Source organism: Lolium perenne, chromosome 2, assembly GCF_019359855.2.
Source record: "Lolium perenne isolate Kyuss_39 chromosome 2, Kyuss_2.0, whole genome shotgun sequence".
Lineage (NCBI taxonomy): Eukaryota > Viridiplantae > Streptophyta > Magnoliopsida > Poales > Poaceae > Lolium > Lolium perenne.
In genome coordinates, this window is record NC_067245.2 from 5653108 (window position 1) to 5715722 (window position 62615).

The window sequence follows — 62615 nt, forward strand, 5'->3', positions numbered from 1 at the left end:
AGTTGGCACCAGTTTGTAATATTTATCTACTCTGAAAATTTTGATTTCAAACTTTGGGCTGGCGGGAAGACTAGTGGGCTGCACAGCGAGGGAAAGAGGTGGGCCGGCCCAGCTAGCGTGCCACGCACGCAGCGGGCCGCCTGACGGTGGCCCCCGCTTGTCAGCGGGCGCCCACAGGCGAACCGGTACGCAGTGAGGTGAGCCGTTAGATTAGAGGGAGGATCGATGGTCCAGAGTTCATCCTCGTCGGGGACGAGCTCCGACGAGCTCTAACCCTAGCCGGCGGTAGAGGGGTCGCGGCGAGGGGCTTACCGGCGTCCGGCGGGGTCGGCGAGGCGGGCAATCGACGTTGTCGATGACGACGAGTCGAATGAGGGTCGTTGCAGCTCCGGGAGTGCTCGGGATCGTCGGCGGCGTCGAGCTACTGCGGCGGCGGGCTCCGGCCAAATTCCGGCGAGGTGGTGTGTAATCGGAGAGGGGAAGAGGTCGAGGAGGTTCAGGAGGGAGAGGAGAACTTGTTGGTGTGCAGAAATCGTCCAGGGAGCGTCGGCTTTTATAGGGGCGAGGCAAGGCCGAGGCGGAGCGGGCAGGTCATCGATGACGACAGCGATACAGTGGGTTCTGGTCACTGGCGATGATGCAGTGGAGTTGGCGACGTCGAGGCGGTCACGACGAGCGTTAGCGCGCTGAAAACGGAGCACTGAGCATGCTGGCGACGTCATGTACTGGCAGCGGTACTGGCGGACGGTCGTCGTCCACGGTGACGGCGACAGGGCGTGCGAGGTCAGGGGAGCGTGTCCACTGGGTTCCTGACGTCGAGGTGAGCGGGCAGGTGCAAGGAGAGGTCAAGGCGAGCGCTGAGTCGACGGGGCACGGCGACATCCTGTCGCGCTCTGGGGCGTCACCATGCGCGTCCTGGCGCGCGTGGGCGTCTCTGGGCGTGTCTGGGCGCGCAGGTCCTGGGCAGTGATGACCCCGTTTCAGTCAAGGGCGTGCACGGTCGTGATCAGCAGGGTCAGGTCATGCTCAGAGACATGATGGAGTGGCTTGGATGGGAGAGGAGAGGAGGTGAGCATGGTGTGGTCATGGTGGCCGGCATGGTCTTGACATTGACCATGGAGGGCCAAGGCAAGGGTTGCAGTGGCCTGTACTGGTGCCCAGGGGTGTGGTGAGTCTCCAGGGCAGCAGGGATGGTCAGGGTTGGACCTGGTCCAAACCAATTTTCAGTATGGGCACAGATTTGGTTATGACCTGCAAGGTGTTTGATGTAATGCCCGCAAGAGAATAAATTTCAAATTTTGAGAATATTTTTGGTGGAGTGTAATCATATATTAAATGGAGTATATTGGTGGTGATGGTGATCAAAATGGAATTGGAATGCAAAAACCCAATTTGCATATGATCTTGTATTTGTTAAAAAGTCTCCACTTTGCTTGCTTGTCATTTGAAATAGAGACATAATTTGGGGTGATGGTTTTGGGCAAATTTGTTCACCATGTTGTTGTCTTAGATGAGGTGCAAAGAGTGGGCAAATTGTAGAAGTGAAAACTCACAAACCAGGGGCTCAAAGTGAGCATCAGACTAAAATTCTCCCATATGACCATAATCACATGTGAGCTCATATTTGATTCAAATTTGATTTGAATGGAGTTTGATTGTTTCCAAAGTTGTTAATATGTGTTTAGTATCCATTTACAACCAATGGTGCAAACCAAAATGGTTTAGATTGAAGATTTGTAAAAATGGATAAATGTGTATGTGAGTGAAAATGGGATTTTCTCCTTATTTGTTTTCTCTCTTTTTGATTTGATTTTTCTTGACTCCAAAGTGATTCTTACTAGTTTAGGAACATTTCCCAACCATTGAAACCATTCCAAAAGGTCTAGCTCAAAGATTTGCAAAATTGGCCATAACACCTAAGAGGTGACATGTCAAATTTTCTTATTCTTGCAATTTGCTCCCCTTGCTTTACTTGGGCAAGGTTGAGGTTCAATTTAGTGTTAGATTAGGTTTAGATATGGTTTCACACCATTTGATCAAGGTAGAAGTGCATAGGACAAGATTTGGGTATTATGGCTATGTGTCACATATGCCTCTATGCATATGTTGCATTTGACTTTTAATTTGATTGTTCTTGGCCCATCTGATGTTGTTGAGTGTTGAAATGGTATATAGGAGTGATCCAACGGAGTGATCCAACCATTCACATCAAGTCCTAGGGTCAAGATTCTCAAATTCACAAATTTGCATTTTACTCTCATATGCCTCTATGGCATTTTTAGTTTCTTTTTATTTTCTTTTGTTTCAACTTGAATTGGGTTTGAGAAGTACTAGATAAGGTTTGTGAAGGTTTTCCAATCCACTAAATAAAGTGGAAAGGTCTAGGGTAAAGTTTTATAAAAATAGCCATAGGCACATATGCCTTTTTCTTATTTAAATTCTTTTATTTTATTTTAACTTGGAAATGGTAAAAAGGGGTGTGAGGTTTTGGGTTTAAGATTATTTCAAATACTAACTAAACAAGCAATCATGGCAATAGCACAAGAATTAAGCAAGATCACTATGTATCAAACTTAATTTAATAAAAGTTTTTGTTGGTTCCAAAATTTGGAACTAGGGAAAATCATTTTGTTTGTTTTGAAATTTTTGGGATGTTACAGAGCCACAGGGGGCCCACACATGGGGCTGGCGTGGCCAGGCTAGGGCCCACGCCACCCTGTTGTGTGGCGGCTCCGTACCCCCTCCGACTCCGCCTTTTCGCCTATATAAAGGTCCCTGACCTAAATCTTCGATACAGAAAAGCCACGGTACGAGAAACCTTCCAGAGCCGCCGCCATCGCGAAGCCAAGATCTGGGGGACAAAAGTCTCTGTTCCGGCACGCTGCCGGGACAGGGAAGTGCCCCGGAAGGCTTCTCCATCGACATCACCGCCATCTTCATCAACGCTGCTGTCTCCCATGAGGAGGGAGTAGTTCTCCATCGAGGCTAAGGGCTGTACCGGTAGCTATGTGGTTAATCTCTCTCCTATGTACTTCAATACAATGATCTCATGAGCTGCCTTACATGATTGAGATTCATATGAGCTTTGTATCACTATTAGTCTATGTGCTACTCTTGTGATGTTATTAAAGTAGTCTATTCCTCCTTCATGGTGTAATGGTGACAGTGTGTGCATCGTGTAGTTCTTGGCGTAGGTTATGATCATAATCTCTTGTAGGTTATGGAGTTAATTATTACTATGATAGTATTGATGTGATCTATTCCCCCTTCATAGTGTAAAGGTGACAGTGTGTATGCTATGTTAGTACTCGGTTTAAATTGCAAAGATCTATTATGCTCTAAAGGTTACTTAAATATGAATGCCGAATGTTGTGGGGCTTGTTAACTCCGGCATTGAGGTGCTCTTGTAGCCCTACACAACGAATGGTGTTCATTATCAAACAAGAGTATATATAGCACAAAGGAAGAGAACTTATTTATTATGTGATCAATGTTGAGAGTGTCCACTAGTGAAAGTATGATCCCTAGGCCTTGTTTCCAAGCACTGAAACTCCGTTTATTTACTGTTCTGTTGCATGTTTACTCGCTGCCATATTTTATTCAGACTGCTATTACCACTCATATACATCCATATTGCTTGTATTTCACTATCTCTTCGCCGAACTAGTGCACCTATACATCTGACAAGTGTATTAGGTGTGTTGGGGACACAAGAGACTTCTTGTATAGTGATTGCAGGGTTGCTTGAGAGGGATATCTTTGACCTCTTCCTCCCTGAGTTCGATAAACCTTGGGTGATCCACTTAAGGGAAACTTGCTGCTGTTCTACAAACCTATGCTCTTGGAGGCCCAACACTGTCTACAAGAATAGAAGCACCCGTAGACATCAAGCACTTTTCTGGCGCCGTTGTCGGGGAGGAAAGGTAAAAGGCACTCATACTCCGGTCCCAGGTAACTAAGTTATTTTATGTTGCCGTTGTAAGTGCTCGAAGCTATTTCCTTTAGATCCTGCAATTGCATCTTTTTGTTTCTTGTTAAACACTAGTAAGGCATAATGGAAAACATCTGTGAGCTTTTTAAACTATTTCCTGAGTCAAGACATGAATGATTTAATGCGAAAATTAAAAAACCTATGAAACCTTATTTGCATGCTAGTAGCAATGATATTAGTATGAACGCTTTGAACACCATTGTTGCTAATGATATAGAAAATTCTAAGCTTGGGGAGGTCGGTTTTGATGAAAATGATCTCTTTAGCCCTCCGGGTATTGAGGAGAAAGTTTATGTTGATTATGATATGCCTCCCATATATGATGATTATAATGATAATGGTCTTTTGGTGCCGCCTACTATGGAGAGTAAATTTTATTATGATTATACTATGCCTCCTACACTTGATGAGAATAATAATGATAGCTACTTTGTTGAATTTGCTCCCACTACAAGTAATAAAATTGATTATGCTTATGTGGAGAGTAATAATTTTATGCATATAGCTCATGATAAGAATGTTTCATGTGATAGTTATATTGTTGAATTTGTTCATGATGCTACTGAAAGTTATTATGAGAGAGAAAAATATGGTTGTAGAAATTTCCATGTTACTAAAACACCTCTCTATATGCTGAAATTTTTGAAGTTACACTGGTTTTATCTTCCTATGCTTGTTACTTTGCTCTTCATGAACTTGTTTATTTACAAGATTCCTATGCATAGGAAGCATGTTAGACTTAAATGTGTTTTGAATTTGCTTGTTGATGCTCTCTTTTGCTTCAACTCTTATTTCTTGCGCGAGCATCATTAAAATTGCTGAGCCCATCTTAATGGCTATAAAGAAAGCACTTCTTGGGAGATAACCCATGTGTTTTATTTTACTACAGTACTTTTGTTTTATATTTGAGTCTTGGAAGTTGTTACTACTGTAGCAACCTCTCCTTATCTTATTTTATTGCATTGTTGTGCCAAGTAAAGTCTTTGATAGCAAGGTTCATACTAGATTTAGATTACTGCGCAGAAACAGATTTCTGTCTGTCACGAATTTGGGCAGGGTTCTCTGTAGGTAACTCAGAAAAATCTGCCAATTTACGTGCGTGATCCTCAGATATGCACGCAACTTTCATTCAATTTGAGCATTTTCATCTGAGCAAGTCCAGTGCCTCTAAAAAATTCGTCTTTACGGACTGTTCTATTTTGACAGATTCTGCCTTTTTTATTTCGCATTGCCTCTTTTGCTGTGTTGGATGGATTTCTTTGTTCCATTAACTTCCAGTAGCTTTGGAAAATGTCCAGAAGTGTTAAGAATGATTGTGTTACCTCTGAACATGTGAATATTTGATTATGCACTAACCCTCTAATGAGCTTGTTTTAAGTTTGGTGTGGAGGAAGTTTTCAAGGGTCAAGAGAGGAGGATGATATACTATGATCAAGAAGAGTGAAAAGTCTAAGCTTGGGGATGCACCCGTGGTTCATCCCTGCATATTTTTCAAGAAGACTCAAGCATCTAAGCTTGGGGATGCCCAAGGCATCCCCTTCTTCATCAACAATTTATCAGGTTTCTTCTCTTGAAACTATATTTTTATTCGGTCACATCTTATGTACTTTACTTGGAGCGTCTGTTTGTTTTTGTTTTGTTTGAATAAATTCATGCTTGTGTGGGAGAGAGACACGATTCGCTGTTGCGTATGAACACATGTGTTCTTAGCTTTACTCTTAATGTTCATGGCGAAGGTTGAAACTGCTTCGTTCATTGTTATATGGTTGGAAACAGAAAATGATGCATGTGGTAATTGGTATAATGTCTTGAATAATTTGATACTTGGCAATTGTTGTGCTCATATAGATCATGTTTAAGATCTTGCATCATGTACTTTGTACCCATTAATTAAGAACTACATAGAGCTTGTTAAAATTTGGTTTGCATGATTGGTCTCTAGAGTCTAGATATTTTCTGGTTAGGGTGTTTGAACAACAAGGAAGACGATGTAAAGTCTTATAATGCTTACAATATGTTCATATGTGAGTCTTGCTGCACCATTTTATACTTGAGTTTGCTTCAAACAACCTTGCTAGCCTAGCCTTGTATTGAGAGAAATTCTTCTCGTGCATCCAAATCCTTGAGCCAAAACACTATGCCATTTGTGTCCACCATATCTACCTACTATGTGGTATTTCCTGCCATTCCAAGCAAATACTTCATGTGCTACCTTTAAACAATTCAAAAGCTATTATCTCTTATTTGTGTCAATGTTTCATAGCTCATGAGGAAGTATGTGGTGTTTTATCTTTCGATCTTGTCATTTACTTTTGACAGACTTTCACAATGGACTAGTGGCTTCATCCGCTTATCCAATAATTTTGCAAAAAGAGCTGGCAATGGGGTTCCCAGCCCCAATTAATTAACTTGCATTAATAATTCTCTTCACATGTTTTGCTCTGATCTATCAGTAAGCAACTTAATTTTGCAAATAGACACTCCTTCATGGTATGTGATTGTTGGAAGGCACCCGAGGATTCGGTTAGCCATGGCTTGTGTAAGCAAAAGGTTGGGAGGAGTGTCATCTAAAAAATAAAAAAATATAAACTAAACTAAAGTACATGTGTAAACAAAAGAGAAGAGGGATGATCTACCTTGCTGGTAGAGATAACGTCCTTCATGGGAGCCGCTCTTGAAAGTCTGGTTGATAAGGTAGTTAGAGTACCCATTACCATTCGTTGACAACAACAAACACCTCTCAAAACTTTACTTTTATACTCTCTATATGATTTCAAAACTTGAAAAGCTCTAGCACATGATTTAATCCCTGCTTCCCTCTACGAAGGGCCATTCTTTTACTTTATTGTTGAGTCAGTTTACCTATTCCTTCTATCTTAGAAGCAAACACTTGTGTCAACTGTGCATTGATTTTTACATGTTTACCTATTGCACTTGTTATATTGCTTTATGTTGACAATTATCCATGAGATATACATGTTGAAGTTGAAAGCAACCGCTGAAACTTAATCATCCTTTGTGTTGCTTCAATACCTTCTACTTTGAATCTATTGCTTTATGAGTTAACTCTTATGCAAGACTTATTGATGCTTGTCTTGAAAGTACTATTCATGAAAAGTCTTTGCTATATGATTCAGTTGTTTAGTCATTATCTTTACTATCACTTCATTCACTTCATATGCTTTACAATAGTATTGATCAAGATTATGTTGGTAGCATGTCACTTAAGAAATTATCATTGTTATCGTTTACCTACTCGAGGGCGAGTAGGAACTAAGCTTGGGGATGCTTGATACGTCTCAAACGTATCTATAATTTCTTATGTTCCATGCTAGTTTTATGACAATACCTATGATACGCGTACAACACGCGTCCGTTGGGAACCCCAAGAGGAAGGTGTGATGCGTACAGCGGCAAGTTTTCCCTCAGTATGAAACCAAGGTTTATCGAACCAGTAGGAGCCAAGAAGCACGTTGAAGGTTGATGGCGGCGGGATGTAGTGCGGCGCAACACCAGAGATTCCGGCGCCAACGTGGAACCTGCACAACACAACCAAAGTACTTTGCCCCAACGAAACAGTGAGGTTGTCAATCTCACCGGCTTGCTGTAACAAAGGATTAGATGTATAGTGTGGATGATGATTGTTTGCAGAAAACAGTAGAACAGTATTGCAGTAGATTGTATTTCAGTATATAGAATTGGACCGGGGTCCACAGTTCACTAGAGGTGTCTCTCCCATAAGATAAACAGCATGTTGGGTGAACAAATTACAGTTGGGCAATTGACAAATAAAGAGGGCATGACCATGCACATACATATTATGATGAGTATTGTGAGATTTAATTGGGCATTACGACAAAGTACATAGACCGCTATCCAGCATGCATCTAAGCCTAAAAAGTCCACCTTCAGGTTATCATCCGAACCCCCTCCAGTATTAAGTTGCTAACAACAGACAATTGCATTAAGTATTGCGCGTAATGTAATCAGTGACTATATCCTTGAACATAGCACCAATGTTTTATCCCTAGTGGCAACAGCACATCCATAATCTTAGAGATTTCTGTCACTTCCCCAGATTCACGGAGACATGAACCCACTATCGAGCATAAATACTCCCTCTTGGAGTTACTAGCATCAACTTGGCCAGAGCATCTACTAATAACGGAGAGCATGCAAGATCATAAACAACACATAGACATAACTTTGATAATCAACATAACAAGTATTCTCTATTCATCGGATCCCAACAAACGCAACATATAGAATTACAGATAGATGATCTTGATCATGTTAGGCAGCTCACAAGACCCGACAATGAAGCACAATGGGGAGAAGACAACCATCTAGCTACTGCTATGGACCCATAGTCCAGGGGTAGACTACTCACACATCACTCCGAAGGCGACCATGGCGGCGTAGATTCCTCCGGGAGATGAATCCCCTCTCCGGCAGGGTGCCGGAGGCGATCTACTGAATCCCCCGAGATGGGATTGGCGGCGGCGGCGTCTCAGTAAGGTTTTCCGTATCGTGGCTCTCGGTACTAGGGGTTTCGCGACGGAGGCTTTAAGTAGGCGGAAGGGCAGGTCAGGAGGGGGCACGAGGGCCCCACACCACAGGTCGGCGCGGCCAAGGCCTGGGCCGCGCCGCCCTAGGGTTTGGGCGCCTCGTGGCCCCACTTCGTCTCCTCTTCGGTCTTCTGGAAGCTTCGTGGCAAAATAGGACCCTGGGCGTTGATTTCGTCCAATTCCGAGAATATTTCGTTACTAGGATTTCTGAAACCAAAAACATGACAAAGAATCGGCACTTCGGCATCTTGTTAATAGGTTAGTTCCAGAAAATGCACGAATATGACATAAAGTGTGCATAAAACATGTAGATAACATCAATAATGTGGCATGGAACATAAGAAATTATCGATACGTTGGAGACGTATCAGCATCCCCAAGCTTAGTTCTGCTCGTCCCGAGCAGGTAAAAGATAACAAAGATAATTTCTGGAGTGACATGCCATCATAACCTTGATCATACTATTTGTAAAGCATATGTAGTGAATGCAGCGATCAAAACAATGTATATGACATGAGTAAACAAGTGAATCATATAGCAAAGACTTTTCATGAATAGCACTTCAAGACAAGCATCAATAAGTCTTGCATAAGAGTTAACTCATAAAGCAATAATTCAAAGTAAAGGCATTGAAGCAACATAAAGGAAGATTAAGTTTCAGCGGTTGCTTTCAACTTGTAACATGTATATCTCATGGATATTGTCAACATAGAGTAATATAATAAGTGCAATACGCAAGTATGTAGGAATCAATGCACAGTTCACACAAGTGTTTGCTTCTTGAGGTAGAGAGAAATAGGTGAACTGACTCAACATAAAAGTAAAAGAATGGTCCTCCATAGAGGAAAAGCATCGATTGCTATATTTGTGCTAGAGCTTTGATTTTGAAAACATGAAGCAATTTTGTCAACGGTAGTAATAAAGCATATGTATCATGTAAATTATATCTTACAAGTTGCAAGCCTCATGCATAGTATACTAATAGTGCCCGCACCTTGTCCTAATTAGCTTGGACTACCGGATCATCACAATGCACATGTTTTAACCAAGTGTCACAAAGGGGTACCTCTATGCCGCCTGTACAAAGGTCTAAGGAGAAAGCTCGCATTGGATTTCTCGCTATTGATTATTCTCAACTTAGACATCCATACCGGGACAACATAGACAACAGATAATGGACTCCTCTTTTATGCATAAGCATGTAACAACAATTAATAATTTTCTCATATGAGATTGAGGATTTTGTCCAAAACTGAAACTTCCACCATGGATCATGGCTTTAGTTAGCGGCCCAATGTTCTTCTCTAACAATATGCATGCTTAACCATAAGGTGGTAGATCGCTCTTGCTTCAGACAAGACGAACATGCATAGTTGATGGCGTCCCCAGAAACATGGTTATCGTACAACAAGCAACTTAATAAGAGATAAAGTGCATAAGTACATATTCAATACCACAATAGTTTTTAAGCTATTTGTCCCATGAGCTATATATTGTAAGGTGAATGATGGAATTTTAAAGGTAGCACTCAAGCAATTTACTTTGGAATGGCGGAGAAATACCATGTAGTAGGTAGGTATGGTGGACACAAATGGCATAGTGGTTGGCTCAAGTATTTTGGATGCATGAGAAGTATTCCCTCTCGATACAAGGTTTAGGCTAGGAAGGTTATTTGAAACAAACACAAGGATGAACCGGTGCAGCAAAACTCACATAAAAGACACATTGTAAACATTATAAGACTCTACACCGTCTTCCTTGTTGTTCAAAACTCAATACTAGAAATTATCTAGACCTTAGAGAGACCAAATATGCAAACCAAATTTTAGCATGCTCTATGTATTTCTTCATTAATGGGTGCAAAGCATATGATGCAAGAGCTTAAACATGAGCACAACAATTGCCAAGTATCACATTACCCAAGACATTATAGGAATTACTACATGTATCATTTTCCAATTCCAACCATATAACAATTTAACGAAGAAGAAACTTCGCCATGAATACTATGAGTAGAAGCTAAGGACATACTTGTCCATATGCTACAGCGGAGCGTGTCTCTCTCCCATAAAGTGAATGCTAGGATCCATTTTATTCAAACAAAAACAAAAAACAAAAACGAACCGACGCTCCAAGCAAAGCACATAAGATGTGACGGAATAAAAATATAGTTTCAGGGGAGGAACCTGATAATGTTGTCGATGAAGAAGGGGATGCCTTGGGCATCCCCAAGCTTAGACGCTTGAGTCTTCTTAGAATATGCAGGGGTGAACCACCGGGGCATCCCCAAGCTTAGAGCTTTCACTCTTCTTGATCATGTTGCATCATACTCCTCTCTTGATCCTTGAAAACTTCCTCCACACCAAACTCGAAACAACTCATTAGAGGGTTAGTGCACAATAAAAATTAACATGTTCAGAGGTGACATAATCATTCTTAACACTTCTGGACATTGCATAAAGCTACTGGACATTAATGGATCAAAGTAATTCATCCAACATAGCAAAAGAGGCAACGCGAAATAAAAGGCAGAATCTGTCAAAACAGAACAGTTCGTATTGACGAATTTTAAAATGGCACCAGACTTGCTCAAATGAAAATGCCCAAATTTAATGAAAGTTGCGTACATATCTGAGGATCACGCACGTAAATTAGCATATTTTTCTGAGCTACCTACAGAGAGGCAGGTCGGAATTCGTGACAACAAAGAAGTCTGAAACTGCGCAGTAATCCAAATCTAGTATGAACTTTTCTATCAAAGACTTTACTTGGCACAACAAAACACAAAACTAAGATAAGGAGAGGTTGCTACAGTAGTAAACAACTTCCAAGACACAAAATAAAAACAAAGTACTGTAGGTAAAAACCATGGGTTGTCTCCCATAAGCGCTTTTCTTTAACGCCTTTCAGCTAGGCGCAGAAAGTGTGTATCAAGTATTATCGGAGGGTGGTGCATCATCCTTACCTTGGGCTTTACCCTTACCTTTCTTGTTGTTTTTCTTTCCCTTTGATTTAGGAAATGTATGGTTCCCCTCCGGTATAGAGGTGAAATCCAGGATGCCTTCTCCCACATCTATGACTGCTCCCAATAGTTTTAGCAGGGATCTTCCGAGTGTGATTTTTCCTGTCCCTACACATTCAATAACAAGATAATCAATGGATATTGTTCTTCCAAGAATGGTTGTATGCAGACCTGCGGCTATTCCCTTAGGAATTATAACAGAGTTATCAATGAGAGTTATTTCTTCTCCTCCTTCATCAACTCCCCAAAGTTTCAAAGATTTATAAATGCTCTCAGGTATAAGGCAAAATTCAGACATAATATCACAGGTGGCACGAAGAGTTTGATCACCGATAACAATTTTAACAGTAGGATCCCATAATGAAGGTTTAGAGTTCGCTAAAACTTGTTCAAGACGATTACGAACATGGTGATAGTTGTCATTCAAGCGAGATGTACTTATCTCAAGATTGTTTAATCTATTATAAATGCTAGTAAGGGCTGAATCAAATTTATTAGCTGAATCATGTGATGCAACCAACTTCTTTATGGCATTAAAAGCTTGATCCCCATTGCAATGGAGGAAATCTCCTCCCACTAAAGTGTCCAAAGCATATCTATAGCGAATCATAAGACCAAAATAAAAATTACTAAGGAGCAAACTTAGAGTCATTTGAGGTTCAGTTTTACGATAAGAAGTAAAAATTCTAGACCAAGCATCCTTAAAACTCTCCTCATCCCCTTGTTTAAAAGTGAAGACCAATTCTTTAGACGATGAAGTAACAGGTTCAGAGCTAGACATGGTAACAAAAGTAACTAATTTTTTTTGTATTTTTAATATAGAGTGCAAGACAGTAAATAAAGCAAACTAGATAAAGTAAATGCAAGTAACTAATTTTTTTGTGTTTTTGATATAGCAAACAAGATAGCAAAATAAAGTAAAACTAGCAACTAATTTTTTTTGTATTTTGATTTAGTGCAGCAAACAAAGTAGTAAATAAAATAAAGCAAGACAAAAACAAAGTAAAGAGATTGGGAAGTGGAGACTCCCCTTGCAGCGTGTCTTGATCTCCCCGGCAATGGCGCCAGAAATTTACTGCTGGCGTGGAGTTGACGTGGGAGATAGAAATCTTTGTGGTGTAACTTTTCTTCAGGTCCCCGGCAACGGCGCCAGAAAAAGTGCTTGATACGCGTACAACACGCGTCCGTTGGGAACCCCAAGAGGAAGGTGTGATGCGTACAGTGGCAAGTTTTCCCTCAGTATGAAACCAAGGTTTATCGAACCAGTAGGAGCCAAGAAGCACGTTGAAGGTTGATGGCGGCGGGATGTAGTGCGGCGCAACACCAGAGATTCCGGCGCCAACGTGGAACCTGCACAACACAACCAAAGTACTTTGCCCCAACGAAACAGTGAGGTTGTCAATCTCACCGGCTTGCTGTAACAAAGGATTAGATGTATAGTGTGGATGATGATTGTTTGCAGAAAACAGTAGAACAGTATTGCAGTAGATTGTATTTCAGTATAGAGAATTGGACCGGGGTCCACAGTTCACTAGAGGTGTCTCTCCCATAAGATAAACAGCATGTTGGGTGAACAAATTACAATTGGGCAATTGACAAATAAAGAGGGCATGACCATGCACATACATATTATGATGAGTATTGTGTGATTTAATTGGGCATTACGACAAAGTACATAGACCGCTATCCAGCATGCATCTATGCCTAAAAAGTCCACCTTCAGGTTATCATCCGAACCCCCTCCAGTATTAAGTTGCTAACAACAGACAATTGCATTAAGTATTGCGCGTAATGTAATCAGTGACTATATCCTTGAACATAGCACCAATGTTTTATCCCTAGTGGCAACAGCACATCCATAATCTTAGAGATTTCTGTCACTTCCCCAGATTCACGGAGACATGAACCCACTATCGAGCATAAATACTCCCTCTTGGAGTTACTAGCATCAACTTGGCCAGAGCATCTACTAATAACGGAGAGCATGCAAGATCATAAACAACACATAGACATAACTTTGATAATCAACATAACAACTATTCTCTATTCATCGGATCCCAACAAACGCAACATATAGAATTACAGATAGATGATCTTGATCATGTTAGGCAGCTCACAAGACCCGACAATGAAGCACAATGGGGAGAAGACAACCATCTAGCTACTGCTATGGACCCATAGTCCAGGGGTAGACTACTCACACATCACTCGGAGGCGACCATGGCGGCGTAGAGTCCTCCGGGAGATGAATCCCCTCTCCGGCAGGGTGCCGGAGGCGATCTCCTGAATCCCCCGAGATGGGATTGGCGGCGGCGGCGTCTCAGTAAGGTTTTCCGTATCGTGGCTCTCGGTACTGGGGGTTTCGCGACGGAGGCTTTAAGTAGGCGGAAGGGCAGGTCAGGAGGGGGCACGAGGGCCCCACACCATAGGTCGGCGCGGCCAAGGCCTGGGCCGCGCCGCCCTAGGGTTTGGGCGCCTCGTGGCCCCACTTCGTCTCCTCTTCGGTCTTCTGGAAGCTTCGTGGCAAAATAGGACCCTGGGCGTTGATTTCGTCCAATTCCGAGAATATTTCGTTACTAGGATTTACGAAACCAAAAACAGCAGAAAACAAGAATCGGCACTTCGGCATCTTGTTAATAGGTTAGTTCCAGAAAATGCACGAATATGACATAAAGTGTGCATAAAACATGTAGATAACATCAATAATGTGGCATGGAACATAAGAAATTATCGATACGTTGGAGACGTATCAACCTACATGTTTTGTTCATACTTTATATCGTTTTTATGCATTTTCCGGAACTAACCTATTAACGAGATGCCGAAGTGTCAGTTCCTGTTTTCTGCTGTTTTTGGTTTCAGAAATCCTAGTAAGGAAATATTCTCGGAATTGGACGAAATCAACGCCCAGCATCTTAGAATTCCACGAAGCTTCCAGAACACCCGAGAGCCACCAGAGGAGAGCCACAGGGGGCCCACACATGGGGCTGGCGTGGCCAGGCTAGGGCCCGCGCCACCCTGTTGTGTGGCGGCTCCGTACCCCCTCCGACTCCGCCTTTTCGCCTATATAAAGGTCCCTGACCTAAATCTTCGATACGGAAAAGCCACGGTACGAGAAACCTTTCAGAGCCGCCGCCATCGCGAAGCCAAGATCTGGGGGACAGAAGTCTCTGTTCCGGCACGCTGCCGGGACGGGGAAGTGCCCCCGGAAGGCTTCTCCATCGACATCACCGCCATCTTCATCAACGCTGATGTCTCCCATGAGGAGGGAGTAGTTCTCCATCGAGGCTAAGGGCTGTACCGGTAGCTATGTGGTTAATCTCTCTCCTATGTACTTCAATACAATGATCTCATGAGCTGCCTTACATGATTGAGATTCATATGAGCTTTGTATCACTATTAGTCTATGTGCTACTCTTGTGATGTTATTAAAGTAGTCTATTCCTCCTTCACGGTGTAATGGTGACAGTGTGTGCATCGTGTAGTTCTTGGCATAGGTTATGATCATAATCTCTTGTAGGTTATGGAGTTAATTATTACTATGATAGTATTGATGTGATCTATTCTCGCTTCATAGTGTAAAGGTGACAGTGTGTATGCTATGTTAGTACTCGGTTTAAATTGCAAAGATCTATTATGCTCTAAAGGTTACTTAAATATGAATGCCGAATGTTGTGGAGCTTGTTAACTCCGGCATTGAGGTGCTCTTGTAGCCCTACACAACGAATGGTGTTCATTATCAAACAAGAGTATATGTAGCACAAAGAAAGAGAACTTATTTATTATGTGATCAATGTTGAGAGTGTCCACTAGTGAAAGTATGATCCCTAGGCCTTGTTTCCAAGCACTGAAACTCCGTTTATTTATTGTTCTATTGCATGTTTACTCGCTGCCATATTTTATTCAGACTGCTATTACCACTCATATACATCCATATTACTTGTATTTCACTATCTCTTCACCGAACTAGTGCACCTATACATCTGACAAGTGTATTAGGTGTGTTGGGGACACAAGAGACTTCTTGTATCGTGATTGCAGGGTTGCTTGAGAGGGATATCTTTGACCTCTTCCTCCCTGAGTTCGATAAACCTTGGGTGATCCACTTAAGGGAAACTTGCTGCTGTTCTACAAACCTCTACTCTTGGAGGCCCAACACTGTCTACAAGAATAGAAGCACCCGTAGACATCAATGGTAATGATGATGATGATGATGATGATGATGATGATGTATATTCTGGCAGTAGCTAGGATGAAAAACATCTGATGACCCCCTTTTGTAAGTATGATGAGGTGGTATATACTAACCCCTCAGGTGATGGTGAACTTTGCGGTGTTAGGATCGGACACCCACTTTTGTTGTGGTGGTAGGACGACACCATTGTAGTGTAGGATGAACTTCTGGTCGACTTTTGGAATGATCATGCATGCCCCTGTTAGTTTAATATTTGCTATCAACACTTATCTTGTTCCATTGCTCTTTTCTGAATTGCTTCATTATTGTGATCGCTAACTTCTTCTTATGCCATGCTAGTGGTATGTGGTGTTTCGCGGGCGGGTTTGAGGAATCTACATCTCATTGATAGTCTGTCAAGATTGGGTCAATGGCTACTCCAACAACAGCTACCGAGGATATGCAACATTAGAGAAGGCACAGCAAGAGTACCTCACCTTCCTGGAAGAGGAGCTCCTGGAAGATCATGCCATCGATGATGCAGTGCCATTAGCACAGCTGCCGTCGGAGGAAGTACATGCTCTACAATGAGCACCACCGGAGGTATATCCTAACCGGGTCAAAGATTACATCATCGCATTCCTCACCGTGGTGATCGTAAGGATCGTGTTCTTTTGAGTGGTCTATGATCGTATGTAATATGCCATGGCATGGTAATCTCACCCTATTTGAATTGTGGTAAGGATATGAAACTGTGATTTGAGTAACTAAACAACTGATTCATGTTTTCCTGCGTGTAAGATGGGCTGAAAATGGGCAACCAAACGATGAGGCATGGGTTCCTTCTCCGGCACGCAAAAGGCCACACATACTACCAAACGACCCGTCAAAAGTGGCACATGGCCAATCGCCACGCGCAAGGGCTCCCATCTCGCTGGCCAGTCATGTAGAAATTCTGCTAGACAACCAAACGCTCGTAGCAACCCAGCCTCTGCATCATGTATATACTCTATATAATAGATGTCGCTACCATGAAAACGGCAAACCCCATCTACAATTCATAGCCAATCATGATAGGAAGATCTCCCGCCGCGCCGTCGCATATCTACAACCACACATTTACGAAAATGACGTTTGGCCGTTTCTTTCCTAGCTAGCTGGCTTGCAGGACATCTTTGGACGTTTTGCTTTTCCGCGATTGGGCTTCCCGGCTTTCTGCGGTCGACTCAGTCGATCCGTTCGTTTGCTAGGTAGAAACGGATATATCGGTAAAATGGCCACGCTGGTTATCTGCTCACGCACGCATTTTCCAAAAATACCCGATCCTTCTTTCCCTTTCATGTTATACAAAACAACTAATTTCGCTCCAACAACCCACATCTTTTTCTTAGAAAAAACATAGGAACAAATATATAGTACCACCTTCGTCCACAAAATGATTTTTCAACTTTGCCAAAATATGCAAGTTATGACATCATTTTTGTTGATTGAGGGAGTACTAGCGTTTAAGAATTAAGTGTCACAGGTTTATCTATATTTGCATGTATCTTGACGTGTTTTAGTGTGTAGATACAAGTGAGTCCACGTAAATCTACGACACTCATTTTTAAAGATAGGGAGTACCAAATTGAAAATCTTCTGCTCCCATATTATCTACGACATTCGTACCACATGTTAAAAACACTACCTCCGGTAAGGGACGGCGGACCAGAACAACAACCATCGCCGACGATAATAGCCGTACAACGGAAGAGGCGCATAACCGAAACCACGCCAATAAACACGGAAACACACCCGGATCCCTGCGCGGATCCCTCACCACCTTCATCCATCTCCTCATCGTCGAGGATGGTGGTGGGGATAATCTCGCTGGTCGCCAGCAGCGCTAGCTCCAGCCTCACGCCTTCCCACAGCGGCCGCCGCTCCAGCGCCGCCTTCGTGAACTACACGAAGCTCCGGATCAGCATCGTCCCGACGTACATAACGGTGCTATATAGCAGAGCCAGCACCCCGTTCACCAGGACGAGCGGCCAGAAGCACCGGAGCAGGGTGCGCGCGCAGGAGCCGCAAGAATACCAGTGGGAGACAAAGAGCTCGTGCATGCGCTCCGGTCGGTGCTGCGGCGCTAGGCCCGTCACGTCAGAGATGTTCAGCGTCGCGTGGTATCCCCGTCGGATTAGCGGGTTCATCCACACCCACGACGCACGCGACAGCCACGACGCCGTTGCGTACGACGTTACGTTCTCCTCAGCCCTAGCATCATTATCCGTGGCATCGATGGTGATGCCCGTGGTGGTGCCGGAGACCGCGAGGACCGGCATGGGCAGGCGAGGTGCACCGCGCACTGCAGCGCTAGGAACGTCACCCTGCGCGGGCAGTGTTGGGGCTGCCCCTTTCTTCAACCTCTCAACTCACAAGAACTATGGAGACACTGGAGTTTGATGCGGGACTGTCTCACGTCAACTCTTTTGCTCCAATGAGCACGTATACTACCCTTTAAATAGAAAAGAGTGTCCTCGCTAACCACTGGTGGACCCAAGATTTTCATTAAATCTGGACGCACTGTAACTCTACCAAATTTTAATCAAAATATTCATTACATTTTCATCAAGATAGACTACGCCGCCGCCCGAAAAATTGGACACACTAGTGGAGAAGAGGCCTTTGGTCCCAAGCAAATGTCCCACTGCTGAACCAAACCGGGTCCAATGCCCCCATTGGACCCGGTTCGTTTCTGCCCAGGACGACCCCACCCGCTGGCGCCTGTCCTGTAGCGGTCTTTGGACCCGTTTTGTCATACAAACCGGGTCCAAAGGGTCCACCCGCAGGGCGCGGCAGGCCGTGTCAGCCTGGGGAACCCTTTAGTCCCGGTTTGTATGACAAACCGGGTCCAAAGGCCCCCCTCTGGCTATATAACCTTGCCCCTGCCCAAGTGTGAGCCACACTTAGCCATTTTTTCACTATCTTCACAAGAGGGGTGTATTGCTTTCCTCTCTTCTTCACATGCACAAGAGGTGTTCGATGAAATGCTTAAGAGGATTTGCCACTTGAGTTTACACAAATCAAGCCACACTTAACTTGCTTTTTTCTTCTTCATCGAGGTTAACGACTTTATCCTTTTCATCTGTAATTGATAAAATGCATGTGTATATATACATCGTGATGTTCTGTAATGGTTTTGATCAGTTTAATTATATCATGCAGATGAATCGGCAATGGATGTACATTGACCGACGGTTTGACGAGTTCACTGCGGGCCTGGATAATTTTATGGCCGTGGCGGAGGCAAACAAACATGGTGGCTTCATGTATTGTCCATGTGTGGACTGCAAGAATACCGTAAATTACGCTCACTCGAGTCTCATTCACAGCCACCTTCTGCGATCCGGTTTCATGCCCAGTTACTATTGTTGGACCAAGCACGGAGAAAGAGGGGTTATGATGGAAGACAATGACGAAGAGGAAGAGGATGATGACGGTTATCCCAATTTCCCTGAATACGATGATACTGCAGAAGGCAATGAAGACAATGAAGTAGAAGATCAAGAGGCACCAGATGAGCCTGCTGATGATGATCTTGGCCGGGCCATTGCTGATGCAAGGAGAGAATGTGAAACTGAAAAGGAAAGGTTGGCCTTCGACAAGATGATAGAAGATCACAACAAATTGTTATACCCAACTTGCGAAGATGGCCATAAAAAGCTAGGCAGCACACTGGAATTGTTGCAATGGAAGGCAGAGAACGGTGTCACTGACTCAGGATTTGGAAAGTTGCTGACAATAATTAAGAGGAAGCTTCCAAGGGGTAACGAATTGCCCGCCAGTACGTACGAAGCGAAGAAGATTGTCTGCCCTCTAGGATTAGATGTGCAAAAGATACATGCATGCATTAATGACTGCATCCTCTACCGCGATGAGTACGAGAATTTGGATGCATGTCCGGTGTGCACTGCATTGCGGTATAAGATCAGACGAGATGACCCTGGTGATGTTGAGGGCGAGCGCCCCAGGAAGAGGGTTCCTGCCAAGGTTATGTGGTATGCTCCTATAATACCACGGCTGAAACGCTTGTTCAGAAATAAAGAGCATGCTAGGTTGTTGCGATGGCACAAAGAAGACCGTAAGAAAGACGTGATGTTGAGGCACCCTGCTGATGGCTCCCAATGGAGAAAAATCGATAGAGAGTTCCCAAACTTTGCACAGGATGCAAGGAACTTACGGTTTGGTCTCGGTCTGAGATGGCATGAATCCTTTTGGAGAGCAGAGCTGCAGCCATAGCACCTGGCATGTGACTCTTTGTATATATAACCTTCCTCCTTGGTTGTGCATGAAGCGGAAGTTCATTATGATGCCAGTGCTCATACAAGGCCCGAAGCAACCCGGGAACGACATTGATGTGTACCTGAAGCCATTAGTCGAAGAACTTCTACAGCTGTGGTCCCTAGCAGGTGTACGTGTGTGGGACGAGCACAAGCAGGATGAATTTGACCTAAGAGCGATGCTTTTCGTAACCATCAATGACTGGCCTGCTCTTGGTAACATTTCAGGACAGTCAAACAAGGGATACAATGCATGCACACACTGTTTACATGAGCTCGAAGGTGATTATTTGGAAAAAGGTCAGAAGGTCGTGTACCTGGGGCATCGTCGATTTCTTAGGCTTACCCATCCCGTAAGAAAGAAAGGCAAGCATTACAACGGTGAGGCTGATCACCGGAGGAAGCCTCCCCATCGTGATGGTGTTGATATATTTGGTATGGTCAAGGATCTAGATGTAATATTTGGAAAGGGTCCTGGCGGACGGTCTGTTCCGAATGACGATGCCGGACACGCGCCCATGTGGAAGAAGAAATCTATATTTTGGGATCTACCCTATTGGGAAGTCTTAGAGGTCCGCTCTTCAATCGATGTGATGCACGTGACGAAGAATCTTTGCGTGAACCTGCTAGGCTTTCTGGGTGTGTACGGGAAGACAAAAGATACACCAGAAGCACGGGAGGACCAGCAACGTTGGAAAGACCCCAAAAAGCTGCATGAGAGAGTTAAAGGACTTCATTTATCCAGCTACGCTCTTACAAAAGCAGAGAAGGAAATATTTTTTGAATGTCTTAGCAGTATCAAGGTCCCGTCTGGCTTCTCCTCCAATATAAAGGGAATAATAAATATGGAGAAGAAAACATTCCAGAACTTGAAGTCTCATGACTGTCCACGTGATAATGACACGGTTGCTTCCGATTGCATTGAGGGGGCTTCTACCGGAAAATGTTCGACTGCCCATTGTGAAGCTATGTGCATTCCTCAATGCAATTTCTCAGAAGGTAATAAATCCAGAAATTCTACCGAGGTTGCAGAATGATGTGGTCCAATGTCTCGTTAGTTTTGAGCTGGTGTTCCCACCATCCTTCTTCAATATTATGACACATCTCCTCGTTCACCTGGTCGATGAGATTTCCATTCTCGGTCCTGTGTTTCTACACAATATGTTCCCCTTCGAGAGGTTCATGGGAGTCTTGAAGAAATATGTTCATAACCGTGCTAGGCCAGAAGGAAGCATCTCCAAGGGCTATGGAACAGAGGAGGTCATTGAATTCCGTGTTGACTTTATTCCTGACCTTAAGCCGATTGGTGTTCCTGAATCGCGGCATGAAGGGAGACTAAGTGGAAAAGGCACGCTAGGAAGGAAATCAATGATATGTAGGGACGGGATTTCTTTGACTCAAGCACACTACACAGTCCTACAAAGTTCCACCTTGGTGGCTCCGTATATCGGTGACCACAAGAACTTTCTACGCTCCCAGAACCCGGCGATCGAACGATTGGATTAGACGTGAACACATGTCGACTTTCGGCGGTTGGTTGCAAAAACATCTCCTGAATAACAAACATATTGAAGATCAGTTGTACTTGCTGGCCCGGACACCATCTTCGATCGTAGTGACTTTCCAAGGGTACGAGATAAATGGGAATACATTTTACACAATCGCCCAAGATAAAAAGAGCACCAACCAAAACAGTGGTGTCCGGTTTGATGCAATAATGAATGAAGGCCCAAATGACACATATTATGGTTACATAGAGGATATATGGGAACTTGACTATGGACCTTCTTTTAAGGTCCCTTTGTTTAGGTGCAAATGGGTCAACAAAACAGAGGCGGGGTTCAGGTAGACAAGTTGTATGGAATGACAACGGTGGATCTCAACAATCTTGGGTATAGAGACGAACCATTCGTCCTAGCCAAGGATGTGGCCCAGGTTTTCTATGTGAAGGATATGTCTACCAAACCAAGAAAAAGGAAACATAAGGAAACAAATACATCAAACGATGAGCCAAAGCGCCACATAGTTCTTTACGGAAAAAGAAACATCGTGGGAGTGGAGGACAAGACAGACATGTCGAAAGATTATAATCAGTTTGATGAAATTCCACCCTCTGAGAGAACATTGATCCAAGCATCAAGTTAAATGATGAAGATGCTCCATGGTTACGGCCGAAGAAGATTAATTAAATGATGAAGATGCTCCATCATCAAGTTAATTGAAGAATGTTCATGGCACAAATGAGTATCTCAACATGGCAATCAATTTCCCATTTATTTTTGTGTAATCATGTAACTGTATGTAAGATATTAAAAGTGGAGATGCGCCACGGGAGATTTCCCAACCCTTTCCCCAACACTGTTAGATGAGATGTAGTCGTTCGGGGCTTGGCACGGTGGATCGATGCTCCTTTTATGGGCACGGCACCGCTTCTACTTTGTCTGGTTCCTTCGACAGGGCGTCGTGCGCTACATGCTTTATCTCATCGAGCAGTGCGTCCACCCATGCGTTCTTATCCTGCCGACATCTTTAGTCCCGGTTGTACCCACCAGCCGGGACTAAAGGTTACCCACACGTCCTTATCCCACCGACAGTTTTGTTAGATGACACAAAAAGGATCTTTAGTCCCGGTTGTACCCACCAGCCGGGACTAAAGGTTACCCACACGTCCTTATCCCACCGACAGTTTTTGGCGCCACTGCGTTCCCGCCTATTTTTCTTCCCGCGCTTTCCACTGCTTCCCGCCTCCGTCCTCCCGCCATTTTTTCACTATATATATGTTGGCTTGGCCTCCATTTACATATCACATCTAGACTCATATCTGCAAACCTCATCACCAGGTCACATGGCTTCCATCGTATCTCTAACCCTCCGGGAGGCGGAGGCGCTTTGCGCGTCGAACTACCCCTGCCCGCCGGGCTACCGCGTCCCTACCGGCTGGTTGCTGAGCGTCGGAGGGGTACCGGTCCCTCCTGTCCCTCTAGGTGTGGCGCGCGAGATGGCCATCACGAACCACTACTACTTCGAGCTCACGCCAGAGCAGCGGAGGAATCCCCAGTGGCATCCCGACTACAGCCCGACTTGGGAGAGCTTCTTCATCAATCGGCGTGAGAGGGCGCTCGCCAGGCACGAGGACGGCGGCCCGCCTCCTTCGAACTTCAACGAGGCCGGCCGTCGGCTGTGGTGGCGCGACCGAACTCTCCAGGGCATCATGGCCCACCGTGGCCCCCGCCTGCGCTACCCTCAGTCCCAGCCCACGCGTGCTCTCCCGCCGAGGTTTGACTACCGCGACCCCGATGCCAGCGACGATGATGACGGCGACTACGACGACTACAGTGGCGAGTACTATAGGGCTAGGCACGAGTATGACTGAATGACTCGAACAGTCGAATCTGGCCATGTATCTTAATTAATTTTCAGTTGAGCTAGGCACGAGTACTATAGGGCTAGGCACGAGTACTATCTGGCCATGTATCTTAATTAATTTTCAGTTGAGTTCTGTACTTTAATTCCACATGTAATCTGGCGGGAAACTTTTCTCATCATCAGCGTCTGCCACAACGACTTTATTGAAAATACAATAAAATAGATAAACAACTAGTCTAGTCGATCTACTCGTCGTCGGAGGTTGTCTCGGTCCAAATGTCGTCCCACCGAGGGTCGTTGTCGGCCCAAGTTGTATTCGGGTTATCGAGCTCGAACACGGCGACGGCCCGACGATGGCGCCTGTTGGACCTGCGTTGTGCCCGGAGGTCAGCGAAGAACGCGGCGGTGTTGTCGACGTCGTTGGGGAACTGCGCCCTCCACTGGCGCATCAACTCCTCGTCGTGCTCGGCGATTGCGATCCGGCGCTGCACCTGGCGGTGGCGGCGACGGTCCTCGTCGTCGACGAGGCACGGCGTCGGCGCGAGGAACTCCGCCTCCTCTAGCGATTCGACGTCTGGGAAGTTCATGTCGCACCGTGGCCACCGAAATCGCCATGCGGCCGCGTCGTAAGCGCGCGCCGCCAGCTCCGGGGTGTTGTACGTGTCGAGGGTGAGCCGGAAGCCACCGGCACGCATCTCGGCGTAGAACCTACCGTTCGGCCGCGCTCGGACGCCACGGAAACCGGACGAGCCGCGACGGCGCGGCGGCATCCCGGCGACGAATGAACGGAGGCGACGGCGACGTGTGGTTCCGCGCGCACGCGGCGCTTTATAGCACAGCGACGCGGCAAGTTTGGCGACAGGTGGCGCGGGGAAGCGGCGGGGCGTGGCACGTGGAAGCGGCGGCGACACGTGGCACGGGGAAGGGACACGTGTGGCGGTGGCGGTGGTGGCCAGTACATGGCGGTGGCGGTGGTGGGCAGTACACGGCGGTGGCCCGTACATGGCGGTGACGGTGGTGGCCAGGCGGTGGCGGTGGCGACAGTGGCCACTACACGGCGGTGGCGGCGGTGGACACGTGTGGCAGTGCGGTTGCTTTTTATCATTTGAAATAAGGCGGGAATGAAATTTTTTTAAAAAAGTGGCCTTTGGACCCGGTTTGTATTACAAACCGGGACTAAAGGCCTTTTTTGCGCGCGCAATAAAAACGCAGCAAAAATGGCCTTTTGTCCCGGTTTGTATTACAAACCGGGTCCAAAGGGGGGTCTTTGGACCCGGTTTGTAAGACGAACCGGGACCAAAGGGGGGGGCACTATAACTGCAACTCCTTCGTCTCCGCGGAGATCAATCCCGCGGAGACGAACGAGCGCACGCCGCCAGGCCGCCCAATCGCCGCGCGCGCCGTAGCCGTCGCCGTCGCCGTCGCCGTCCACCGCGCTGCCGCGCTGCCGCGCCGCCGCCCGCCGCCCGCGTCACCGCCACCGCCCGCGCGCACGTCACACGCCGCCCGCCCCGCGCCTCTTCTCACCGCGTGCGGCCGGGCCCTCGACCGCCGCCGACCGCCACTCCGCTCTCCGCCGCCACTCCTCCACCGCCGGCGCCGCTTCCTCCACGCCCGCCGCCGCCTCCTCTCTCCTCCACCGCCGCGCGCCTCCTCTCCGCCGGCAAGCAATCAAGGTGAGAGCCCCGGCCGGCCACCCGGCCTTTTTTTTCTTTCTTTTTTAGTCTTTTTTTTTAGATTAGTTTTGTTAATTAGTTAGAAAAATTAGATTAGTTTGTTAAGTTAGAAAAATTAGTTTAGTTTGTTAATTAGTTAGAAAAATTAGATTAGTTTGTTAAGTTAGAAAAATTAGTTTAGTTTGTTAAGTTAGAAAAATTAGTTTAGTTTGTTAATTAGTTAGAAAAATTAGATTAGTTTGTTAAGTTAGAAAAATTAGTTAAAACAATATAGTTAGAAAATTAATTAGTAAAATTAGTTAGTAAAATATTTAGTTAGTGTGTTAGTGAAAAATAGTTAGAACTTTAGTTAAAACAATAGTTAGTGTGTTAGTGTAAAATAGTTAGCGCGCAAAAACGCCGGCGCCCCCCCAAATAGAGATGTACGCCGGCGCCCCCCAAATAGAGATGTACGCCGCGCGGTGCCCCCTTACGCGGTAGTGCCGGCGCCCCCCAAATAGAGATGTACGCCGGCGCCCCCTTACGCGGTAGTGCCGGCGCCCCCCAAATAGAGGATGTACGCCGGCGGCCCCTTACGCGGTAGTGCCGGCGCCTCCCAAATAGAGGATGTTGTGCCGGCGCCCCCTTACGTGGTGTGCTGACGCTCTTGCCGGCGCCCCCAAATAGAAGATGTTGTGCCGGTGCCCCCTTACGCGGTAGTGCCGGCGCCCCTGCCGGCGCCCCCAGAATAGAGTATGTAGTGCCGGCGCCCCCCAAATGGTAGTGCCGGCGCCGACTAACATATAGTGAAGTTATTTTTTAATTTATGTTAACGTTGGTACATATATATATGATTTGTTTTCGTAGCTACGATGCCGCGACAGCCGCCGCGCCGTGGTCTGACTCTTCTAGAGGAGATGGAGCAGATGGGGGAGGTCCGGGACCGGCTCCGCCGGGGTGGCACTGGGAGGTCTTAGCTTCCGGGTCGCGCACCTTGGTGCGGAATCCGGGTCCCGTTGTCGACCCGGATATTCTTTGGTGGAGGTCTTATGGGCCACGGTCGTTTCAGAGGGAGCCAGCCCCGCCGGAGGAGGTAGCTCAGCGCATTGAAGCGGAGGACCAGCACGTTCGCCGTTACATGTACGCGTTAGACAACATGTATAGGACCGGATGGAGCGTTATGCGGGGATCTCATGTTAGCTATGCTCCCGTTGTTGTTCCGTGGCTTTGGGGGCACACCCAGCGCGGCTCAGGACCCGGTCGGCGCCCTCTAGGACCCGGTCTGCGCGGTTGAGTGGTTGTAGTAGTGATTGATATGTATTAGGGTTAAATAAACATGAACCCGATCTATGTATGCATGTAACTGCAGTATCTGCTTTCAGCACTATATTATCGATCCTTAGTTAAGAACTACACATATGTAACTCCATTTTCAGTTTTCTGCATTATCCTTAATTTGATCATATGATGGTTCCTATGTATAGCTTGCAGGTCATTGTAGAAAGCATGGACAGAGATGAAATTCAAGAAAATTTCATGGAGGAACTCATAGCAAACGGTACTCTGGATGATCGCGACGACGACGTTATTCCAGATGATGGCGGTGACGATGTCACCGCAACTTATTTGAATGACTCCGGTGAGGGAGCGGAGGATATTGAGGAAGAAGATCCTAGTGGCGCCGGTGAGGAACAAGATCATCATAATGGCTCCCGAACTGTAGTTATCACCGAGGTATATAAATTAATTAAGCCGCTGTTGATCGACTAGATGCATTAACTAATGAAATTGTATTGACTATGAACTATTTCTTTTTTAGCCCTCCGGATCGAGCACTTCTTCTGTAAAGTCGAGGAAGCGAGGCCCGGCCAAAAAGTTGGATGACGGTGTTAGGCACGACATCACCCACATCGAGAAGGATGGTAAACCGATTGCTCCAGAGAAAGGTGCAAAGTCATTTATAGCTCAATGCGGAGTGCTTGTTAGGGACCACGTCCCGATCACCGTTCGAGAATGGCACAAGCCGAAGGGACTAGTGCTGTCTGTAGAGGAAGAAGCTCAAGGTCTTTATATCGATGATGTAGCCAAAAACAGCATTATGAACAAGCTCATGTCACATTTCAACATAGTACCCGAAGAGGGGGGTGACGCTGAAAAGGCCAAGATGGAGCAGGCCCTCCGCGAGTTTGGCAAGAAGAAGATGGCCGAACTATTCAAGAGCCACAAGAAAAGATTGCGCCGCCTTATCAAGTTAAAGAAGACTCCGGACAGTGAGAAGGTAAAAAATCACTGGGACGAATTCGTGAAGTACAGCACGGAGTCAGAAGAATTTTTGAGAAGGTCGGAAATAAATAAGGCAAATGCTGCGTTGAAGCTATATCACCAAATTCTGGGTCCAGGTGGATACAGGGCTAACCGTCCTAAGTGGCAGGCAGCTGAGGCGGAACTGACCAGTAAAGGGATCAGATTAGGGACACACGGTTGGATCGAACGGTGCAAGGAGTGGTTCTACGGGATTGGGGGAACGTTGGATCCGTAAACAGGGAAGTGCATCTATAAGAAAGCTCATCTGAAGGTTCCCATTGATGCCCTGGAAAAAGCACATAGGGACGTGGAGGCGGGGTTGTTCCAGCCCGAAAGAGAGAACGATGAGCTGACACGCGCCCTTGGGAACAAAGAACACGGCGGACGAACACGAGGCACAGCAGGCTCCGTTCCGTGGAAGTATGGCTTTCTGCGGAAAGGAAGAGATTTCTGATAAAAGCCATGAGAGGAGGAAGGCAAGGGAAACAGACACTTTGGCTAAAGTAGAGGAGGGAATGAGCAAAATGCAAGCCCAATTAACCATGGTAACCCAAGTACTTACATCTCAGATGGCTCGGGGGCAGGCTGTAGATCCTGCACTGCTCAATGCCCTCGCCCGCTGCAATCTCAACCACACCGGAAAAGCAGCGTGGCTTCCTCTCAGCAGGTGGATAATGATGATGATGATGACCAGGTGGTCGAGCCTCCTCGCTACCCCCCCGTGGATGATCTCACTGAGAGCCGTCCTTGTGAGCTGCATGTTAAAGTTTTCAACCTATCCTTCAAGGCGGCGGTCGGCATCCTCTTACCTACAAGGTCTTACCATTGCCGTCCGGTCCAAGACGACTTTGCTGTTGTGATGGTGGATGAAGTGTTGAGAGAGTATGAGGGGTTGGTGCTTGAGCACCCTGCAGGTGAAGATGGGGAAATCAAAGAACTGGGAGAAGCCCGTAGAACCACCGTGCAATGGCGGAAGGAGAACATTGTGTTTCCAGGTGAGAAGCCAACAAGCAGGCCACCTCCGCCTCCTCCGCCACCTGTGCAGTCTCCTCCGCGTGATGATTCTCCTCTGCGCGATGATGATTCCCCTATCCATGACCAGTCTCCTCCGCGTGAAAATACTCCGCCGCCTCCTCCTCCTCGTCAGGAGACTCCGCCGCTTCCACCTAAGCAAAAGAGGAAGCGGTCCGCGGCACCTCCTACATCTCCGAAGAGATCATCAACTCCAATGAGGGCACAGACTCCAGAGTTGTTACCACATGAGCAGACTGAAGAGCAAAAGGCGTTTCTTGCAATTGCGCCGAAGAAGATGTTTATTCCACCGCAGACAGTGAAGCACTTTGCCGAGACGAGAATGAAGAGACCTGAGCTGAGAGCTGATTATGACCGCTCTCTTGGACAGTCCTCTAGAGCGAGCAAAGAAGCAAAAAAAGTCGCCCAGCTTGGATAGCAGGACATTCAGGCCGCACCCCACTTCATCGTGGAGCCATATCATGATCCAGAGATGGCATCGATGATCGAACGGGCGGCTAGAGCTCAGGGAGCATCAGTTGAGTACGAAGATTACTATCCAACGGCTCAAGTGGTAAACAAGTATAGATACGGATCTGATCTCGTCAAACCTGGCGAGCTCGCGCGTCTAGGGACTCAGATGCGAAGGTTGCATGACCGGTACCCGAAAGCTCGTCGAAGATGTGAAAGCTACATCACGGTGTATCTTAGAGATGAGCATTACTTCCGGGGGAAGACGAGATAAACCTTGAGTTAGAAGAACTGTTTCAGTTATTCAATCAAGACGCCCTCGACAAAGCTGTCATCAGTTGCTACTGCCTGTAAGTGATTTATTTGTGTAATTAAGTTTGTAGCTCATTCATTTGCACTAACAATTATCCTCATTATATTCTTTGTGTACGCTATACATTTAATTATGCAGAATGAAGAAGCTGGAATACAAAAGAGGCAAGCTCCTACCGCTGGGGTTCATAGACTCAAACACAGTTCATGAAGTTACGGTTCGACGGTACCCCAAGGACACAGAGGACAACATCGTAATGTTTTTAGAGAAGCAAGCAGACAAAGAGGATATATTCTTTCCCTACAACTTCAAGTGAGTGTTATATATATAACATACATTATGCTTGTGCACCTTCCACTTTATTCTCGTAATCATTGAGCTATGCTTGTGCAGTTTCCACTTTATTCTCCTAATCATTGATCTTCACCTTGGAGTCGTAAACGTCATGGACTCGAAACGTAAAGAATATGCGGAATGGGCGGACATGGCTGCCATCCTCCAGAGGTAGTTTCAATCAATTTCGTATTGGCATCTTCATCTGCTCTAATTCGAAGATATCATCAACTAATCAATTACTCATTTACTCATTATTTTTTGCCGGGCAGGGCTTGGAAACGGTTCATCAATACTGTTCCGGGTGAATGGAAACCGGAGCTTACATTTAGAGATTACCCTGTAAGTAGTACTATATATATAGCTATGTCCGTGAAACTTTATATATGATATTTACTTTCAATACGATGCTTGATTATTAGTTTGATCGAACTATTTTTTCGTAAAGTGTATGAGGCAGGAACAAGGGAATAACTTATGTGGATACTACGTCTGCACCTTCATGCGTGACATGTCTTGTCCCAAGGGTGGGGATGCCCAAATACACCACACTCGTGTACGATAACAAATTTTCACAATTAATCTTAATTAGTACCATCTATTGTATTGAGTTCCATTCATATATTGATCTCCTTTTTTAAATATAGATGACACGCCTGCGGGACACTCTCATAACAGCGGATCAAATAAAAGCAATTCAAGAGGAAATCGCGGGATTCTTTATTACCGAGGTCCTTACCCCAGGTGGAGAGCACTATCGGAAGATCGTGACGGCGGAGGATATTCGTTCAGGAGATGTTGTATTGTAAATATGCATGCATTACGTGTACTGTGTTGACTATGTCGTGTACTGTTGACGATGTCTATATATATTCATGACGATTTTTTGTGGTTTCTTGAATGATATATATATGCATTGCTGAAACTCTGCCGCGGCAGAGAAACGCCCTGTTTCTCTGCCGCGGCAGAGAAACGCTGGTACAGCCTAAATCTGTGCCGCGGCTGAGCAATAGCAAGTCGCTGCCGCGGCAGCGACACATAGGCCCGGTTCGTACCACGAACCGGGACCAAAGCCCTTCCACCGCGAGCTCCCTGGCCGCACCACGTGTCGAGGCCTTTAGGCCCGGTTTATCTTTGAACCGGGACTAAAGGGTACCCCCTTTAGTCCCGCCTAGTTGGTCCCGGTTCGGGAACCGGGTCTAAAGGCCCAAATGGACCGGGCCTATTGCCCCGTTTTCCACTAGTGACACGTGCCCGAGCTTAGCGACGGTTAGGTCCGCCTATGTCGCTAACAACCTTGGCACTCACGCCACCACTAGGTGGATGCCGACGTGGAGGCTACGATCCACTCGTGTGAAACTTGCCAGATTGGGAGGTTTCTTTTCCGAAAGCGAATTATGTAGACATAAATTGCTAGGCCAGTTTTTCTCCTGCGCACTAATTTCCCGTCGGCCTCAACCTCATCGCGTAAACTAAGCCTTTCCCGTAGGAGAAAAGTGAGAAAGTACGTGGCATTATCGCTCCACTGCTGCATGACATGCACGCACGCACTAAACTCATGGCATATGTTCCTATATAGGACACACGTGGCTTCCCACATTCTGGACGCGCGCTAAAGATATGGCCTATACCATATGTTTAATTCTGTCTACTAGCTATTTCTATAATGAACTACTTCGACCTAGCTATTATGTTTAATTCTAGACGCTACTTCTGATGAGCATCACTGCATCAGTACTACAAGCACTTTGCAATCAGAGGAATAAGATAATCTACCTAAACCGTCCTTTATAGGATTGATATGATCTTGGCTGCTGTAACCACAACTTAGCTAAGTTAAGATTGTATCTAAAAGCATCCAAATGTCGTGTGCATCCCTGCTGGGATAAACTTGATCTCCAGCAGCCTTTGAGCAACATTTTTCTATGCAAAAATATATACTACATATAAAAGCTAAAGACTTTTGTTTGAACCTTATGTGCATGGACATTGTTCACGCGCATGAACAGTACTCCATTTTTTAATTTTTAAAAATTAATATTGATTTTTCTAAAATAATTTATAGTAAGCTAAAGTCTTTTGCTTGAACCTCATGCGTTTGGACACTGTTGACGTGTATGAAGTGCTCCATTTTTTTCAAAATATTTCTAAAAGAACTAGTATTGATTTAAAACAAATTGTTTGTATGTTTTAAAGTAATTTATCTGTAGAAATATTCAACTTCCGTAGTAACTTATCGCGTTAGCTATTTAGAGAGGCGGTAAGTACCTATATTTTTTTATCCTTTCTGACGCCTCTTTTAATCCATGAAAATGCTACTTTCCTCTTTTCCGGTATCTTTGCTAAAAACTTGCTCTATCATATATCACATCTTTCAACCGGTGCACGTTTTCATCGCTCCGGACACCGCAACTCTGTCCTACAATTATCCGGTGTTTTTCTCCATACTGGCATCTTTTCTTCATGAAAATACTATATCCACGATGAACTTCCAATAGTTATGTTACTTTTCGTACAAACGTCATTGGTCAATCTTACTTTTAGCGATAATTTGGAAGAAAATGCTAGATATCATGTCCCCCTTTTATCCGGTAAAAAATATTACTACACTAGTAGAAAACAGGGTTTCCGTGGCTGAGCATCAATCCCCCACCTCATCTTCTAAATCATTTCCCGTAAGTAAAAGTAAAAGTACAAGCATTATCACTCCACAACTGCATGGCATGCACTAACCACATGGATTATTCCTATATAGGACACGTGGCGCGGTTCTTTGCCATGTTCTTCTTCATTGTGTTTTTCTTTGAATTTCATCATGTTTACTTCTATGACGTGTGTTTTTTTTTAGAATTTTATCTGTGCGTACGGCGTCACGTTCTCGTCAGCCCTAGCATCGTCATCCGCGGCATCTACGGTGATGCCCGTGGTGGTGCCAGAGACCTCGAGGACCGGCATGGGCAGGCACATGATGACCACCGCGATCAAAAGAGCGTCGTCGGCGAGTGCGGCGGCGCCGGAGAGCGCGGGCACTGTGAGCCTTATTAGCCGGAGCATGATCTAGTGCGTCCAACTCTCACACGACACAGCCTCTTTCTTCAACCTCTCAACTCACAAGAACAAGGGAGACCCTGGAGTCTGGTGCCGGACTGTCTCACATCAGCCTGGTGCATGTTTCCTTTTCTGTCTATACTCCTTTGTTCAGATGAGCACGCATACAACCCTTTAAATAGACTGTACTCGCGCGCTATCATCCTTGGCAGCATGTACTCACACCACAAACTCCACTACTGCATGCCATGCACGCACGCACTAACCTGATGGCCTATTCTTATGGCACAAACACATATATTGTTAGGAATTACTAGCTAGCTTCAGAATCAGGCTAACTAATTTTATACAACCGCCTCACTTGTAAAACTGCCTCAAAGGCGACCTGCTCATAGCTAGGGTATATATACACAAGACATTTATTTATCAATAAAATCACTTTTATTCCTTTCAATCATTCTTTTTTAAACACAGTTATCAATATAAGATTGATGCATTAGCCAAGTTTTCCAAAAGATCGATCAAATGGAAAGAGGTTAGATAGTGTTGACGTCAGAAACCCACTGGCGAGCAGCGACGGGCAACACAGTAGAGCCGGGAACAACTTAGGGTTGCGGCTGGCCCTGGTCCCTCCGAGCGACGGCCCGCAAAGCCTCTGGTACGTACGTCCGATGCTGGTGCAAGGGCGTGCCACCTGACCTATACCTGGTCAGGAAGGTGATGGAGATGCCTCGCTTAGTTCCTGCATGGCATAAACGTAAACATTAAATACGAGCCTCGATCGGCTCTCAGGTTATCCTGTGAATCGGCTCAAGGAGCCGATCCACCCATGATTCGTACGAGGTGCACGAATATATGGTGGTCCTGCTTGATCAAGATAAAGCTAAAACGACCTACGACGATTTGGGGTTTTCACCGCATAATCGGATCATCCTACTCACGATTGGGCCTCGCGGCCACGCATGGTGATCGTAAGCCGATCCTAGATAGGGCCTAAAAACCAACACGAGGTTGATCCCCGGAATATCCTGTCTAGGACTAGCAAACGACACCCTACGTGCCGCTGGATCCTCCAACCCTTTGTAAGGCCTAACTATTGCAGATATTAAACTAATCCTTGAAGAACAAGGAGCAACCGTAACGGATCGGATCTACTAAATAATGATCAAGCGGGGTGCCGCCCCTACACCTAAGATGGGTGTAAGGGCGGCTAGATATGCAAGGGTTGCACTACGACAGCATATGATACGAAGAACAATGCTAACCCTAACACATCTAAGATAACTGCGTTGCTCGCCATCAAAAAGGCTTCAGTACGAGCAACGCATGAACAACAAAAAGCTTGTGCTGCCTAGATCGCAAGATGCGATCTAGGCAGCATGATGCTTACTGGTAGAAACCCTCGAGACGAAGGAGTTGGCGATGCGCCGAGATTGATTTGTGGTTGAACGTTGGTTGTTGTTTATTTCATAAACCCTAGATACATATTTATAGTCCAAGGGACTTTCTAACGTGGGAATAATCCCAACCGTGCACGAGGCAAACTCTACCTAACCGACACGTATCCTACTATGTTACAGATACACGGGCTAACTAGCCCAAACTTTGCATACAAAGGCCGATTCACGTATTTCTTCGATGTATATTCCTCAATCTCCATCTTGATCGCGGCCCACCTCTGACTCGGTCAAATTCCGGTGATAACACATGCCCCCCTGGTTTTGGAATTGATAATTCCAAAATCACTTGCTTTTTCTTCATCGGGTCATGTCGTGGCAGAACCGTCGCAGTATCCTTCATCATGATGCCTTGCCTTCTCAACTTCTCCGCGTGACCTGGCAGTTTTTTTTCTTTTTAGGCACCACTTCCTCGGAAACTGCTGTGGCATTGAATTTCCACTATATCCCCTTTTATTTAACCGCTCCGAACAGTTTACTTCCGCATCTCCTTCGCATTAGCACTCCAAAAGCCCTCCTGCGCCACCATGTCTTCTTCCTCCTCTGTCTCATCGGACCTTTCCACCCAGTCCTCTTCTTCCCGTGAGCCGACGCCGGAGCCGAACCCGGCGGAGGTCCATGCGGCCAACACCCGCCTTGCCATTGAGGCCCGGGAGGAGTCTAGCCATGACTTCTCCATCTGGTCCGAGGACGACAAGTCCCTGACCGACGGGGAAAGCGACCTCCGCTTCCTCGCCGACGGGGAGTCGGAGGAGGAGAGCGACGATGATCGCTTCTCCTGCGACGACTTCTCCTCTCCCGAGGAGGAGGAGGAGGAGAAAAAGGAGGAGGAGGAGGAGGACGACACCCCCTCCGACGAGCCGCCGGCCAAGCGTTTCTGCCCCTGGCCGGGGAACCTCAGCGACTTCGACAGCGACGATGACGACGCTGATGAGGAAGACGAGGACAACGAAGGTCCGGTCGGCGGCCGCTGGAGCAGCGACGACGAGCCCGCCGGGAGTAGCGCCGACAGCGGCGACGATGGCGATGACGAGGGCAGTGACGGCCCGTAGATAGGACCATTAGCATAGGATCAGTAGTAGTAGACGGGGCAATGTATCCCCTAGTACCTCCTTTTGGGAGCAACCAGCTCTTTATGTAAGAAATCTTGTTTATCAATAAAGAATTTCCCCAATTTGATTTTGCCGATTTCCTTTGAGCCAATTTAGCCGATTTCCTTTGAGCCAATTTAGCCGATTTCCCCTCAACTGATCTTGCCGATTTATCCCCTTAGCCAATGCTTAACGAACCGATAGCAACACATCGGTCCTTTACGATCCATCCTTCAATCCTTCAACTGATGATTTTCTATCTGGTAGATAATGTGGAGTCTTCAGGAGAGCCCTTAAATTTCTCCCACCAGTTCCGGCGATCCTCTTCTGCGAGCACTCATCATTTCGTGAAGAAGGTTGCAAGGAAGGATCAGCCGATGACATCTCAATCGGCTCCTAGACAGAGCATCTACCGGGCCAGCTGCCCCCCGAGCCTTAGTCATGGCGAGAACATCGGTGAGGATGCACAAATCAGGTCAAGGGCCTCGAACTCAGGCAATTAAGACAACCGCTATGCAGAAGTCCTACAAGCGTAGCTGAGATAGTAGCACCAGAGCCGATCACCTTTCTTCCCTTGAAAGCCGATATATTTCTTCTGACAGCACTGCCGAACTGGCATAAAGGGTTGAAAATCCTTGACGAGAAGGTTCAGGCGCCAGGATCGGCTCAAGGCAGCTGAGGAAGCTCTCATTGTTTACTCCCTCGAGGGAACATAAGATCCCACAGCAGAACTAGACTTGGTGAAGATCCGCGCTTTGAACATACAGTCGATCCTGCATAGTCATACTAGAGTCGATGGCTGTGCATCGGCTTTGTTTCTCAGTTCTAAAGTCGATGTACTTGCATCGGCTGCATATCCATCGTGAGAAAAAAAAAATTTTACTGGCCGATGTTTTCTATCGGCCCCCAATGTTTCACTGCACACATGTTCATCTACCTGTTCATCTGATTAGATGCCCCCCGAGCCGAATCTGTCAGGGAACTGCAGATATCGGCTTTGTGGTTAGCCAAGGCACTGTATTTGCACGTCGGCTCCGTTAGGTTTCGTGTTGACTCTCATCCGCCGACGTGACCGCTGCCCAATAAATCGATGTTGAACATAAGCAGAACCTGTAGTGAAGATAATTTTGGCCGATTGCTGGAATCGGCCTCCATATTGATCGAAGCGCTCAATGAAGGTTTTGTAATTTTCCTTCATAGATTTTTGGGGCCGATCACAAGGATCAGCCTCGCCACGTTTGCTCATTGGTTTGCTCTTGTTACTCGGTCAGGCCAGTGGATAAGACTAGCCTAACCTTGCCCTTCGTCACGTCAATGCGCTCGCAGTCGTCCAAATTGATACCTGAGAGTGGCTCTTGGCCTGCTGCTTCCCAAGCATTCATGCCAGCCGTTGAAATCTCGGCTGAGTCATCGGCCTGGACGACCTCTACCTCATCTCCATCCCACTGTATTACGCACTGGTGCATCGTGGAGGGAATGCAACAGTTGGCGTGGATCCAATCTCTTCCTAGCAGAACAGCATAAGTGCTCTTGCTATCGACGATGAAAAACATCGTAGGGATAGTTTTCCTTCCTATGGTCAGATCCACATTCAGAACACCTTGTGCGTCAGATGCTTGGCCGTTGAAATCGCTCAATGTCACGTTGGTCTTGATCAGATCTGAGCTAGAGCGTCCCAACCTCCGTAGCATATAGTATGGCATAATGTTGACTGCCGCTCCGGTGTCCACCAGCATCTTATTGACAGGCCTCCCATCGATATAACCTCGCAAGTATAGGGCCTTCAGATGTCTGTAGCTTCTTTCTCGTGGCTTCTCAAAGATAACCGGCCGTGGGCCACAGTCAAGTTGTGCCACAGGTGCCTCGTCTAATCCTGGAGCGCTGAACTCCGAAGGAAGGATAAACACCATGTTTGTGCCAGCCGATGTTTCATCATCGGCTTTCCTTTGCTTGGGGCGCCACTCCATTTTTTGTGGTCGACCCTCTTCGTCCAGGGTTCGCTGAATTTTCGCGGCCAGATCAGGCCGCGCCTTCCTTAGCGTGTGCAGATATAACCTTTCGGCTTCTTCCAAGCCACGCAGTCGCTGAACCCTACGCTTTTGGGAGCGGCTGAGTCCATCAGGGCACCACCTTGGCCGGTGGTACCTGTCTTCTTCTTCTTCTCCCTCGTCTTCCAAATCCTCGAGATCTTCCAACCGAGGGGACTCAGCGTGTTTGTTCCGAGGCGGGAGAGGCCCTAAGCGTTGGAACACGGACACGTTGGCTGCCTCCTTCTTCTTCTGGTTGCATTCTGGGCAATTGCCGATTGTAGGCAATCGGCTCATTCCTGAATCCCAGCAGTGTCTGAAGAAGGGACAGTCCCAGTGCCTGTCCTCGTCGTCTCACTCCCTTGACTTTTCCTTGGCACGGCGCTCGTACTCCTCCTCGTCGCGATCATGCCGACGATGTCTTCTGGCTTCTCTAGCCAGACGATCTCTTTCATCATCATCGCTGGATCGTCGGCGTTGGTCATACCGACTCACATACTTGTTGAGGAGGTGATCAGAGAGGGGTCGCTGATATCTTATGTTCTTCACTTCTCCCTCTGTGACGTAGCGCTTGCCATCGTGACGGAGCCGATTGCGTGGAGCGGCCTCCTCTGTGTCCTTGCTACGAGAGCAGCTGCCCTTGTCTCCATCCTTGCCAGCGTGGTGTCCAAGTCCTACCATGTTGATGCTGAACGAGGATCCTGGCTGGCAACCTTCAGGGTAAGTGCATTCCACCATGTTAACGGCGGGGAAGGGGTGGGTGTCGACCTTCATGGCGTACTGGTTGAAAATCAGACGTCCTTGTTCTATCGCCATTTGGATCTGCTGACGCCACACCCTGCAGTCGTTGGTGGCATGAGAGAGCGAGTTATGCCATTTGCAGTATGGCTTTCCGTTCAGCTCCTGTACTGTGGGGAATTTGAGACCTTCGGGTATCTTCAACTGCTTCTCCTTGAGTAAGAGGTCGAAGATTTGCTCAGTTTTGGTCACGTCAAAATCAAACCCCCTGGGCGGGCCTGGTGGCTTTACCCATTTGCAGGACACGGGGGTTGCCCCCCGAGTCCATTCAGCCACTGCTACCTCTTGATCCCCCGCAGAAACTTCGTCTTCCTCTGCCTCGACCAGGACTACTGCACGCTTGAATTTGTCCTGGTACAAGTCCGGGTGGCGCTGTTCATATGCTGACAGTTTCTGAACCATGTGCGCCAGTGAAGGATAGTCTGCTTGGGAGGCCATGTCCTTGATTTGTGAGGCAAGGCCCACCACTGCCAACTCGACTGCTTCTTTTTTAGTCACACGAGCCGAATAACATCGGTTCCTCAGATTCCTGAAGCGCTGGATATATTCTGCCACAATTTCTCCACGCTTCTGTCGTATCTGTGCTAGATCGGCAAGGCCAGACTCGGGAGCTTCTGAGTGAAACTGCATGTGGAACTGTTCTTTCAACTGCTTCCAAGTCCGGATCGAGTCTGGTGGCAACGAAGTGTACCACCCGAAAGCCGATCCCGTGAGGGACTGTGCGAAGAACCTCACGCGTAGTGGATCCGACGCTGAGGCCGTTCCTAGCTGTGCCAAATATCGGCTCACATGCTCGATGGAGCTGGAACCATCTGATCCGCTGAATTTGGAGAAATCAGGGAGCCGATATTTGGGTGGTAACGGGATCAACTCGTACTCATCGGGGTACGGCTTGGAATAGCCAATTGCCCTCCTTTTCGGCACCATGCCGAACTGGTCTCTTAGTATGGTACTGATTTGATCCGCGGTGCTGGCTGCAGGAGTCGAACTCTGAAGATTCGCCGGGGTGGCGTACTTAGCCAGCCATGCTTGCTTTTCCAGCTCTGAGCCAACTGCAGGAGCTGGGCTCTGGAGGTTCGTCGGAGTGGCGTACTTAGTTAGCCACGTCTGCTTCTCAAGATCTGTTGCTGACGTTCCTCCTGTTTTTCCAGAAGTCCCTGATGTTGCGGCCTGGTTTGTGAGCGCCCAGTTACCGCAGTCTGGCACGTATGTGAACATGTACCCGTGAGGGATCTCCTTAGGCGCCTCATGCAAGAACTGGCAGTCACTAGGGTCACCACCGATCTTGTAGACGACGAATGCCGGTGAGTTCGGCACTTCTGGTGCTGCCAACGCAAATGGCAACGGTGGACGGGACTGGAGTGGCAACTCTCCTTGATGTGTCCCGAGAGCTGGTCCTGACGGTGAGTACTGGTGCCTCATGATCTCCTGGATCACCCGAAGAGCGACACGCTCCAAAGTGTTCACTAGGTTCTCAGAGTGGCGGTGTAGCGAGTGAGCTACCATGTAGTTGATCTCTTGCCGCAGGGACCTGGTGCGTTCTTCCGATGGGGCGGATAGGTCTATTCCATCGAGCGCACCGTCAGGCGAGAACCCCTTCCATCTGATGCCATGTGAACGGGTTCTGTGAAAAGAGCCGATGAGGTCGGCTTCGAGGATTGCTTTGACCTCGTCATACTTCTTCTTGAGCTCGTCGGTCAGATCCTCGTACGTGACTGGCGTGCCGTCCGCCATCTCAGATGTAGATGGCGATGTGGTTGATGTCGAAGCCTGTCCCACCGGGCGTGCCAGAATGTGTTGACGTCAGAAACCCACTGGCGAGCATCGACGGGCAACACAGTAGAGCCGGGAACAACTTAGGGCTGCGGCTGGCCCTGGTCCCTCCGAGCGACGGCCCGCAAAGCCTCTGGTACGCACGTCCGATGCTGGTGCAAGGGCGTGCCACCTGACCTATACCTGGTCAGGAAGGTGATGGAGATGCCTCGCTTAGTTCCTGCATGGCATACACGTAAACATTAAATACGAGCCTCGATCGGCTCTCAGGTTATCCTGTGAATCGGCTCAAGGAGCCGATCCACCCATGATTCGTACGAGGTGCACGAATATATGGTGGTCCTGCTTGATCAAGATAAAGCTAAAACGACCTACGACGATTTGGGGTTTTCACCGCATAATCGGATCATCCTACTCACGATTGGGCCTCGCGGCCACGCACGGTGATCGTAAGCCGATCCTAGATAGGGCCTAAAAACCAACACGAGGTTGATCCCCGGAACATCCTGTCTAGGACTAGCAAACGACACCCTACGTGCCGCTGGATCCTCCAACCCTTTGTAAGGCCTAACTATTGCAGATATTAAACTAATCCTTGAAGAACAAGGAGCAACCGTAACGGATCGGATCTACTAAATAATGATCAAGCGGGGTGCCGCCCCTACACCTAAGATGGGTGCAAGGGCGGCTAGATATGCAAGGGTTGCACTACGACAGCATATGATACGAAGAACAATGCTTACCCTAACACATCTAAGATAACTACGTTGCTCGCCATCAAAAAGGCTTCAGTACGAGCAACGCATGAACAACAAGAAGCTTGTGCTGCCTAGATCGCAAGATGCGATCTAGGCAGCATGATGCTTACTGGTAGAAACCCTCGAGACGAAGGAGTTGGCGATGCGCCGAGATTGATTTGTGGTTGAACGTTGGTTGTTGTTTATTTCATAAACCCTAGATACATATTTATAGTCCAAGGGACTTTCTAACGTGGGAATAATCCCAACCGTGCACGAGGCAAACTCTACCTAACCGACACGTATCCTACTATGTTACAGATACACGGGCTAACTAGCCCAAACTTTGCATACAAAGGCCGATTCACGTATTTCTTCGATGTATATTCCTCAATCTCCATCTTGATCGCGGCCCACCTCTGACTCGGTCAAATTCCGGTGATAACAGATAGTCTACACTATTATATTAGAGTTGGCCCTTTGTCGTCAAACTCGCTTGATGGTGTCGGCATTGAAAGCATGATGTGTGCCTCCAATCTAAATTGACGGTTTCCGCTTTGCCGTCCGATCTAATTTCGTAACAACGGTAGCATCATCGATCAGCGGTATCAATCCTTAGTATTAAATGAGAGTGCAGTATGGTCACAATCATGGAAATAATCAGCTCAATACAATACCAATCAGATCGGTCATAATCAAGGATTTTTTTTGGAAAGCCGACCCCAACTGTAATAATCAAATGGTTTCATTTGGAATCGTGTGTTGGAAATAATCCAAACTAGGTAGTACTAGTTTTAGTTTTGGAAAGTTTGCATCCCGTGTCCTAGCAGAAGCTAGCTGATTTGAGCTTTTTTTTTCCTAAATACGTTGTGTACTTGTGTGCTAGTAGTAGGAGGTTAGGTCGTGCAGGTATTACATGTTTTGGTCAAGGTCGGTTAGTTTGTCCTAGAACGAGTCAGCTTTTAAGTCTTGGCTGCACCTATATATGTAGTGGTGGTCATCGAGTTGTAAGTACCAGAAAAATGAAAAGCAATAAAGAAACACTACAAGGCACGGCACGTCCCTTTGGCTATCAATTTGTTGTTGCCTTCGTTGCGTGTTTGTAATTTCGTTTGTTGCGTGTGTGCTGGTCCTAGCCGTTTGCGTTAACGTCATCAAGATATCACAACGGATAAAGGAAATCACGTTCTTGCGTTTTCATCGTGATCAAAGTTCCATGTAGTCGTATACGGAAAGTTGTGTTACACGCAACGGCGGCTCCAGGAATTGGGTGAAGGGTATTCATTTCCCTCCCCCAAAAAAAGCTCAAAGCTCAATGTGAACAAAATAAAAGCTATATAGTATATATATATGACATATGGCCACAGATTCACTAGTGCCAGCACTATTTTAGTCAAATAACAGCACAAAATAGATAAGTTCATAAAACCATAAATCCATAGTAATTATCAATAAATACAACTAAACATTTGCACTGAGGCATACAAGCAGTACCTTTTCTTGATAGAATAATTGATCCTATTACCATGTAACTCTGCGATCGCCTTGTTGGAAGATTTTGATGACATCTTCATCCTTCACTTGACTGAAGAAATCTCTCTCAACAAATGTAACCAAAGCATTGTTCAAATATTCATCACTCATTTTGTTCCTTAGCTTATTCTTCACATAGTTCATTGAGGAGAATACCCTTTCAACACTAGCAGTAGCTACCGGCAAAATCAGTACCAACTTAAGAAGCTTGTAAACAAGAAAGTATTGTTGATGTTTGTTTGTCTCCACAAGCATAGCTGAAAGTTCAATTATACTCTTCAAGTTTGTAAACCTTCCATCTCTGCGCACATGACAAATATACATGTCTAATTGCCAGGGAAGTCTTGCTAGTTCATCACTTGAGAAATCAGTAGCATAAAACTTTGAAGCAAGATTAACCAACTTCTTTTTATCATAGGCAGCAAATGCACGAAGTGGACAGAATGCTACCATGCAAGTAAGTAACTCAGTGTTTACCTCATCAAATCTGCCATTCAGCTCAGAAATCTGCCTATCAATGACACTCACATACATATCAACATGGAAGCGATGGTAATTATCTGCACCGTTATGGATACCAACTCTTCTAGGTCGCCCAACTGGATCGTAACGAGCATTCATATCAACAACTTTGACCCTATGCTTTGTACAGAAAGATGTTACCGTTACAAGAAAATCGTCCCATCCAGGATCAGACCTCAATGCCTGCAAGTAAAACTTTGTGCAATCAACTAGCTCAATAGCATGAACTATATCTTGCTCTTTCATTTGCAAAGCTCTGCTCAAATCATCTGTGTATCCAAAGATTTCCTGCATCAAGTGTGCCATGAAAACAAACTCAAATGACACAAAGGATGTCTCCACAGTTAGAGCCGCTTGAGCCTCTGCGCCATGGTATTCGTCTCCAATCTTCCTAAGGACTCGTTTTATTGCAGCATAATTTGATAGGACACGGTTCACAGTTCTGAAGTGAGAGCCCCAGCGTGTGTCACATGGCCTTCCCAAACCCATTTCCTGATTCTGCCCAGTCCCTGTTTCCACTTCTTCCAAATCCAATGCAGCTATCAGTTCTTCGGCTTGAGCAATCCGAAGCATCCTCATCTTCTTGCAAGACATGCCAAGAACATTTAACAAGTTTGCAAGTTGTTGAAAGAACCAAGTACAATCACCACTCTCCTTAGCAACAGCAACCAGAGTTAGTTGTAGTTGATGGGCAAAACAATGAACATAGTAGGCAGAAGGAGACTCATCCATGATCAGTTTTTTCAGGCCATTAGCATTACCTTTCATGTTGCTAGCTCCATCGTATCCTTGCCCACGCACCATTGCAAAGGTCAGATTGTACTTCATTAGCATTTGCTGAATTGCAGACTTAAGTGTCAAAGAGGTAGTATCTTCAACATGAACAACACCAAGAAATCTGACAACTGCCCTTCCTTTCTTATCAACAAAACGCAAACAAATAGCCAGCTGTTCATTCTGATACACATCACTAGACTCATCTGCAAGTATGGCAAACTGACCACCATCAAGCTCTTCAATGACTCGTTTTGTAGTCTCTTGTGCACAACATTTTATCAGCTCTTGTTGTACATCATGGTGAATCACCTTGCAGTTATGTGCAGATACAAAGCCTTGTATTGGGAGGTGTTCGCAGCAAGAGACTCCCGGATTGATGCGAACGGTGTAGTGAACATATTGTATTTCTCTTGAGCTTCACAATGAGCACTACTAACCTGACCTTCATGTTTCAGCAATCTTTTTTTCATGTTCCAGTTCCTAAACCCATTCTTTACAAATGAATCTCCACCCGGACTTTTTGTTCTATCCTTGAACAAGTAGCAAACAAAGCAGAAAGCTGCATCTTTTTCTACACTATACTCAATCCATGGAAATTCTTTAAACCAAGAATGGCAAAAGCGACGGTCCATTCCACTTTTATTTGTAACCTTGAACTTATGGTTCTTTGGTTGACATGGCCCCAGTTCAATGTATCTCCTCCTCACTCTATCTTGATCATTCACAGCATACCTTGAGATTGGAATTCGCTTCCCAGGATCATGTTCAAGTGCCCCCAAATCAGCTTGTGTTGGTTCATCATCATCTTCATCAATTTCTTCATTATCTACCATAATTGGGACTGGGTTTGCGCCGCTGCTCTCCGGTTCAAGTCCTACATCCGGTGCTTGAAATAGAACCAATTGCAAACTACTCTCGGGCTGACTAGGTGTTGATCTTTCATCAATCTTTTTTGCTTTTGAAGCTTTTCCCCACATTGTAAATATGGTACTGTCAGCAGCACTTTTCCTTTTCATCTACATTACAAATGAAACAAATGAAATTTGAGGAAATTACTCAAATTAGGAACTTGCATCTAGCAGCAATATCCTAAAACTAGCAACTAAATGTGCATCTAGCAGCAATATCCTAAAACAAGGCCTAAAGGCTAAATCTAGACCGAAATCTGAAGAAATAGAGAGAAAATGAAGTCTAAATATTACCTTTCCCTTGCCGTGGCTTTTACTGGACATCGCGTCGCCGAATCGCCGCTCGCTGGTGGCCGTTCGCCGCGCCGCGGTTGCTGGTTCGCCGGCCGCCGCCCGCTGTTGCTAGCCGCGCCGCGCCACGCCGCCGGCCCGCCGCCGCTTGGCTCGACCGGAATCGAGCTAGGGTTGCCGCCGCCCGCCCGTCTGTCTCTTCTCTCGTGACTGCGTCTGCTCTGTTCGTGGCTTCGTGCAAACGAATCCTGACTTCTTTTTTTCCTGGGGAGCGAACGAATCGTGACTGAGAGAGCACAACGTGAGGTTGGGTTGGGCACTTGGGCTAACGGGCCACATATCCCTCAATCCCTGTACTTAATTTTTTTTCTGCCCAAATCATGGGTATTCAATTGCATACACCTGCATACACCTGCCGCCGCCCATGGTTACACGTATACGACGAGTTGTGTTGCTGCCGGACCTGTCGAGTTGCTTGGAGACCGTGTGGTCAATCTTTCAGAAAAGCTAACAATTTGTATCAGAGGCAAGGTGTGGGGCTTCGCCGTTAAGTTGCACAACGGTGGAGTCGGATGATCCTTTTTTTTTTTTTTTTTGAAACCTGTACAGTGAGTCGGATGATCCTTCATCGACGTCAACTTGCGTCACGGGTGAAGGAAAGTTGAAGAAGTGGATCATGTCGACTCCAAGGGCAAGAGGTCGTGGTCTTGTTATAAATGCGACAAGCAAATAACGAACATGGCAGGCCGTGAGCCGCTCGCTGTGACGCTCCACCTGGTGTTCGCCATGAAGATGCTCATACAAGAGAGGATGATCGTTCGGCACCTCTCCGCGTGCAAGACCATGGGGTCAGCAAGCGACATTCACAGGGTTGGCGAGAAGGTCAAGGCGGCTCGCGCGGTGATCACTATGAGCACAGCCAAGGACTTGGAGAAGCTCAACTCCACAATGCTATGGGAGGTATTCGGGAAGCTGCTGTTGGAGGGCATCTTCTAGTGCACTGGCTCCGAGGTCATCCGCAGCGAGGACGGCACGACCACCATCATGGACACGCCGCATGCCTACCGAGACGGCCATCCTCGAGTTCAGCCTGGGGGTGGAGCTGCCACGAAGGAACAACTCTGTCATCGTCAAATGAAATCCTTGATTATTACAGGGAGGTTGGCTTTCCAAAAAAAAATCCTTGATTATGACGGTCTGATTGGTATTGTATTGGGCTGATTATTTCCTTGATTGTGACTATATTGCACTCTCATTTAATACTAAGATTGATACCGCTAATTGATGATAGTATAATTGTGATGAAATTATATCAGACGAAGTGGAAACCGTCAATTTAGATTGGATGGACATGATGCTTTCAATGACGACACCATCAAACGCGTGTGATGACAAACAACCAACTCCAATATAATAGTATAGATTAGTGTAGTCAATACATACCGATACAACCCATCACACTTGGTAGACTTAGCAGCGGCGTTAGCCGGTTGCAGCTCCGGCACCGGCATATTGGAGCAACCCTCTGCTGGCCTTGAAGCGGCGGCGGTGGCCGCATGTAGCAGCCCCTAAATTGATGCAGCAGGGACCAAAGTGGCTTAAAAGTGCTTTTATCTTTTTATCGTAAAAAAGTGCTTTATCTTTACCGACACTCTAATCTAATCTAATCTAAGTACCGTTGTAGTTTTAGCAGAAGAAAATGAACGGCTCTCCGGTGCGGATGAGGCCGTCCTCTCCGGTGCGGCCATTCCCTTCGCCCGTCGCCGGTGATCGTACCACGCCGGCGAGGCCGTCTGCTAGGACGGCACGGCGCCTGTTTGGCACACCGTCGAGCACATCGTGCCATGCGCACCCTCCAGAGCGACATCATGTGCGGGATGGGGAGGAGTTGCTCACCATGGGATTGAGGACACCTGGCCCGATCCCCGCCATTGATGGAGCTCCTTCCAATGGCAAGCGGGTCCCAGCACGAGATGAGGATGAGGTAATTGAGGAATACTTTGGACAGTTGTGGATTGTCCCCTCTCCTCAACAGCGGGGGGCTAGGGTTCTAGCCAAACGCCGCCACACCGCTCCCGTCTGGATCCGCCGCGATCTGCTAGCCTCCCGTCGATTTACCGCCGCGGAGTGCTTTCCGGCAAGCTGTGCCGATCTGAGACTACATACACCTACAGAAATCAGCTTCTCGTCAGACATCTGGGGTGTGTCCAAGGGCAGGGCGACGTACGCAGAGATCGCCAGAAGGTTTCCGATGCAGGGGAGAGGAGGAGCGAGGATGCCGGGAGGAGGTGGCGGCGGGCCAGGGAGGGGTGGTGTCCCACCTCGCTCAGGTGGTGGTGCTCCACTCCGTCCGCCGGGTGGGGGTGCTCCATCTCGGCCACAGGGAGGCGGCGCCTACAATCGCGGGGGGATGATGGGGAGGCCCAATGGCGCCCAGAACCAGGTGCGTCGACAGGGAGCGGGTGGTTCCCAGGCTCCACCACCACCACCACCACCCCTGCCCCGTGCTACACAGGTACTGAATACTGCTGCTCCAATCCAGCCGATGGAAGAGAGGTATAGGAATGTAGTCTGCTACAATTGCGGTGAGCCGGGACACTATGTTGGCAACTGTATCAAGGAGAAGGTCTGCTTTATGTGTGGAATTCCTGGACATCATATGAATAATTGCGGTTTGTGGGGCAAGCCAATTCCAATGGCGGATTATGTCGGGAGTGCGAACAGTGGTCTCGGTTTTTTCCATGTTAATGTGGTGGAGAGCAGTGCCTTACAATGGCTAAACCTGAAAAATTGTGGGATAATTCAAGTCACTCATGGCAAGATTTCGCTGCAAGAGTTGGAGGTGAAGATGTGTGAGGCATGGGATGCAAAATGGCCATGGCAGGTGCGGCAGCTAGAGGAGAAGAAATTTCTGGTTAGATTCCCACCACACAGGAAGATCAGTGATCTGGTGGATATTCCATCCATCAATCTTAAGGAAGGAAATGATATGGAGCGAGTGACAGTCAAAATCATAGGATGGGAAGGCGATATACCAGACGTTGGGGAACTGAAAACTTGTTGGGTCCAGATAAGAGGGATTCCTCCTAAATGGGTTTCCTGGGAGGTGATTGCTCAAATTGCGAAGACCTTGGGGCTGCTCCTGGATGTTGACTGGGGAACAATTTTCAAGTCCTTCTATGAAGTTGTGAGAGTGCAGTTAGCCGTGAAAGACATACACAAGATCCCAGAAGAAAGGATATATGTAATGAAGAAAAAATTCTACTGGGTTATCTTTGAGGTGGAGAAGGTAGCTGGAGATGGAGGAAATGATAGTAACAATGATGACAATGACCCTGATGGTGAGGACCCTGGTTGTGAAGATGGACAAGAAGGTTTTGATGAGTTAGAGGATATGAATGAAGGAGGTGGAGATGATTCACACACTCAGACTCCAGGAGTGCAATTTGGGTCGATTGGCAAAAATGACAAGAGACATGGGGCCAAAAGTTGTCCAGTGATAATTAATGTACCTGACTCAAATAGTTTCCAACCGCTGGTGGACTTTGGCCTAGTGGATGATGACGAGATGGTAGAGGCTGGGAATATGGATGGGGTAACAGCTGGAATGAATGAGGTAAAGATCACTGAAGCTGCAAACAAGGAAGAAGCTCTAGAAATGATGCCAATGATAACAAGACAAGTGGATGAGGCAAGAGACATGGATTCAATGAACCAAGACGAAGCTGAGGTTGCTGAGAAGAAAAACAATGAGCCTATGACATGCTGGGATGAAAACCATCCAACCCCTATGGAAGCGAAGTTGTTGATGGCCAAGAAAACGAAGAGAGATAAGTGGGGACCTGTACTGCCTGTGAGACAAAGTGAGAGAATCAGTAGAGATGGCAAATCGATGTTGGAGAGGGCTACCTCTCGACTGGAGATCAAGAACCTGGAGAAACCAGCTGGTAAAACTTCAAAACTTCTTAAGCATTCTTTTGCTAGTATACCTGCTTCTACTTTAGTAGAAAAGGCAAAAATGATTAATGTTTCTTTGGGGGAGAGTGATAATTGCATTAGCAGTAATGTAGATAGAATGAAAATGCTAGAGGAAAAAAGGATGGAAATGCTTAGAGATGAACAACCAGATATCTTTTTACCAACTGACATTGATTATACGTTAGAGGATGCCATGGATGATAATTTAAAAGAAAAAGATAAATACATTGATAATGCGGATGATAGTATGGCAGATGATGAAAAATTTGACTTCCCTGAATCTTCTTATAGATTTAGGAAGCGAGGTAGGAAAAATAATTATAAAAAGAGTTATGATGATGATGTTTAATGCGGAAATATGGAATGTAAGAGGCCTAAACGCTGATGGTAAGATTACTGCGGTTAATGATGCGTTGAAAAAATCATGTCCTGATATCATTGCCTTGTCGGAGACAAAGAAAGAGGACTTTAGTCCGGGCTGTCTTAAATCTTTGGCCAATTTCCACGATTTTGAGTGGAATTGGCTTCCAGCAATTGGTACGGCTGGGGGTATTTTGGTGGGTGTTAACCTAGGGAAGTTTGAGATTTTTTCCTGGTACAAAAAGAAATATTGCGTGATGGTTTCGCTGAAAAATAAAACAGACAAATTTATTTGGAACTTTGCTGCGGTGTATGGGACGGCGTATGAGGAGCATAAACAGGAGTTCTTAGATGAACTATCATCTCTGACCCTAAACAATAGCCTGCCCATTGTTTTTGGAGGTAATTTTAACCTGGTAAGGAAATCTGAAGATAAAAATAATGGAGCCATAAATTTTAAATGGACTAACAAATTCAATGACTGGATTAATGCAGCGGGATTAATGGAACTGCAAACCTCTAATAGGAGGTTTACATGGTCAAACAATCAGGCTGTGCCTATTATGGCTAGCTTAGATAGAATTCTGGTTTCAACTTGTTGGGAGGCGAATTTTCCTGCGACTTCAGTAGTGGCTTTAGCCAGGCCTGGAAGTGACCACACTCCTTTGCTGTTGAGTGTTGGGGATAAAGTGTTTAGTAATAGACCTTTTAGATTTGAAAAATGGTGGCTGGAAATCGATGGCTTTACTGATATGGTTAGTAAATCTTGGAATCAGCCTTGTCCGGGTACCAAAGCCATTGATGTGTGGCAATATAAACAGAGAAGATTAAGGAAACATCTTAGAGGGTGGAGTATAAATATTAATGCTGAACAAAAAAAGAATAAACAATCCTTAATCGCGGAATATGATTGCTTGGATATAATGTCTGAAACTCAGAATCTTTCTGAAGAAGAACATAGTAGAATGAAGCACATTAGTGCTGAGTTAAATAAAATATGTTATATGGAGGAGATTAGTGCAAGACAAAGGGCTAGAGAGAAAGATATCCTGGAAGGTGATAGAAATACATCTTATTTCCATGCAGTTGCCAACCAAAGAAGAAGGAAGAATAAAATTGCAGCGTTGCAAGGTGAGGATGGGGTTGAGGTGGTTTCAAACAAGGATATGATAAAAATTGCAGTTGACTTTTACAAAAACCTTTTTGGTAAAGAAGATAAGATGGACATTACATTAGATGATTCCTTTTGGGATCCTAATGATTTGGTTACAGAGGAAGAAAATAGGTTGCTGGATCAACCTTTCTCTGAAGAGGAAATCAAGGATGCTATCTTTGGCTCTTATGCCGAAGGAGCTCCGGGGCCGGACGGTTTTCCTTTTTTGTTTTATCAAAAATTTTGGGAGCTGGTTAAAGGGGACCTGATCAATCTCTTTAGAGATTTTGAGAAAAATGAGGCGGATCTATTTAGGATTAACTTTGCCATGCTTACCTTGATTCCAAAAGAAGCAGATGCTACCTCTTTAAAAAAATATAGGCCCATTGCACTGACTAACTGTAGTTTCAAAGCTTTCTCCAAAGCCTGTACTAACAGGCTAGGGGAGATAGCAAATCGTCTTATCTCACCTAATCAAACGGCTTTTATTAAAGGGCGGTATATTCTGGAAAGCGTGGTTACGGCGCATGAAATTATTCACGACGTACATAGCAAAAAAGAACAAGGCATAGTGCTAAAACTCGACTACGAGAAAGCTTACGATAGAGTTGACTGGACCTTTTTGGATCTGATGTTACAACAAAGGGGCTTTAGCCCCAAATGGTGCGATAAGATTAGATTCCTGGTCCAAGGAGGGTCGGTGGGAGTCCGCATTAACGATTGTGAAAGTGATTACTTCCTGACGGGTAAAGGGCTCAGACAGGGTGATCCCTTGTCGCCGCTACTGTTTAACTTTGTGGCTGACGTGTTTACACGGATGTTAGTTAAAGCTGCTCAGCAAAATTTGATTTCTGGTTTGTTACAAAGGTTTAGAGATGGAGGGGTGTTCAGTCTGCAGTACGCGGATGATACCCTTCTTTTCATGAAAAATGATGTGAGCCAAGCGCAGAACTTAAAATGGTTACTTTCTATCTTTGAACACTTGTCTGGGATGCGAATTAATTTTAATAAGAGTGACCTGGTACCTATTAATGTACCAGTAGAGGAAGTGAATGTGTTAGCCCAAGTTTTTGGGTGCAAAGTTAGCGAGTTCCCTTTGAAATATCTGGGTGTGCCGCTACACTTTAGTAAACTTCGTAAGCAAGATCTGCAGCCCCTAATTGATAGTATTATTAAACGTATTGCCGGATGGAGAGGGAGACTTTTGAATCATGCTAGTAGGCTGGTGCTAATCAGGTCGTGTTTAGCAAGTATACCTATCTATCTTCTATCGGTTTTGAAGTTTCCGAAATGGGCGGTAACAACGATTAACTCACAGATGGCCCATTGCTTGTGGGATAACTATGAAGGACACCATAAGTATCACCTAGCGCATTGGGATCTGGTTAGTATGAAACAAGAGTTTGGAGGGATGGGTATTGCAAATATTAGGGACCTGAATATTTCCTTACTTTCTTCTTGGGTGAAAAGGTTTAATTTAGATGACCATAAGCTTTGGAAAGAGATTATCCAGTACAAGTATAAAACGCAGCAGCCGAACTTGCTTGCCTGTAAAGACATGAATGCATCTCCTTTTTGGAAGGGGGTTATGTGGGCGTTCGCAGCTGCGAAGTTTGGATACCAGTGGATGGTTGGTAATGGTCAAAACATTAAGTTTTGGGAGGACCAGTGGTTTGGGGGCACTAGCCTAGCTATACACTTCTGGGAGCTTTACATTATATGTAATGAACAAACGAAAACCATTAAAGAAATTTGGGATGGGAATGATCTCAGATTATCTTTCAGAAGATGTTTTGATGACAAGTTATTGATGCAATGGGGAGAACTAAAAAGCGATAGTCCAGCAGCTGCAGCTGACAGATGAACCAGACCAAATGGTGTGGAAACTAAGTTCTACAGGAGTTTACTCCTCGCAGTCCTTGTATGCTGTAGTGAATTTCAGAGGAATAAAACAAGTCTTTGTTCCCGCTGTTTGGAAACTAAATATACCCCCTAGGGTCCAGGTTTTCTTATGGCTAGTTTCTCATAACAAAATCCTTACTAGAGATAATTTGCCAAAAAGACAGGCTATTCAGGATACCAGATGCCTTTTTTGTAGTGAACCAGAGAGCATGTGCCATCGTTTCTTTGAATGTGACGTGGCTAGAGAGGTTTGGTCTTGTATTTCTGGTTTGGTTAACAGAGATATGGGAGGAAATTACGAACAGGTGGCTAGACTTTGGATTAGTAATGAGAGTAATGGTGCTTTGAATGTTATTTCTGCTGCTGTCATTTGGAATTTGTGGAAGATGAGAAATGAACTACATTTTGGAAAGCTAACATGGACTGGTTTGCAGGTAATCTGGAAGAGAATTGCCAGGCTTCTCAGGAAATGGACGCCGTTGTGCAAGGAAAATTGGCGGCCAACCATTGGGAGCTGGTGCGAGAAGCTGGAGAAGAAGGCTTTGGAAATGCCTCGGATCGGCTGGCGTTAAAGAAGAGGAAGCTTATGATGAAGATGACTGGGCCGGGAACGCCGGAGGCACGTGGAGACATCAGAGTGAAGCTGTGCGAATGATAAGAAACTGACGGAGGCTGACGGAGGCTTGATAAGAAACTGTTGTTTTGTTAGCTTTCGTTTCTTTCCTGTTGAAATGTCAAATGCCTGGACGTGTTTTTGGGTTTTGCTTGATGTGAAATGGTAGGAAGGTATCCTCTTGGGAGGTGTGAGAGGATCTAGTTTTGGATGCACAAACTCAGATATGGAAGAACCCTGACATCTGTAAGTTTCGTTTCAGATGAAATGGAACTGGGCATGTATGCCTGTTATCTAAAAAAGTACCGTTGTAGTGCTCACAAAGTGGTGCCGGCCGCTTCACGCCCATGCATGCATGTCCCACCCTGGGTTCACGGCTTCACGCACGCACGGAACGAACCATGCATGTTTGCAACAGTGCAAGGCTTACTCTGAGTCGACATGCGCGCGACCGTGCGCCACCGACCCACCGTCGCTTTCTGTCTCTTCCGCTGCGTTTCTTCCCCGGCCCAGACGTCAGATGCAAAAGGGCTAGGGTGGTGTTTCACCAAACGTACGGATCAATTCCACCGACTTTGCTGCCATCACCTTCGCCAAAACGACGATGGCCAGACCAAGCGGCCGAACATTTGGCATGATTTGCCGTTGTTTCGCACGCGCGGAAAATCGAACGCCGGTTCCCACCTTTCCGTGTTTTTTTAAATAGAGCGGTCTAGCCTCTGCATCAATTGATGCATACCGTTCTTTATTAATGACCTCCCGTGTGTATGTAATGGATGTTATTGTCAACAAAAACGGCCATGCTGGTTTTCTGCTCACGTACACATTGACACTGCTGAGAATCCTCCGGAGGATAAACTCCTTCCAGCCTCCTGCTTCCCTGATTGACACGTGTCCACTTTCAGCCAAAATCCTGACGATGCTTCGTCGCAGCAAAAAATATCCCGCTTTTGCTTCATTGAAGCACAAAAACGATTCGCCTAAAAAATTCCAGTCTCTTGTTTCCCTGATCGACACGTGTCCACTTTCAGCCAAAATCCTGACGATGCTTCGTCGCAGCAAAAGATATCCCGCTTTTGCTTCATTGAAGCACAAAACGATTCGCCTAAAAAAAGAAAAAGACACGAGGAGCTCGCTGGAGACTTCGCCGGAGACCTCGCCGGAGACATTGAAGCACAAATAATGTAGTAAAGAAGCAGAGCCACGGAACATTTACAACACCGCCGTTGAACATTTGCAGCACCTCCCCCTACCACGCCGAGAAACGAAATTGTCTTGCTGCAATGCAGACCAAATTTCATAGTAATGAAGCTAAAAAAGTGTAGTAATGCAGCCCAAAATAAAACTTAGGAAGCACGGTCACAAAAAAAAATGCAGCTGTCCAACAAATGAAGTAATGCAGCCCAAATTTAACAGTAATGAAGCTAAAATACATAGTAATGCAGCCAAAAAATAAACTAAGGAAGCACAGTCATGGCTCCGGCGAGACGCTCATAGCAAAATTGGGATTGCAGCACCGTCGATGCCCTTTGCAGCTCCGCCGCTGCGGTTGCAGCAGCGCCGCCGCCGGTTGCAGCTCCGGCCACAGGTGACTGCAGCAGGGGCAGCGTCGCACGGGATGGAGGCGGCGGAAGGAGTCGGCGCCGCGCGAGATGGTGGCCTTCTGGCTGCTGCTGCTGTTGTGGGGGAAGGAGGCGGCGGCGCGCTCCCTCGAGGCCGGCAGCCTGAAGCAAACCATGGATGGCAGCGCCACCGTATGCCGGGCACAGGGTGACGCGGTGGATGGCGGCGGCGCCCCCTGTACAGGGAGGCGGGTTGGAGGTCGGCAGCGGCGGTCCCCGGGCAAATGGCAGCGCGGTGGAAGTCGGGGCGGCCTCCCCGGCGGCGGTGCTCGTCTTGTCGCAGCGAGCAGTCGCAACACCGAAGGTGCGCCGCCAGGTAAGGCGCGCGGCGGCGGCGCCCGGCACGGCGCTCCGGCGGCCCAACAATAGGCGCGGTGCGCGACGCGCGGGATGGAGGCAGCGGCCGGCGTGCTCCATCGAGGTCGGCCGTCGTGGGGAAAGGAGGCGGCGGCGCGCGTGATGGAGGCGGCGGCCTTCGTGGAGGACGGAGCCGGTCGTGCGCGGGATGGTGGCCTGAGGCCGTCGCGAAGAAGGAGGCGGCGGCGCGCTCCGTCGGGGCCGACTGTCGCCAGGAAAGGAGGCGGCGACGCGCTCCGTCGAGAGCCAGCCGTCGTGGACAAAGGAGGCAGAGGAGCGCTCCGTAGAGGCCGGCCGTCACGGGGAAAGGAGGTAGCGGGGCGCTCCGTCGATGCGGGGGCAGCGGGGCAGAGAAGTTGAGAACCGAGGAGGAAGATGAGATGGGAGGAGAAGATAAGATACGGTGGGATGAGAGGTGGTGGGACCCTCAAACAGTCTTCTCCCGATCGGGACACGCGGCGCGCACAGAAGCCGGAGGCTGCCAGAGACGGAACCTCCGAAGGAAATAAAGCATTTTCCTTTTCCAAAAATATCCAATCCTTCTTTCCCTTTCATGTTATACAAAACAACTAATTCCGCTCCAACAACCCACATCTTTCTCTACGAAAAAACTTGGGAACAAATATATAGTACCACCTCCGTCCACAAAATGATCTTTTAACTTTGCCAAAATATGCAAGTTATGACATCCTTTTTGTTGATGGACTCAATCTCTCGGATATACTTATAGAGGTACTGTTTTTTTTTTTGACTTTTGAAGAAAAGATTGTGCCGATTTAAGTATCACCGGTGGATTCAACTATGTTTGCACCATTAGTTAGTTCATCTGTTATTGATCTTTGTGACATAATATTATAATCATAAATAAATATTTTAATATAAATCTGTTGACACTAAGAAAAAAATATCTGGGTAGCTCACCAAAAGGATTACAGAGCCAGAAAGGCAGTGTGAGCAAGTGATGCATCGCCGACTGGATTTTCAAAACTCTGAACTGATTCTTGACTAGCCCGAGCTGTCTACAAGCATACACTGTCACTCAGATGCATGCATTGTTCTGATCAGTTCCTTCTTACTTTTCCTCTTCTCATTTTCGCATTAGACTGACTGATCTTCACTTGTGATTAAATTAAGCACCGATCCTAGTGCTCTAATTCGTTTTGCTATTGATGCACTAAACGTGTACTCCTATACTAATTGTGTAAGTTCATTGACTTGCATGACTTGGGAATATTGACAGCTACAAAAGAACAAGATCAACAGACAATTGTCAAAACTTGTGTGGCAAAAATGTCAAACCATCCCAAAAACTAGGATTCAAAATTCAGTCGACACGATATGATGACTTGAATTTGGTAGTGCTACTCGAGTATCGACCTCCAATAGCAGTATTAACGGAACCACTGACAAAACACGAAGAAGAAGAAGAAGAAGAAGAAGAAGAAGAAGAAGAAGAAGAAGAAGAAGAAGAAGAAGAAGAAGAAGATTATTCTGTCAAAAATTGTCTGACAAAAATGCCAAACCAACCCAAAAACTATGATGGTTTATTTGGGACGGTGCAGAGCATGTGGAAACTCTAACGGTTTATTTGGGATCGATCAAGTTTGAAGTAGAGATACATTTTGGAAGAGATTCAGAGCCTGAAGTGGTCGAGTGGAGAGGTGCCATGCAGACCCTTGACCCTGTAGTGCTGCCTGATGAGCTCCTCCATGGTCGTGCTCCGGTACCGCGCGCCGTCGCCGTCGGGGACGATCGGCGCCAGCACCCTCGTCGACGAGGCCGCGCCGGGCGTCCGGAAGAAGCATGCCACCGAGACCCGAGGCCCGACGGTGTTGGCCACCACGCGGTGCTCCACGCTCTTGAACCTGTCGTTGGACATGAGCTGCAGGAAGTCGCCCACGTTGACCACCAGCGCGCCCGCCGCTGGCGGCACGTCCGCCCACGCCGACTGCTTCCGGTCTTCGTCATCCTCCACGAGCACCTGGAGGCCGCCGATGGCGTCCTGCAGGAGCACGGTGAAGAAGGTGGTGTCGGAGTGGCTGATGGTGCCCAGGGTGAGGTGCGGCTCCGGGCAGGCAGGGTAGTAGTGCCCGGCGACGCTCACCCCCTCCAGGCACCCCTGCTCCTCCTCCATGTACCCGCGGCGGAGGCCCAGCGCCTCCGAGAACAGCTCCAGCAGCGTGCGGCCTAGGCGCTGCTGCACCAGCCCCGCGTACTCCGGTGCGACGCCCCTGCACGCCGCGGGGAGCTCCTGTGGCTCCGCCGGCATCTCCATGAAGAGGGTGTCGCGCCATTGCGCCGCCGGCGAGGTGAACAGGTCGACGTTGCTCTGGTACCTCACGCGCCGGCCACGGTCCCGAGTGTAGTACGGCGCCTTCGCCTCCACGGGCTGGTCATTGAAGCTCTTCACCGCGGCCAGCATCGCCGACATGGCCTCCTCCGGCACCCCGTGGTTCACCACCTGGAAGAAGCCCACCGTCTCCGCGGCCGCCTTCACCTGCGCGACCAGAGCGGGTCGTCGGGAGCTCATGGAGGACAGGTCGATGACCGGGACGGTGAAGTGGCGGTGGCGGTGGTCGGGTTGGTGGTGGAAGATGGATGGGACGGCGGTGACGCCGGCGTCGACGAGACCTTTGACGCCGGCCTTGGTGCCGTCGAACGCCTTGAGGGCGAGGAGCCGATGCTCGGCGGCCATGGATTACCAACTGTGTTCAGTGATCCGCGCTGCGCCCTTTATTTCCATTTTTATTTTCTGTTATTATTATGTGGCTTGGATCGGCGACTCGACCAACGAACCACAAGTGAAGTCGTGGCACTTTATTAGACGTGCAGTAGCATCTCCTGCCGGCCATATATCACCGGCCACTAACGGTGTGTGTAAGAATATAAGAGCATCTCCAGCCATCTCCTTCGGAAGATCCTTAGGATCCCTTTTTTTCATCCGGATGAACGAAACCGGCTCAGTCGCGCCCCTGGAAACTCGTTTTCGTCCGGATTTAGGTTTTCATCCGTCTGGTGAGCCCAGGTCATCCCCCCCCCCCCCCCCCCCTCCCGAGATCTCGGGGAGTCCAGACGAAACAAAAGCGCGGGAAACGTCGAGAAAACTTCCTGCGCGGATGGTGGCCCCGACTTGTCGGCGACAAAGGCCAATCGTCTTCCGCGCGCTTCAAAAGCCTGCTGCCGGTCAGTCTTCGCCAGACGTGTAGCTTCCACGCGGCGAGTTAATGCCGTCGCCTCGTACTCACGCGCGGCTCCCTCTATTTATCGCGGAACCTACCGCGTGTGGCTGCATTCAGCACCGCCATCTCCCTCCTCTCACCAGCCCTATCTTCTCTCCCCAATCCGCCTCCAGCGAGCAATGGCGGGCCACGGTGAAGGCGCGGCGAACAACGGCTTCGGCCGGCGTTCTCTACACCAGTGGGAGGCGGACTCCTACACATGGCGGGATACCCGGCGCCGCCGGACTTCCGCGTGCCCAGATGATGGTGCCTGAGCGCGGAGGCATCCCGATCCCAGTGCTTCCGGTGGGAGGCGACGAGCTCGACGTTGTGCGGGTCACCCTCAGCGAGGAGCAGCGCTGTCAACACCCGGATTTTTAAGTCCAGATGCCTATTATGCCATACATCGCAATCCCAGGAATATTATTTTTGCGAGACATAATAGATTGATATCACAGAACATCATTCATTACAACTCATAATGGTCTTACATCAAAGGATCACATGATCTAGTCTTAATACAACAATTAATCTAAGGATCAATTACAAAACACACACAGCGGAAGAAACGTAGTAGCGGTCCATCTGTTCCACAGGCAACGCTTGACGTCAGGAGTAGTCCTAGTTATCATAGACGTCCTGCTGTCCATCCTCCTAGTACTGGTTCTCCTCTTCATAGTCTGGCCATTTAAATAGCCAGGGATAAAACCATGAGTACTTTAAAGTACTCGCAAACTAATACTAGTGTAAGCACTATCAACTATAGTAAGAAGGTTCTAAGCTCTAGGTTCATTTGCATAAAGCCAGTTTTATTTCATAAGCACTTAGTAATAAAAGTCTCTTTATTTTCCTAACTAACTCAAGTGGGAACATTAGTGTCATTCCCACAACTCTGTTGTGATTCAAGTCAAATTCACCTTTCAAGTTCAAGTCATAAGTCACCAGTCACATGTAACATTTTTGAAAAGTTCTGATGACGGAACAGTATGGCCTTTCCAACTGTCCATGACCGCGGACGCGGCTATTCGAATAGTTTTCCACTCTGCAGAGGTCGCACACTTTTGCCATAACAGTTGCAATAATCCGTCAGGGGTAACTGGCCCTGATTTATCACACTCAGTGTGCGGACTACCAACCATAACCTTTCACTTTCATACCCTAGTATAGGCACCTCTCCCTATGAGCTTGGCCTCCCAGCCATAGCAAACCGCCATCCTAGGAACTGCACAGGGCTTGGGTAGGACATTCACCTCATTTCACGTCACTTCACTTTCAACGGAGGCAGCCTCGGCATAACCCCTATGACGCTTGTTCAGAGGGAACCCATACTAAAATACATAAGTTTCCAGTTAAGCCCTACCCAGATTCAGGTATTGTGGGGTACTTAAAAATTGGAATGGTATCGCATCCGAACCCAACCATCAGTTTTTGTAAAGTTCACCATGTCATTCACAAGTCATATTCACCTTCAAAATCTTTCAATAGAATAACTCATCATTCCAAGATTTTCAAAGTCATTTGATTTCACATGTTCCTATCTAGAGTAGTCAATTTTAGTTTTAGCACTAGCAACTAGTCATGAGGGGTGCTACCTAACTTGTAACTCTCTAGGCTAAATTTGATGCTCTTGTGGTACTCTATATTTAGACCAAAGTTAACTATAAAAGTAAGCTTTGATAAACAAAGTAAAAGCTTGCAAGGATAAAAACTTGGAATTGGATCATTAAACATAAAGGAATGGTGTAATGGTGCCTTGCTCTAGTAGAGCTTTGCATTAGGGTAGCTTGCAAGAGTATAGCTTGCCTTGATTGGTACAGTGATTAAAGTTTTATTCTTCTTCCTCGTAGAAGACCTCCTCCTCTTCGAAGCCTTTGGTACTAGCGTCTATAAACGGATACGAGGATACAATCACCAAGCAATACTTAAGTACCAGACTTAACACACAAATGGTTCACACAAGCTAATTTAGCATCACATCATTCTTAACATGGTGGTTGACTTTGTTTTCTTTGTAAGAAAATTAATTTCCTCTCATTGAAATATTTCTTAGGGTTTCTATTTATTTTCTTTGAGAAATAATTTCCTCTCATTGAATCTTGTTAAGATTCAATCTCCTCCAATAATAAAGTATGAACTCATGTTGACCAAGGTCAACACTTCATATTTATCATTTGGGAAAAATGATTTAAATGAGGTATTACACCTCATGCAATTTAAACACTACTATGGAACAATTTAATATCATCAAGTAATTAAATAGGAGGTTCTTTATACCAAAGTTATTTCCTCATATTAAATTACTTGAGACAATGATTTAAATGAGAGGAAACCTCTCATACTAATTCATTAATTAATTGAGGTCATTTAAATGGACTAGATATGGCCACATAGCCATTATTTTGCTCTAGCCCATGATCATGTAAACAATTATGCTATGTTTTTACATATTCATGTAGAGTATGTGAAATGTGAATTATGAGAGTTGGAATCAACTCAAAATCATTTATGGTTGATTTTTAATAATTGTTTGAATTTGAAAAAGGTACTGACTTGTTCTTTTTTCTACACTAATTCTACGACAGATCTAGGGTTGAGACCAGTGTAGTTGGTTAGAGATTTTCACAAGCTTTCCAACAATATCAAATTCATAAAATTTGGCTCAGTATATTTTGTGCTATCTAATTTTGAAGAGGGCACCAGTATTGAATTCAAACTTAAACGAAATAAATCAAATTTGAATCGTGGGCTCGCGCGGGAAAACTAGTTGGGCCAGGGGAGAAAAAAAACAGGCCGGCCCACTGCGCGTCTCGCACGAGCAGGCCACCTGACAGTGGGCTCCCACTGGTCAGTGAGTCATAAACGCCGAAGCGGTATGGATCAAAGAGGGACGCATGATTAGAAACCAATCCAACGGTGCACATGCATCGTCATCTTCGGCGAGAGGGGGTACTGGCCGCGGCGAGGGTAGGGGGTCGGCTGCTCACCTGAGCTCTGGCGAGGGTCGGCGACGAAGCAGGGCGATGTTGCGGACGATGGGGAAGCTAACGGTGGTCACAGTGGCTCCAGGGGTGGACGGAATCGTCGTTGTCGTCTCCGGCAAAATTCCGGCGGCTGGGTGGGCAATGTGGAGTGGCGAGGGGTCGAGGAGCTTCTGTGAGGAGTGAGGAGGGCGATGGTGTGAAGAAACAGCAAGGGGGAGGCCCTCTTTTATAGCGGGCGAGAGGGTGCTTCGAGGTAGGCTCGGGTCGTCCATGTCGACGACGTTCTGGGCAGCGAAGGGGCGAGGTAAGGATGGGGAACTGTGCACTAGGTCAGGGCGGGCACGACGCACGTGATGGCGTTGAAAATGATGGACGAGGGCGTGCGGGCGACGTCATCGTCTCCACAGTACCACGGCGGAGGTTGGTGATGATGGCGATGGCGACGGAGCACGGGCGAGGGAATGGAGGTGTCTGGCGTCTTCCTGGTGTCGTGGCGAGTGCGCGTGCTAGAGGAGAGAGCGAGGGGAGGGCGGACATGACGGCGCGAAGTCGTGCACTGGCGCGTCCAGAGCGTGTCCACGCGCGCTCTGGCGTGTTCTGGGCGTCCTGGGCGCGTCTGGGCACATCTTGTTCTGGGCTGGGCAGAGCTTCTCTTGACCAATGGCGGGTACAGGCGTGTTCTGGAGAGTGAGGGACGTCTCCCAGACATGGTGAGGGGAGATGGAGAGTAGTGGAGATGATGATGGCATGGGAGTTGCATGGAGGGGTCGGCATGGACATGTCCTGATCAAAATAATCATGGTACTGTGGTACCACTGCTTGGCATTATTTACTGGGTGCAAGAGGAAGTCAATGATGACATAAGGCATGAGGGTTTAGTCTAAAACATGATGGATATTAGAGTGTAGGCTCAATGTCAATCTGTGCACATAAGGTGTTTGATAGAATGCCCGAAAGAAACTTATTTTTGAATTTTTCCAAACTTTTTGGTGGAAGTGATTCAAATATTATTTGGCACATGTTGGTGGGTGGTGTGCAAAATGGTGTTGATTTGGAAAAATTCAAATGGGACATGATCTTGAATCTGATTGGATGTTGCATTTTGGTTTGATTAAATTAAGCAATAGAAAAGGAACTAGTCAAAGTGGTCAACATCAAAAGTGTTCAACTTGATGAGGTCTTGGATGAGGTACAAATAGTTGGGAGAGTTTGGTTTAGAAATATCTTAATACAGAGGCTCAAAGTGGGTACCCTGATGTAAATGTCAAAATTGACCATTATCATATGTGAGTGAATTTTGCTATTTCTTTTGATTTGATTTGAGTTTCCTTGATCCAAAAGGTGTTATTATTGGTTTAGTAATGTTATCCAACCATTGGTACAAAGTAAAAATACATAGGTTAAAGATTTACAAAAATGGCCATAGCCTCATATGTGAATTTCATGTTTTTATTTTCTTTTCTTTTTCTTTGACCAAACGTCACCAATTTGGGTTCATTGGGTGTTAGGTTAAGTTTAATAATGGTTTCAAACAATTTAGGTAAAGTAAATAGGCATAGTTCATTATTTGCAAAAATGGCTATTTGCTCTCATATGCCTTTTTCTTTTATTTTACTTTTCTTGGGCTTTGTTTCTTTTTGACTCAAAACAGCAAGGTTTAGGGTTTAGGAGCATTGTTAATCAACTTCAAACAATCATCATATCAAGATCACAACATACATGCATGAGCACTATGCACCTAACTTAATGTAATTAAAGTTTTTGTTGGCTCCAAAATTTGGAAAAAGGAAATTTGTATTTCTTCTTTGTTTTAAAATTTGGGATGTTACAAACCCTTCCCCCTTAAACAAAATCTCGTCCCGAGATTTATGAAAAGTTAGGAACCTAAGAGAGATTGGGAAATTGGGTTAACAGGAAAACATACTTTGCATGGCATGCGGTG

At 46.6% G+C, this 62615-nt stretch overlaps 3 protein-coding genes and 1 non-coding gene across 4 annotated transcripts; 1 reads left to right on the top strand and 3 right to left on the bottom strand.

Annotated features, from left to right (window-relative positions):
- Nucleotides 1–32371: 32371 nt before the first annotated feature.
- LOC127328177 (uncharacterized) lies at nucleotides 32372–43107 on the bottom strand. Its single transcript, XM_051354798.2, has 2 exons — nucleotides 42469–43107; nucleotides 32372–32584 (listed from the first exon to the last, which is right to left on the bottom strand). The coding sequence occupies exons 1-2, from the start codon at nucleotides 43105–43107 to the stop codon at nucleotides 32372–32374; spliced, it is 852 nt and encodes a 283-aa protein (XP_051210758.2).
- LOC127331000 (uncharacterized) lies at nucleotides 43054–44734 on the bottom strand. The gene is made up of 2 exons (XR_011751275.1): nucleotides 44493–44734; nucleotides 43054–44306 (listed from the first exon to the last, which is right to left on the bottom strand). It is a non-coding gene; the product is annotated as an uncharacterized protein (transcript).
- A 1782-nt stretch (nucleotides 44735–46516) lies between these two features.
- Nucleotides 46517–52792, top strand: LOC127331001 (uncharacterized). Its single transcript, XM_051357092.2, has 2 exons — nucleotides 46517–48436; nucleotides 52317–52792. The coding sequence occupies exons 1-2, from the start codon at nucleotides 46741–46743 to the stop codon at nucleotides 52535–52537; spliced, it is 1917 nt and encodes a 638-aa protein (XP_051213052.2). The 5' UTR covers nucleotides 46517–46740; the 3' UTR covers nucleotides 52538–52792.
- Nucleotides 52793–56040: 3248 nt separating this feature from the next.
- Nucleotides 56041–57234, bottom strand: LOC127331002 (1-aminocyclopropane-1-carboxylate oxidase homolog 1). Its single transcript, XM_051357093.2, has one exon. It carries the CDS (start codon nucleotides 57167–57169, stop codon nucleotides 56108–56110), a length of 1062 nt encoding a protein of 353 aa, XP_051213053.1. The 5' UTR covers nucleotides 57170–57234; the 3' UTR covers nucleotides 56041–56107.
- Nucleotides 57235–62615: the final 5381 nt, after the last annotated feature.

Excerpts from the sequence above, each read along its gene's own strand:
- LOC127331002 (XM_051357093.2), bottom strand. The coding sequence starts at position 57,169 with ATGGCCGCCGAGCATCGGCTCCTCGCCCTCAAGGCGTTCGACGGCACC.
- LOC127331001 (XM_051357092.2), top strand. The coding sequence starts at position 46,741 with ATGCAGGGGAGAGGAGGAGCGAGGATGCCGGGAGGAGGTGGCGGCGGG. Across the intron at positions 48,437-52,316 it reads GAACCTGGAGAAACCAGCTG|GTAATCTGGAAGAGAATTGC; the intron begins GTAAAACTTCAA and ends ACTGGTTTGCAG.
- LOC127328177 (XM_051354798.2), bottom strand. The coding sequence starts at position 43,107 with ATGTCTTGCAAGAAGATGAGGATGCTTCGGATTGCTCAAGCCGAAGAA. Across the intron at positions 32,585-42,468 it reads TGAATGGCAGATTTGATGAG|ATCATGCTCCGGCTAATAAG; the intron begins GTAAACACTGAG and ends TGGACGCACTAG.